Raw genomic sequence first — 55,234 nt, 5'->3', positions numbered from 1 at the left:
TTCTGCAATAGATTATGAGGTGTTCAACTTACCCTGGCCATAGGAAGTATAATATCAGAAGTACTTCTCCAACTCAGCATGTTTATGTTCAGCTGTAAGTATAGTTCTTTGTACATTCCTGTGAATCTATAATTATTTCTAAATAAAAAGTTTTAAAGGAGTGGGGAGGTGTCTCAGAGCACCTGAAGCATTCCCAAACAATGCTTGGGGAATGGCCTTGAAACTAGAAGATCCTGTGCAAAAACAGTACCTCAATGTCCAGGCCCAGGGATATTCCTGAAGAAAAGGATGAAGTGGCCTAACTTGGTCAGCATATTCAAAATGGATATGGAAGTTAAGAGGGGCTCCAACTCCCTGAAACTCTCTGTTAGCATCTAAGTGAGTCCCCAGCCCCTTTTCTGGAGACCAGCAGGTACAACAAGCAGGCAAGCAGGTCAGTTGTAATAAGCCTCAGGAATAGGCCCAAAAGCTCAGGAAGCTCTGGACGTCTTCCATGATTTGATAACTGCCATTCTCAACCATGTGGTCCTTACTCAGCATCACTGACTGCAGCTTAATCCTGTCGTCTATCAATCCTGGATTGGGTCTGGCACTCTTCACTCTTTTAAGTACTTGGGATAGGTCTCACAGAACAAAACAAAGAACCCTGCCCTGGTGGAGCTTATGTTCTAGCAGAGGAGAGGAGGCAGGAAGAGTAACAATAATAAGTAAATTATAGAGCATAGTAGAAGGTGATAAAAAGAGCCAAGGATGGGGACCAAGAATTCAGGAGATGGTGTGACATGTGGGAGAGGGAATGTTGACTACTTCTCTGAGTTCTTAAAGTGTGTGCTTATATGGGAAATCAATCCTCTATTTGAATTTTCTTTTCCTACTATGAAATTCTCTACCACACTATTCCTTTCTACTTCTTCCTGATCACTCTCTCTTCATCCCTTCCCCTTTTATTTTAGCCTTCCTCTTTGCTCTCTCTTCCATTAATTTCCCCTTCCTGGAAGCCATTCTCCTAAGTGAAGTATCTCAGGAACAGAAAAATAAGTACCACACATAGACACGTATAAGTGGAAGCTGAATGATGGGTATACATGGTCATACAGATTGGTATAATGAACATTGGAGACTCAGAAGAGGGGAGGGTGGAGGAAGGTGAGGGATCAAAAATTATCAGGTACAATATGTACTATTCAGGTGACAGGTATACTAAGAGCCTTGACTTCACAACTATACAATTCATTCATGTATCAAAAAAACACTTGGGCCCCTAAACCTATTGAAATAAAATAACAGTAATAAAAACCATTACACAAAATAAACTGGAAATATTTGGGTAAGAATTATAAGATTTAACTGAAATATTTGTACGTAACATTGTCTATTACATTGATAAATCTGCAAAAAGTAATTATATACAAATAGAAGTAAAACTATAAAGATTACATCAAAATGGTGACTGATGAGGGTAGTGGTAAACTTGGAATGTTACTTATTTGTTTGTTTATTTGAGACAGGGTCTTGCTATGTTGTTCAGGATGGACTCCAACTTCTGGGCTCAAGCAATCCTCTCACCTCAGCCTCCCCAGGAGCTGAGACTGTAGGTGTGCACCACCACACCATGCTCATTTTTATTATATTTAATAGTTTTATTCAGAAAGGACACAACTGAGTAGTTTAAAAGGCAACTTTACATTTATTTAAAAATATGTGCAAATATTTCCAAATGTACATGATTTGATTTTTTTTCACTTATTGAAACTCATATACAATATTGAAATCTTATTCTACAAGTTAAAAATATAACAAAAGACAGCTTTAAAGTAAAATTTCCATTGACAATACAGAATTAAAAGTATGCTTACTATTCACAAAATGCATAGACAAGACAGTATTCTAGAGTGTGCTTGAGAACAAGTTAAACATGTGGTCTCATCTAGTCACAAATGGACCCAAAATTTACAAAACTCTAGCCTTTTTTACCGTATAAAAATTGTGAAATGTAACTTTGGTATTTCCTTTAAAAAAAAATGAGCAGTACATATTGCCTTTATTGAACAGAGGTATTCATTCATTTTCTGCAAGACTGTTACATACTCTTCAGATATATGATTTATTGCCATTAATATTAATAAGTAGGTATTGCTATAGATAACCAACAATATAATCCTGGTTATGCTGTGACCAGATATCAAACAATTTGATATGGTCACTGATCATATTCCTTCAGAAGTAGATGCACTGTTTCTGATCATCTTTAATAAGAAAAACAGAGATAAGACATTCTACCTTTGGGCAGGGCCTACGACAGAACTTGAGTATGTGTGGATTTTAGTATATGTGGGAGTCCTGGAACCAATCCCCTGAATAAACCAAGAGTAGTTCTCAATCATTGTCTTGATTAGAGACGTGAGTATTTATTTTTTTCTAGAATGAAGTACTTCATTCACTCCAACGTGACATATATGCAAATAGTCCATTATGACCAAAGCCTATATGTTATACATAATACCCAGAAAACTGTTGGCACTCAGAAAAGATTAAGTAAAAATAAAAGATCTAAAATAAAAATTTCTGGCTTAAAATACTGACTTTTAAAAAGCCTATGTATTTTCAACATATATTCCAAATCAATTTTTTTATATGATGTTCATATAGAATGCTTTGTCTTTAAAAACTCATTTTAAACATAGACTCCTGTAGGCAGTTCACTTTTAGATTTTTTTTGAAAAGTGGTCAGAGTTCAGTTAAAGATTACATACTGTTAAATTCTATTTTATTTATTTATTTTTCTTGGTACTTTAATGGATGCAAACATACTGCAAAATATTACAGAAAAAATAAAAACTCATTTTAATCACCATGGTCTTATAAACATACCAAAGATTTTTTGCTCAAAACAGTGCAGTTTTCGTATCAGATTCTAAATAGACCATAGCTATATATACCTCCATGCAACGATTATTTCTATAGACTAAGGTAAACTAAAACTATATTTTGAAAGTAGAAATAATCTGTCATATATTATCTTTGATCTCAACTGTGATTCATGATTATATCAAAACATGATTTCTATAAACCATGAAAATCTTATCGATTCACTTCTCTGCATCAGTGTTTCTAAAAATATATCAGCCTAGTTCTGTAGCTTTTAAGTAAACCATTTCCAGGATCAAAGAGATCCTGAATTCTAGTTATATATCTGGTTACCATATAACAACACTTCATTATTAAGTACTAACCAAACTTGCATTTTAAAAACTTTTGAATTGTTTTCCAAAAGTGATTTTTGCAGGTTTTGGTTGATGAATACATTAATCATTACATTTCAGCCTTTACTGAATGTGACACTGTGATGAGTGCAGCTCATGGCTACCAAGTTCTGTCAAAAACTGATTTTTCTCTGTGGTTAATCATTCCTGACTCGCCTGACCATAGAGGCTGTTGGGTCAGCACTCACTCCAGCTGAACAGGGACACGCCAGTACCCCACATGAACACTGTTAGCAAATCTGTCGTGAGGGATCAATGGCATATGAAAACATCAGCAGATCTGGACATTGCTAAATTGCCTGAATAATTCTCCCTACCGTTTTGCACATTTTAGAAGTAAGCTGTTTATTTTACAAATAAAGCTTAGGAATAATTTTAGTGCTTCTCTTTCAATGGCTAAGGGGTTAAAAAAAAAAAATCAAAGATTTAAAAAATGCCATAAAAGAAGAATGAGTGTCTTAAGTCTGAAGAAATAGTCAATATAGAAAATGTTTGCGTAGAATGACATTGGTGGGTCAATTTCGTCTTGCAGTCCTTGCTCAGAGACCTCCTGAGCCTGCTTTCAGGAAGCAAGTTTACGCATAGCCTGTGGAAGCAAGCAGTAAACAAAGTGTTGATGCAACTGAATTCTCCTTAAGTCTACATTATTTTTTTAGCAAATATGTTTTTATAGAATTGGTTGCTTACTTTTACTCATCTTAGGTGCATATCGTCACAATAGAACTAGGGTAAAAACTTAATTTTGTACCTCATCATACTTTAATGGGATTTATTTCAAAGCAGTGATTACTATTTATTGAGCACTTACTATGTACAAGACACTGTTCTTGTTAATTTGCATGCATCCTTTAATTTTTGCAACTCTGTGGTATTATTTCTACATGCGTGAAGATATGAAAATTAAGACAGTGTAAGTAATTTGCCCTGGGCTGCACAGTCAGTAAGTAGCAGAACCAGTACAAGCACCCAGGTCTGGCTGGCTGGTCCTAAAGTACACACTCGTGAAACCACTGTGCTATACTGCTTCACCGTCTGTAGCAACCCTATCTGAATGATTCTTTTATGTGGCAATCAACAAATATCCTATAATGGGGTAGCTTCTTAAGTTCTAATTTTTTGTTTGTTTGTTTGTTTAAGACAGAGTCTCACTGTGTTGCCCAGGCTAGAGTGAGTGCCGTGGCGTCACCCTAGCTCACAGCAACCTCAAAATCCTGTGCTCAAGGATTTTGTGCTCAAGGTGATCCTTCTGTCTCAGCCTCCCAAGTAGCTGGGACTACAGGCATGTGCCACCATGCCTGGCTAATTTTCTCTCTATATATTTTTAGTTGGCCAATTAATTTCTTTCTATTTTATAGTAGAGACGGGGTCTCGCTCCTGCTCAGGCTGGTTTCGAACTCCTGACCTTGAGCGATCCACCTGCCTCGGCCTCCCAGAGTGCTAGGATTACAGGAGTGAGCCACGGCACCCGGCCTCTTAAGTTCTAATTTTGATATATGAGCTTTTACTCAAATTAAGCCTACCCTATATTCATAGAGTCACAAACTACTGAAGCTGAAAGGATTTCTCGGCTCAGGAAGGGTTTTCCTGGGCTCTCTCTAAGCTGGTGGGCTAAGATGCAGAGCCTGTGAATTTCACTCTAGCAATACATTTCCACCACAGAAATTTCTGCCTGTCATCCCTACTGCATCGTTTTACCATAGGGGGTTGAATGTTTTTCTCTTGAACATTTTTATCAGGACCTGGAAAAAGGCAGAAAAGTCATCTTTATCAGATTTGTATATGACACCAACGTGGCTGGAAGAGGGAGTCCATATGTTGGATGGTAGATTCAAAATGCAAAACTATGTCAATAAACTGGAACAAACAAGATAAAATCTACAGAAATATGTGTAGTCCTGCATTAGGGTCAAAAAACCAATCAAATAAGTATAAATGGGAAGCCCTGCTAGAGACTAGTTTGTGTAAAAATGCCCAAGTCTTTAGTTGACCCCTGCTCAATAGAAGCCAAGATTTTGATGGAGCTATTATGAAAGTAAACACATTTTTAATTTGACGAGATCAAGGAAGGTCATGGCTGCGTAATCTCCATGCTGACCTGACCACATTGGAATTTTGTGTCCCCATCTTGGCCAAAGCAGTATTGACAAACCGTGTATCTGTGAGGAATGCTAGACGGTATTAGAGGAGTCCTGCCTGGGAGGGATTCTGGTGGAGACGTGAGAGCTGCTCTCAAATATTTGAAGGGCTATTCAGTGGAAAGGTTTGTGTTGACAAAGAAGGCAGATTGAGCTCAGTTTCACTAGGTGGTTATTACAGAAAGGCCAAATTCAGTTTTGTAAGCACAACTAACATTTATAGTCCATGTAACAAACTCCCTTGAGAAGTCACCGAATGTCTAGAAATGGTCACGTGAAAGCGAAGTGAACGTCCATCAGGGATGGCGTGGGAGGGATTTCTGCATGGACTAGGATACTGGACTACTTGATTTCTAAGAAATCCTTCAACTTTAAACCATACTCCCTATCCATGGCCTTGGAAGAGAACTACGTGGAGGCTTAGGTATAAAATCAGGACCTGTGTGTTAGCTGCTGCCAGTAGCTGATCATCATATATGCCCGGGGCCAAAGGTCCCCAAGTGCTTATTTCTTCAATGGAGAATTTTGTTTTCCATTTTCCCCTTCTATGAAGCCACCGTTTTGGTATTTTTTGGAATTATTTTCCCTGACAGTTCTTAATCAGTTATATTCACCATATGCATTATGCTATTCAAGATATAATCCAAGTTATTTTCTTCAGGAGAAAATAATCATACCTCATCCTGGACATCAAGTTCTTCTTCAATCAGCTCTGCTTCCATTAATCCAAGATGATCTTTACAGTCTTGAATGAGGGTGATCTTAAAAAAAAAAAAAAAAGCACAGAGTGGAAATATAATATAATAGCATCAACCCACCGGATACTCCACTGAAAATGATTTGAAGCTTTGCTGGTGCTTCTCATCATGCTTTATATACTTCAGAGTCCTCTTCAGCTTTCTCATTCTTTCATATTTCCCACCTTAGAACTTTCCCTGTATCATTTGTTCACATTTAAATGTGAACTGGCATAATTCTCCATTGTCTAAACTCCTTTTCAGCTCTCCAACCTCTGAAGTGTAGGCCTCTTAACAAGTCACCCCTTCTGCCTAAATGATTGTGCATTCAGTGGTGTTTCTCTTTCAATGGCTAAGCTAAGAGCACTTAGTACAGCCTGGAGCATGCAGTGAATGCACAGTGGAGGGCTTGTGACTGGCGGCAATAAGCACTCCCAAATTGAATGGGATGGAAATTAATTTTATTGTAGATGGAAACCAACGTCTATGGATCAAGTTGGTTGTTCAGGGAAGTTCTGCTTTTTAGGGGGTAGTAGGTAATTTAATCTTCTACACAGAGGAAGCCAACAATTTGGGCTTTGTCATATGCTTAAAATTTCCATAGCATCTCCAAATGTATATGTAGGCTAGAATGATGTTTTGAACTTCTATTTAGCTATTTTTCATCTCAAAGATAACCCAGTCCATTATTTCCAAATGAGGTCACAAAAAAAAAAAGTGAAAAAAAAAAATAACCCAATCCTCTTTGCTAGTGTGGAAATGAATTAGAAGATTAAGTCCCTGTGCAAGTGGTCTTAACATCATGGGAAAAGGAGAGGCTGGGTGTAACTACAAGTTGGGGCTATCCTGGGATAGTCCTGAGATGGTAAAATAAAGGGATATGGAGAGGGTCATATCACTGCAGCCACAATATCCATCATACATAATGACATTTCCTGAAGGAAAAGAAGGTACACAGGTCAGGCAAGGTCTATCACCGTTTACCATACATCTACCATATGCAGGGCTTTGTGCTAGACCCTGAGGAGATGCAGAAGTATAAGGTTCCAGATCTCACAGGCCACCAGTAATGCTCAACCCACTATCCGATGAACCAGTAAGTATATGATACAAGCATTCACTTGTACTCGGTCTAACATTTAGTCAGGGTCAAAAAAAAAAAAAAAATCTATCTAAGCACCGGGCATTGTGGCTGATGCCTGTAATCCCAGCTACTTGGGAGACTGAGGTGGGAGAATCACTTAAGCCCAGGAGTTAACACCAGCCTGGGCAACATAGTGAAACCCTGTCTTAAGTTTTAAATAAATAAATCTCAGCCCCTCACAATACCTCCCTGATTGCAAACAAGATTGAGTCTAACCTAGTAGGTACACTGTTGGTTAGTGGTCTTTATAACATTCACGGCCTAAGATCTTAGATAAGAATGGGTGTAAACAAATAATAACTATTTTCATGTTAAGAAAGAACTTGATACCTTGGCTCCAGTTTAGTTTTTTTGTTGTTGCTTTTTGGTAACACAGAATCTCACTCTGTCACCCTGGGTAGTGGTGTTATCACAACTCACTGCAACCTCAAGCTTCTGGGCTCAAGTGATCCTGATCCTCCTGCTTTTGGGACTACAGGCACAAGCCATGAAGCCTGGCTAATTTTTCTATTTTTAGTAGAGATAGGGTCTTGCTCTTGTTCAGGGTGATCTTGAACTCCTGAGCTCAAGCAATCCTCCCACCTCGGCCTCCCAGAGTGCTAGGATTACAGGCATGAGCCACTACACCTGGCCTCAGAAGAAAATTTTTAAAAAAGAAAGAAAAAAGTTTTTGAGTTTTCAAAGACAAGTAGTTTGCACGAAGGTTTTCTTGTTAGATTTGTGGTTTCACTACTTTTTTCCTTTTTCATATTTAAGATCCACACCTTGGTAGTTAGGGCTAGTCTGTTCTCCAGTAACATTAAGCGGAATAGTCTCTCCACTAATATTATCTGAAAAAGGATAATGTAATATTGTTTCTAAATTAGTTTTACTTCAAACATCAACTTCCAATCTACAATAAGGATCTACCTATTCTAATTTTTTTAAATAGAAGCAATTTAAAATATAATAATAAACATAATGTCACTGGAATCATTATTATTATATTTTGATATGTATATGTTTTAGTTTCCCAAATTCACCGTGAGAGAGTAACTGACAGGAAAATTGACAAAATAAGACCTGTAGGAAATCAGGATCTATTCTATTTCGTGAGGACAAATTAACCTTGGGGCTTATTTGTCGCTTTAATTTTTTTCTTCTTCTTCAAAGATCACTTATGACTTGATCAATACTATTTAAAGACATTTATAATTCAAGGGTTTCTAGACTACTGAGAATTTAAGTTGCATTTATGTACACAAATCACAGAAGATCCAAAATTCACTGCTATATTCTATTTTTTTTTTCTTTTTTTTGAGACAGGGTCTCACTCTGTTGCCCAGGCTGGAGGGCGGTGGCATCATCATAGCTCACTGTAACCTCCAACTCCTGGACTCGAGTGATCTTCCTGCCTCAGTCTCCCAAGTAGCTGGGACAACAGGTGTGTACCACCACACCTGGCTAATTCTTTTCTATTTTTTGCAGAGATGGGGTCTTGCTATTTTACACAGGCTAGTCTCAAACTCCTGGTCTCAAGTGATCCTCCCACCTTGGCCTTCCAGAGTGCCAGGATTATAGGCATGAGCCACCACACCTGGCTTCAGTGCTAAATTCTAAAAAGGCATTATAGCTAATGCCATTTTTATTAGTAAACTCACACATCATAGAACTATCATGTACTGAGTACTACCAGGTACTTTGCTGTAAACTATCTTATTTGTCTTCACATCTACTCATCATGGTGAATGTTTTTTACTCCCATATTCGTGATGAAAAAACTGAGGCTCCAAGAAGTTATGCAGATAACCTAAAATGGGATTCAAGCCTAGATTTGTGTAATTTTTGCCATTTGCAGAAATCACGAAAGGTTAGGAAAGACATGTATGTAGAAAGTTTAAATATTTACCGTTTCTAAAATGGAATCTTGACCCTCTTGGGATTTCACCTGGTTCTGTAGATAGAGTATAGCGTCGTGGACAGTCAGAAAGAATGTGTCCTTTTTAATGTTGTCATCAAAGAATCCACACTGTTCCAGCTTTTCTATCACATGATCTTCAAAAGAAAGAAAATATTTAGTCTCTAGGAAAAGATATTTTTGTAGCATCAACCAATACTAAGGTTTTGTAGCTCCTCCTTTTATTTTTTTATTTTTTTAGGTCTCATTTCCAAATGTGACCTTGCTGTAAACTGAGTTTCTTTTCCAGTAGCACACAAAATGGTTATCCCATAATGGCTGTAGTCAGCCTTGGTGCCCGACCATGTTCCTTTTGCCAGGCCGGTGTACCCATCCTCCAGCCGCTGATGGTTCACAGCTGGGCCCTTCTCTGGAGAATTTCTCCCTTGGGCTCTGCTTCTAGAGAACTCAGCCTAAGCTCCAGCACCTCCCTACACACACGTACACTCATACACTGACACAGAGCCTCACACCCTGGAGAGTCATCTCCATAATAATACCCCCATGGGTCTGGCACCATTGTCAGGACACAGGTTCCCGTATGTTGTCAGGTCTGTGGCACAAATTGGAAGTCATACCTTTCTGGGTTCACAAATGTTCTCGGAGTCATTGCTTAATGTGTACAGAGTTTCTGTTTGTGGTGATGAAAAATTTTGGAAATAGATCACAGACAATGATTGCACAACATTGTGAATGTCATTAATGCCACTGAATTAGTAGTACACTTAAAAGTGACTAAAATGGAAAATTTTATGGTACCCTATACCACAATTTTTAAAAATAGTTTAAAAATATGGGGGAGGACACTTATTCTATCTTATGGAATGAAGTGTTGCCCAATTCTAGAATTGTAAATAAAGCCAATTGAGATCTTTAAATGTGTTGTATTTTGACAGATCTGGACACCGTGAAGGGGCCTTAAGGAGGCTGCTGACCGCAGGACCCCTTGAGGAACAGAGGAAAAGGCCCCACTAATCCCTTGAAGGGGCACTGTGCCTTCCTCACGGAGCCCCAAGAGTCGTGAGTCCCTCTTAAGTCTGAGTTCTGCTCTTTTTTCGCATCTGTGCACCCTGATCTATGGCTTTTGGAACACCAAGGGTTAGTTTGCTCTGTGATATAGTGTTTTACCTTGGGGTGCTAAGGGTTAATTTGTGCTGTGGCAGAGCACATCCTTTGCATTTGCCGTGACCCTGACACTGGCAGAAAAGGCTACAGTTCTAAAGGTAACTGACAGCAGTTGCAGTTAGTGGTTATTACTGCAGGGGGCTGGCTTTCAGAATTTGCAGGTATGTGGGCTCTTTTTTCTTGCACACTTAGGTAGGGGAGGATTCTGGTGTCTGACTGGGGCAGACAGAAACCAGTAAATCATTGGCTAAGTTGGTCAAGGAGATCTCTGAGCTCAAGCATCTCAGCTCTGAGAAATCCAAGATCCAGCATAACAATGGGTTTCCTAATTTCTAAGGATCTGAGTACTTCACTTTCTGGTAGACCTGCCTCTCCTTGTATAAGATTTCTGGCCCTGGGAGCTACAGATGTTTACAAAAGTGGCTCAATCTTACTAAAGCTAATTCAGAATTATGATGGCCATTACGTGGAACAGTCCAGATGAACAAGACCATTCATCTTAGCACTTGAATCCCCAGCCTCCTGAGTTACGCAGAGAGAAGGGGATTCTTACTGGCATTCAAAAGATTTCAGAAAGATTTAAATCTTCAGAAAGATTGAAAATGACCCCTTTGAAAGCCATTTCCAAAGGGTTTCAGCTCCGTGGCAACCAACTACCTAGAATGATTTTTAGCTCTACCGCAGGGCACTTCTCCAACAAGTGACCCCATAAAACAATTTCTAAAAATGTGTTGCCATTTGTGCAAACTACTAGGACATCGGAAAAGGGCCTGCCCCCAAAGATTTTGAGGAATGCCCTCCAAAACAGGCTGTTGCCCTCTGATAATAATCTCTATATTAACGTCAGAACTGATGGGCTTTGAGGGAAGCTCTTGGAAGTTTCTGCCACTTATTCTTTGTCCTGGTCAACAAAGGGCCCTACCCTGAAGTCAGTAGTCTAATTAATCCATTAAATGTCTCTGCCTTGAATTTGTAATCCAACTAAGAAACAAGCAAGTTGAAAAGACCACCTATCTAACAAATGGCTCCAAAATAACAACTTTCTGACATTTAGCTAGCTATTTTGAAACTCTTTGTGAAAGGAATTTACATTTATAAAGGAAATCTCCACTTGTAAGGACTTCTCCCTCTCAGCACCTAAACCACTAGAAACTTTTACAATGGGGAAGACATTAACTTAAAGTTCTGTTTTTGTTTTTTGAGATGAGAGTTTCTCTATGTTGTTCAGTCTAATCTCAAACTCCTGGATTCAAGTGATCCTCTAGGGCTACAGTCCCCAACACCCAGGCCTTGGACCTGTACCAGTCGTGGTCTGTTAGGAACTGAGCCACACAGTAGGAGGTGAGCAGCAGGAGAGCAAGTGACGTTTCATCTGTACTCACAGCTGCTCCCCATCGCTGGCATCACCTCCTGAGCTCCACCTCCTGTCCAATCAGCAGCAGCAGATTCTCATAGGAGCATGAACCCTATTGTAAACTGTGCCTGCCAGGGATCTAGGTTGCGTGCTCCTTATGAGAATCTAATGCCTGATGATCTGAGGGGGAGCTGAGATGGTGATGCTATCCCTGGGGAGCTGCTGCAAATGTAATAAATGTAATGTGCTCGAATCATCCCGAAACCATTCCCTGCACCCTCCCCAGCCCTGTCTGTGGAAAAATTGTCTTCCATGAAACCGGTCCCTGGTGCCAAGAAGGTTGGAGACTGCTGTTCTAGAAGGCTGATCCTCAGACCGCTGCTCTAGGGAAGGCTCCATTAAGACAAGAAAAACTCAAGAAATTCACGATAATGAGGAAGACACCAAAACCCATAAATGACATGCTGAGATCAGAAACCTAAAATGATGCTAGCTGAGAGTAGCACTGAAGCCCTAAGTTTTGGTCACACTCTCACCTAGGTTGACCCAGGTTGAGGGTATGACCCAAAGGGGGCAATTGTTAAATAAAAATTATAGAGGCCATTGTTTTGAACTAAGCTCTTGCTCTGGGCCCCAATGGTCCAGACTAAAAATCAAACTGGAGTCACCCATGCTAAAGTTCCAAGTCATCAAACCTAAACTAAATTGTTGTCTGACTTTCTGAGAAATTATGAGAGAGAAAGAATAGCCAACTTTCCAAACGGACCAGTTTAAACCTTCTGTTGGCATGATAATGAAGTTCCCTCTGCTATAATCATTACCTAAAAAAGGTAGCCTGACCTAACCTAATGTTAATCAGTTATTTTCCCTATTATTCTGTCTCCCTGTCCAGACTTAAAAGAAAAGTAACTTTGAAAGGGCTGACATATTCTTTGTTCTTTGCTTTTGCTTTCTTCAGTGCTTCCCTGTCTATAAGACCAACCTCTTCTGCTCAGCTCATTGGAACACTTAATCAATCTATTTTATGGAATGAAGCATTGCCTGATTCTAGAACTGCAAATGAAGCCAAATGAGATCCTTAAAGGAAAAAATAGGCCTTCAGACATTATGTGCCCACATTCTAAGGTAGGAGAAAGGGCTTAGGTGAAAGTATTATAGGTAGATATCTGGGTATATGCATTTACCTTGAAGTGATGCAAAATACACATTCACATCGATTCTTTGGAACTCTTTGACAATCTGAAAATTAAAAAGGAGAGTTTGTAACAATGAATAACTTTATCTGCCTGTAATTCAGTAGCATTCAGGAGAAATACTTTCATGGTTAATCAGGACTTTGAGGAAAGTTAATTATTGGAAAGCCATAGGTCAACCTACAGTACTGGTATGATTAGGAATGAAAAGCCCCTATCTCAAGAGATGGCAACATTCAGTGCTCAATAGCACAGCACTCTATAGCACAGAGGTGCAGAATAAATATTTGTGGAAGAAAAGAAGGGAGCATAAGAGGCTTCCCAATATAGTGCTGGCTGATTGGAGAAAAAAGCATGAATTTGTATCTTTGAGTACAGAGATGCAGGTGTAGATATGATCACCAGGTTCAGAATGTAAAAGCTGACCCAAAAATCAAGGCCTCTGTTTTGAATGTATCAATGTCAGTATCCTGATTGTGATTTTATTTATTTATTTTTTTTTATTTTTATTTTTTTATTTTACTTGGTACTCCTAGGCAGGAGTGATTGTGATTTTATACTATAGTTTTATAACATGTTACCAATTGATTGGGAGAAACTGGGTAAGGAATACATAGGATCTCTCTATTATTTTATTTTAGATAGGGTCTCACTCTGTCACCCAGACTATAGTTCAATAGAGCAATCACAGTTCACTGCAGCCTCAAACTCCTGGGCTCAAGTGATCCTCCTACCTCACCCTCCTGAGTAGCTGGGACTACGGGCACATGCCACCACGCTCAGCTAATTTTTTTTATTTTTTTAATTTTTTGTAGAGATGAGGTCTCATTATGTTGCCCAAGCTGGTCTTGAAATCCTAGACTCAAGTGATCCTCCCACCTCAGTCTCTCAAAGTGCTGGGATTATAGGCATGAGCCATTGCACCTAGCCTATTCTTTACAACTGTATGTGGATTTAAACTATCTCAGAATGAAAGGTTAATTTAAAAAGTTAAGACACAAGACTTATGGGCAATAATAAGATAGAAGTTGAAATTTGTGGAAGAAAAGAAATCAAGACCTCTATTCCAGTATAAAGAGTCTTCTTTAGTTTTCATAATTGTCATTATAATATTTGAAAGCAAATATTTGTTAAGTATGAGAAATACTCTGACGTAAATATGTTAAGACTCTCCCCAAAAGTAATTGATTAAACCTTTTGGCCAATACAATCTACAATGGGTCTAACCCAATACCTATAGTAAAATGCACAACAAAGAACAAGAGTATGCTTTCAAATGACCTAATAACCAGATCTGCTATGAGAAGTGGAACAGAACCGGTCAACATATTCTCACACTCTTTTGCCAAGTATAATTACTTCTCTGCCCTGCATACCTAGTAGCCACATCCTGGAATCATTTCCTACCCTTACAGAGGTAGCCAAGAAGCCCCTGCCTAAGCTAAACCTCAGTTAGGAGTCTGTTTCATATTATTACATCTGATTGCTGGTGTCTTGAACCTGCTTGCTTTTCTGCCTGACCCTCTCATACCTACCTGAAGTTTCACCTACATTTGGCACTTCAGGTGATACCCTGTTTAATCTGCTTTGGAGCACTTAATATAGTTGTTATTTACAAGATTACTAAATGTCACCTTTCCCTCTAGACTGCTTAGTCCCACGAGGGTAGAACTATGGTGATTTCATCTCTAGTTTCTTGTACCTAGCACATGTTAGGCATTTCACATCTATTATTGAAAGAATTAATGAATTTGGAGCTTTCATAACTAGTTCCTGATATCATGAATGTTTCTATCTTGCATGCTTCTCAACTTCTGCTTTGACTTCTAGGTGCCTGACCTGCTTCCTACTCTAACCTATTAATAATGATAGGTTTTTCCAGTCCTACTATGTACCTAGTATTCCTTTTCCTGGTGGTGTTTGCATAACAAATAGAAACATCATACTTAACACAAACGTTTGCCCATTTTTTTTTATCCTCTTCATGTCTCATGTTCCATTCTCATAATAAATATTAATATTTGCTGAGGGGTATCTATGTGCCAGATAGTCTTCTAAACTCCTCACATCTATTCATCTCTTTAGCCCTCATAACAATCCTATGAAATAGGTACCATCATTACCTCTATATTACAGGTGAAGAAATTGAGGCACAGACAGATTAAGCAACTTGTCCATGGTTGGACTGCTAGTTAGTGGTGGAGCCAGGATCTCCCCAAGGTAGTCTGGCTCCAGAGCCTGTGCTTTAAAATATTACACTTGATTGCAAAAGCATTCACCTAGAAAAATTACAGAGCTCATGCATTTGCTTTTCTGCAAGACTAGATAAACCATTTCACTTCACTATTGCCAAAGCTCCAGATCTATAATTCAGAAAACCAGACTCTTACCGCCCGCAATGACCTCACTCCAACAACATCCAGGAAGGATATAGCTCCACAATCAAGCACAAGGGTATGGATTGGTACTTTGGGAACATTCACTTTGACTGGAAGCTCAGAGTTCCAATCCACTTGAATCTCTATTTCCTTGGTTGGGATATCAAGTTCTTCTGGATCTTCAATATCTTCATCAGGCTCAAAAGCATTATTCGGTGTACCAGCATCACTTATGATGCCATTCTAAGCAAAGAAGACAGTGCCAACTTAGTTGCCATTGATTGGAAATGTCTTTTCAACCATTCATCTCAAGTTATTTAAGGGTCCTACACACATTGTTCCTTAGCAAGCAAAATATCAAGGGGGTGGACTCTTAAGGAATGAGTTTTATCTCAGCCCTAACTTTGATCTTCTCTAGGAAGAAAAAGGGAAGCACAGAGGAGCCAGAAAACTCTTAACATTTCTGGAAGATTCTGGAACATTTTTGCCAAGAAATATATTTGCAGCAGTGTCTGAGTAAAAGTTAGTAGCTCTAAGAGTTTATGAACTTACTGTCTTCTATTGTAATCTTCTGGCATTGAATTTGTGCTTATTTTGTTCCTTTCAGTAAAAATAAGTTATAAAAAAAATAATACAAATGCTATTCATCATGGGGAAAAAATTACACACTGTGTTTCCAGGGAGCCCTGCTGTTTTCATTTTATTCCCTCCCATTCCCTGTTGCCAACAAGAACAGCTCAGCTGTTCTCTGACATATATAAGACATCTGCTTGTACACATCTGGATACCAAAGGGGATAGATTTAATTTTAGACCATCTAACTGCTTTCATCAGAGAAAGGACAGAATTTAAGGGGGAAAAGAAAGATGTCTCACCTTTGTTGCCCTTAATTGTCCATTTTTTATGAGTTTCTGTATTTTCCTCAGTGCTTTCAACCTCTTATTATATACTCTAATGGCATCAAATCCAACCTTTGGAAATAAATGTCAAGTTACTTAAAATGCCTATTTCCTAATGCATATTAAAGGCAATTGTTATCTGGAAATGTTACTTCTCAAAGGGTATATTCCTTGAGACATCCAGCAAAAAAAATAAAAGCAAGGTCTGATGGAATAAATCCTCCTCCACTACCAAGCCACCCTACCCCCACCCAGACACTCAGGGAAAACAGTAGCATCCCAAAGGCTCCAAGACAGTAAAAGACAAAACAGCAAAAATAACCTTTAAGTCTGTGCTTTCCAAATTTCCCAAATTTCACAGAGCCATTTTGTTATTGCAAAATCTATGAACATTCCTCCAAACCAGTTTGCCCTGAAAATCACTTAGGGAAACACTGATCTAGAGGCAAACTCCAAGTTTGAAGCACAGCATGGTATTCAAGACCAGAATTTCCTACTTATCTATTCCACTACCACTTCTTACTCTTTGTTCCAACTGGGCAACCCTCCCCATTCTAAACATGATGCCATTCTAAACAAATGGAGTTCTTAACAAAAATAGTGAACTCTTAACACTTACTGTCCATACTGCTTGTTTGGAACTTACTCAAATTCCACCTGGATGCTTTTGTCTGGCATAGTTATTGCTATCTGGATTTTATTATACATGTTTTTTCTTTCTTTTTTTTTTTTTTTTTTTTTTTTTGAGACAGGGTCTTGCTCTGTCACCTAGGCTGGAGTACAGTGGTGTGATTACAGTTCATTGTAACCTCTACCTCTTGGCCTCAAGAGATCCTCCCACCTCAGCCTCCCAAAGTGCTGGGATTACAGGCATGAGCCACTATGCCCAGCTCATGTTTTTTTCTGTCCCTAAATAGATTGTAAATTATTTGAGGGCAAGGATGTTATGTTATAATTCTTAATACCCCACACAAAGAGAATAGGGGAATAGAGCCTCATTCCCAATTGGAGTCCAGTAAATACTGGTAGAATGAATGAAGTCCCAAAGGAGGTTAGAAACCAAAGTCCTAGGGATTAAGTACTTACTGTGGACTTGATACATTTTTTAAAACCATCGACGTTGCCGTAAAAAATAGGACTAGAAAATCTAAGAATCTTCACTCCTTCAGGTTCTTCAATCTGGCATTGGAAAACAATTGAGATTAAACAATTTCAGGCCATTTGACGTGAAGAAAAAATAAAACCTCAGGACCCCAAAATGCATTATGCCAAAGGGAGAATGGTGCCTGGGAAACTGAGTCATGAAGTGCTGCCATCCTCTCCCTGACTCAACTCCTCAATGAGGCACAGAGGGTTTTTTTGAAGAATGGTGGGGCTTGGGTTATGACAGAGCAGATTTCTGTTAGCATGACGGGTTATGGGAGGGAGAATGGAAGCTCGGCTGGCAAAGGCGGTCTTGCTATGCACATAAAGCCTCAGGGGTAACAGCCCTCGGAGAGAACAGATGGTAAATGTTTCTGTTCAGACCTTTAAAGCTGTCAGACTCTCAGTTAATCTTTCCTACCTCGGATAGGAGGACCTGGCTGCATTAATGGAGATTCTCTCAGGATGCAAATTTCCCCCTCACGAGACAGCTTTGCAGCATTATTTCTGCCTGCCGGCATCCGTCTCAAAATATGTCAAAGAAATGTATTTTGGGAGAAAATATTTTTGATTTCCTTCAGCCCTAAACCTTTCAAGATATAGCCCCCTATAAAACAAGCACAGGCCAATTATAACCACAGGACTTCAGCCTGAATGAATTCTTGAACCTGAGTTCTGTTCCTCTTCACACCTGACAATCTTATCTCCACAGATGCAGACCAAGGACAAGGTGAGATCAGTCACCCTTCTGCCCACTCTAGTCCTTGACTATTTCCTCCACTCCCTGTTTCAATGTTCACCTTGTCTTATGTAAAATGTAATTTGCTGGCACTACACTTAGAGCTCCACAAGAATGTAAGTAACCCTTTGCCTCACTGTTCACCCCTTACCCCTCCTTTTTTTTTCCTGTATGCCTTCTTTCCCTAAATACTGAATTCCCAACTCCCACAGAGAGCCCAGGCTACAGGTGCTTCTGTGGTTTGTGCTTTTCCTAGGTGTGTCCTCAGACTTTGGCTTAATAAATCTCAATTGAGTGTGACTCTCGTTTTCAGTCACTTATTGTTTAAGTTGTCAACAGCAAAGAAAGAGCCAGATCACACCTGCTCAGAGGAGCTTGGCACCAGGCTCAACCTTTCTCGGCAGGGAGGCAATAGGTCACCAAAACGCATGGACCTCCACAGTCCTACAGGAAGTCAAACTTAGAAAGGGCTTTAGAAGGCAATTATTCAACCCTCTGATTTCCAGATGAAGAGACTGAGGCTCAGAATGGTGACGTGATATTCCTCAAGTTAATATCACTAACCCTCTCGATTTTGTGAAAATTCTTTAAAAGCAGCAAAGAAAACAGTAGTAAAATAAAGGAGATTTACCGGAACTGAGGCCTGTAATGTCGTCTGCTTATTCTTACCCTGATACACAATGGCCACACGAAAAATAGAACCCACAAATCACAGAATCAAAGCAATTTTAGCCTAGCTGCTTCAGATGAGCAAACTGAGGCCCTGAGAGGCCAAGTGATGTGGGCAAGGTCTCACCAAGATGGCACCTAGAACTCAGAACCCCAAACTCAGTCTAGGGTTCCCTACCCAGAGCCAAAAAAGTCTCTAAAATGATTTTTAGCTCTTGATGACACTTGGCTCAATGTAACAGAAAGATTATGGAAATAAGTAGCAGCTCCTGAAATTCCAGGTTCAATGTCCAACATTTCTTTAATGTTTAAAGGTAAAATTAGACTACAAATTCCTAGGTTCACATTAATTTTTTTTTTTTTTTTTTGCTAAATTTATGTTTTCTTAATTTACTTTCTCTGCTTTTTCATCTTTGTTTCCCCTAGTGATCACTAAGCAATTTTATTTGCAGGCAACACAAGCTCATCAGTGGGATGTTTAATTTCTTTGTTTTTCATTGCTTATATCATATATTATTTCTTCCAATTCCAAGGATAAAGCAAAATGTCAAATAAGGTCTTAGTGACAGAGAACTTGAAAATCTCTTGTCATAACTGAATAAATATTAAAAGGATTTCAGGCAATTTCATAGAAGAATTATATTGCAGAGAAATAAAATTTTGATTAAACATCTGGAAATAATCTAATTGCCTATTATTTTTAAATCCCTCCTACAATGATTTTACATTAAAATGATATCCAGCTAGTATGGACAACATTCATATAAGCCATGGAGGTCAGAAGGTACACTGAGTCAAAAGTCTTGATGACACCCCCTGTGGACTAATGGATTTTCCCAATAGAGGTCGTCCCGTTCAGCTACCTTGTACCAGACGTGCTAAAAGAGAAATATGCAACTCCTGAGATTCCAGGCTCAAAAACCCAAGTCCAGCCAATATCTCACAAAGGCACTTACATTTTTGTAATTCTTGGTACTTTTGTAGATATCTGTGCTAGGGATGCTTCCAAGGCCATTCCATGAAGGACTAAAAAGAAAAATCAAGGTCAAGATTTTTTGGGGGAACAGTCATATTTTGGAATAAAAAGTTAAAAACAAATAACAGCTACTAAGCAGCCCATCATTCTGGTGTTTTGGACTCTGTCTCTACTGCGGATGACATTTTGCTGTTGCTAACTCTGAAGTGAACAGCTGGTGTTTGTGTGGAAGTGGGGGAGAAGGAGAAACTGTGCCTCTCTTTTGATGGCTGAGAGAAATAATGAGCATCACACTTTCACGTGCACAACACGTTGTAGGATGAGCAATGAGCTTTCCACACATGTGAAATCTTATTTAAGCCCCACCATAACCCTAAAAGGTCAGCAGTATTATCCTTACTTTCATTACTAAGTGAAGTGAGGTTCAGAGAAGTTAGGAAAGGCCCAGAAGTAAAGGACAGCGCAGCCCCTGATTCCACCCCTGGGTCTTTAGTGCCTGGCTCTTCTTTGTGACTTTCGGCAACTTCCTGATGAAGTGTGGAGAGTCTGGTGGGGATCAAATTAGTCTCTTTTTATAGAAATAGGAGCCTGGGAGGACCAGAAATAAGCCCTTCCCATCAACCAGACTGCTGATTTCCTGTTGCTGATGGAATCAGATAAATTTCATGATTCTTCAAGTATGACTAGGGTCATATTCCTGAAGAAAGAGTATCTGTTTGCAGTAACTTTCAGCATTGTGTTCTCCAGATCAACATTATAATTACTGGAAATTAAATACTGTGCAGGGTACTGCTTTTTGTTGGCGAAAAGCCTAGTTACCAAACCAGTAGCTAAAAATCTGCTACCAGTTTTTGCTTGGCTTACTGTGTTGTGCTGATTTTTAACTTAAAACGCATAAGCTAGTCTCTCTACAAAACCTTTTTTTCCCCAACCACACCTACACAGGAAAAAATAGACACTGAGGCATAATACAGCATGAGAGGTAGCATCTTCTAAGGACAGCGTCTGAGTTATTTCCTAGCAGCCAGTTGGGCACTTTGGGAGCTGGCGAACTTTTTCATGCCCCTGGGCAACCGTTTCAGGGTGCCAAGGCAGAAAACACAGCATTTTGGGTAAGCACCAACATGCCGGGGTAGGGAGGAAGGGCAGGAAGGAAACTGGCTGGTGGGAGAGGTGAGCTTATGCTAAGGTGGAGACATCTATGTTGATGCTTTTCCAGGTTTCTTCTTCCTTCATGCCCAAGTGCAGGCAGAGAAAGGCCCAGAAGTCTGGAAAGACAATGGCAACACTGAGGGAGGGAGGGAGGCTCTGTTCCCCCTCCCGGCCCAGGAGGCATGTAGCTAAAGCCTCTCAAGAGCCAAAACAAAACCAACCAAAACACCACTTTCAGGCTCCCTCGCCTTCCATCGCTGGCTGTTTTTCATTATTTAAGTCGTGCATTTGCTGCTTTCACTCTGCATATGAGCTAATGATGTTTAACTCATGTAATGGCGTGGCTTATTGGATATATGCCTTGTTTGACAGATTTGAATGGATTCTGGCTATAATCAACTATTTTAAAGTTCTCCTGTGCTGGGTTATGTAACTTTTGGGTTACCAGCTTTAAAAGAAAAACAGGAACTATAATAGAGTTAGCAGCTGTCTTGTCCCAAGCCTTAGAACCAGTGCTTGACACACTTCAACTTATTTAAAAGAAGAAACTATAGGCAGGGGACAGTGGCTCACACCTGTAATCCCAGCACCTTGGGAGGCTGAGGTGGGAGGACCCCTTGAGGCCAGGAGTTTAAGACCAGCCTGTGCAACACAGTGAGACCTCTGTCTCTACAAAAAATTTAAAAATTATTCATAGCTGGGAGTGGTGGCCTGTACCTGTAATACCAGCTACTTGAGAGGCTAAGTCAGGAGTGGAGGAAAAAAAAAATTTTTTAAGAAAATTAAAATTAAATTTTTGTAGAAAAGGAGCCAAGAAATTGGAAAAGGCCCCGGAAGTTGGAGCTTGCAGTGAGCTGTGATCGCGACACTGCACACCAGCCTCGGTGACGAGGCAAGACCCTGTCTCAAAAACTGAAAACAAACTAGAAAGCAACCCCAATCTTTGGCTGAAGTATATATCTTTTAGTCTTACAAGGAAAACACAGCAATAGATCAGGTGACTAAGTGCATAGATTTTGGGATAAAATACATCTGGGTTCAAATCTTAGCTCTTCTACTTACTAGCTGTGTGACCTTAGTGGAGGTTCTTACTCTTTCTGAGCTTAATTTTCTCACCTGTATAATGAAAATAATCAGACCTATTCATAGGATTTTTTTTTTTCTTTTGGAGACAGAGTCTTGCTCTGTCACCCCAGCTAGAGTGCAGCTATAGGTATAGCTCACTGCAACAGCAAATTCCTGAGCTCAAGGGATCCTCTGGCCTCAGCCTCCCTAGTGCACGCTTTGGGCTACAAAGCGTGCACCACCACACCCGGCTAATTTTTTCTATTTTTAGTAGAGACTGGGTCTCGCTATTGCTCAGGATGGTCTCCAACTCCTGACCTCAAGTGATCCTCCTGCCTTGGCCTCCCAGAGTGCTAAGATTACAGGCATGAGCTACTGTGCCTGACCTATCATAGGATTTTTTTTAAAAGTCAAATAACATCTGTAAAGCACTCTGTGCTTAATTCATAGAATCATTCAATGTATAGTAACTACAATGAAAGAAAGTGGTTTCACTACATTTATCAAAACAGCATAAGAAAGCTCAGGGTGTGTTGTCCAGATTATAGGAAATCTGGGTTTTATATTACTCACAATTGAACTCTCAAGACCACAGTCAACAGTCCAAATATAAGGCCAGCTAGTAAACCAAGGTCCAGCCCCAGAATGATGGACACTATACATGTAAACACCCAGATAACCTAGAAAAAAATGGAAATGAAAAGAATTATATTAATTCATGAGGCACCATCAGATGATAGACTACCTGTAAAAATAACATCAACTATCCACACACAAATTATAGCTTTTAAAAAATATCATAACTTCACTTATTTCATATTTAAGTAGAAACTGGCCTTCCTAATTAATACCAACTGTCCCATTTATTTTTAAATTTTTGAATAGGCAACACATTTGCATGGTTCAAAAGGGAATTTACATACAAAAGGTTATACAGTGAAAATGCTTGCTCACAACTCTCTCCCTTCTCCACCCATTCCCAACCTCCCTCTCTGCCTGTATCCTCTTTTATTCTGTGTGTGTGTCTGCACTTTTCCCCAGCATTTCTATTTTGGTCTCTTTTCGACTTAACAATTTGCCTTAGAGATCTTTCTATATCAATATGTAGGAAGTTTTCTCATTCTTTTTATCGGTCAAGGTTTAAATTACAGCAGAACTCTAAAGGACTTAGCTTCTGGTTTTTATAATTCCTCAGAATAGTTGTGAAGGTTACCTTAGTCAGAATTAAAATCAGCATGAGTTTTTGTAGTTTGTTTTTGTGTTGTTTTGTATTTTTAAATTTATTTTATTTATTTTTGAGACAGAGTCTTACTCTGTTGCCTAGGCCAGAGTGCCGTGGCATCAGCCTAGCTCACAGCAACCTCAAACTCCCGGGCTCAAGAGATCCTCCTGCCTCAGCCTCCTGAGTAGCTGGGACTACAAGCCGGAGCCACAACACCTGGGAGCACTCTCGGCCTCCCAGAGTGCTAGGATTACAGGCGTGACCCATCACGCCACGCTCTGTTTTGTTTGTTCTTCTAATCTAGGGTTTTAAAAATTTGTTTGCTTTTTGGCTGCAAAATGCCAAGGGTGTATAAATGAGCCTCATATGGGATTCTTGCTGGAAACGGATCTTCCCAGAGATACAGGATCTTCACAAAATGCAGTTCACGTGGAAGAATTTCATGGCTTTGGTTTATCCACACAATTCCAATTTCTGCTCTGGGATTCCCAAAGTGCAAGTAAGACTTAGGAGACAGGGAAACATGATGATATGGCAGGAAGCATATAAGAACCAAATCTTATTTCAGGGAAAAATGAGCGGTGGGTGACTTACAGCATCGATCTTATTCTGCCTCCACAGCCGAGGAACATCACGCACCTGCATAAACATCCCTTTCAGGTTGGCAATCACAACAGCTGCCAAGACCGACTGCCAAGAGAGACAAGGAAGGCTGTGTTATTCAGGGGAATGGTTTTCCATGTGATGATTTTTAAGGCTCCTGTTATTTCTCTGGTAGCAGAGTGGTGAAGGGAAGTTATGCGATGGGTGTGCGAGGAAGCAGGGTTATACCTTTTGCAAGGGTTCCAGAAGCTTCCCCAGGGCCACAATGGCGATCATGACAATCCCAGCCGAGATGATGCCAGCAACCTGAAAGACACACACCTCCCATGAAGAGGGCTCATCCCCCCTCCTGTCTTCCAGCTTGCTGGCTGTGTGAGAGCCTGTTCACAGGCTCACTTCATGCTTCCCACTTCCCCCCTTCTGCTCAATACTGTTGACAGAAATGAGAATTATTTGCTCACACTCCATAAAAATGGCATATATACATATACATATATATATATATATATATATGTATATGCTATTGTCGCGCCCGCCTCGCCAGCAAGGAAGACGCGGCAACCGGAGTTCTTCTGACAGCGCTTTAATGGGGATTGCTTAACTGGTTACATGCGGAGACGCCGAGGCGTTCTCGGCGGCTGCTTATAAAGGCAGTAAGTACACTGGGCATTGTCTGATTGGATAAGGCACTTGGAAGGGAGGAGACAAACTCTGCACATGCGCTGAGCACTTGTTTGTCAGACTAACAGCAGGGTTTGACCAGGAAGCGGGCGCCATCTTGGAATGGCGTTGCCACCGCGCCCCACATGCTATGGCAGAGAAATTAAAGAAAATCTGGAGACTGAGCCCACTGAAGTAAAGCCTGTTTGACCTGATTTCATTTGGATATATTATACCCCTATCACCCTGTCATTTTGCTGTCAATTCAGGAGGCCAACCTAGTTATTTTCCATGCCAGGAAACAAAGACCACCACCCTTTCCCAACAACAGACATCGTGGCCGTATTCTTGGGAAATAAATCCCCTTGGCATGTACCTGATTCTTCTGCATTACCGATGCAGCAGCCGTAACAGCAACTCTGGTGACACTTCGTACTTGTAACACACGGTTCCCATAAAAGTCTCAGAGAAAATAAATTTACCCACCCTATAGCAAATTCAAAATGCCACATTGGCACATGGAGAGGTAGGGCAGCGTCTCCTGCTTCCTCTGAGGATCCCTTAGGGGCAGGCTCAGGGCCTTGTCCCCAGGCAGCCCAGAACAGTGGCTTCAGAGCTACCCGGCCATAGCAGGGGTAAAAGGAAGCTTCAGGAATTTTACCTTGGCTGGCAAAAAAAAAGCTCTCCTAAGATCCGTAAAGTTAGGAGAGAGGCTGAGGGGGTGGAAACTATTCTCTGGTTTGATTAGGTGACCCAGGAATTCTCTGTGGAGACAGCTGGGGCAGGGCCAAGGTGAAGACTAGAAGCTCTGAAACAAAGGAGAAAAGGAGACAGAAAAGCCAGAAGCAAAGCAGTGAGAGAGGAAAGCCAGGGGAAGGTTGTGCTGAGCACAAGCACTGCCTAGAACAAGAGGTCTGACTTAGGGAGATGGACAGACACAGCAAATATAACTAGAAAATTAGAGAACTTAATTGGAAAGCATTCACTCCACCTGGCAAATGGATCATTTATGTTGGAATTGCAGTTGGGTCAGCCTGAGGCAACACTATGTATTTGACATACTAAACGTCTGGCTCACTGTTCTACGCTTTTCCTACCATAACACCTACAGGTTCCCAGTACCTTGGTGAGCTTTCCCCTCTCCTTACTAAACAGAGAAGCTGATCTCCTCCCTCCCTCCTATTCCCCCTTCCCTCCCCTCCCCTTCCTGCCTTAACATTCTTACTTAACCAATTTCCTGAGCCATTTGCATCCCAATGGATGTAGGACTCTGTGCCTCAGTGAAAGATATGGAGATTTGGGGACAGGGGCCACAGCGAGCTGCCAGGAGAGTGGCCACCTACTTGCCAAGTATATGTAATAAGTCGTCTCCATTAATGGGGCCAAGGCTAATTTGGTCACTATATTAAAATCTGTAAGGGATCAATTATTTGTACTTATTTTATAAGGCTCATTTGTGAGAAACTCTAGACTTTATATTTACAAGCAGATTCAATTACTAGAAAATCAATTAGTCTGTTAAGTGCGGGGTAACGAAAGCTAGAGAGCAGTTTGTAATCAGACTTACTTTTTCATGGGTCAGTAGGAGTCAGATTGGGGGAGAGAGAAAGAGCAGGTTGCAATGTTTAGTTTTTCTGTAATCTGTACATGTGCTGAGACCAATTAATGTCCACCAATGCTCATTCTTCCATTCATTCATTCAGCAAATATATGCCAGGTGTTTCTTATGTGTCAGGTACAATATATGTATCATAGGTACTAAGATGCTATTCCTACCTTTAGGAGTGTAACAATGATCATGTGCTAGGATGTGCTAGGACTTAACACTTTCTTATGTAATCCTCACAACATCCCTATGAGATGGATACAATTATCATGCCCATTTTATAGATGCTGAAACTGAGGCTTCAACATAAGAGAATACACAAGAAGCCACATGGGAGAAGAGGCGCCAGTTTATTTGGCCAGGAGTCCCTGGATTTTGGTTCAGGTACTTAGACTTTTAACCCTAGAACGTTAGTATACATTTCAGCAATTAAATAGCAAGACATTTCTGCACTTGTTTCATTCTTCAATCCTGAAATCCTGGCATCCTTCATTCCTAAATATAATACACTCCAGTGTGTGGCTGGGGATATTAGCTTACCAGAATACCATTATCCCCCCAAGCCTGTGCCAAGGAGGTCACTTTACATGGGCATTCTTACTGCCCATGGGCTTGGTGCGGCCAGCCCAAGCCTCCCTTGAGCCTAGAGGCAACAGCAGGAGAACGGACACCAGCGGTTCGGGATTTGCCTGCATCTACTTAAGACCACGCAGGCAGGACAGCTTGTCAGTGCTCTGTCTCGGATGAAAGCAGCAGAAGTGCATGCTGTTGACAGCTGGGGCCCAAAATGGGCACAGCTTTGGAAATTAGCTCTGACCTCTTCCCCTGGGTCACAGGTCTCTGATTATGCTTCCCAGAATGGGCTGTATTATTTTACTTGCTCCTGCAGAGCTGGAAATGTTTTGTTGTTTTTTTTAATTTTGTTTTAAAGAAAAAATTCTGAAAATTAAATTTTTGTTCAAAAGAAGCCAAAAAATTGGAAGAGGCCAATTCTTCTGAGTCTGTCACAAGATCCATCATAAATAGGAAAAGAGCATCACATGCATCATGGGGACGATTCCAGCTCTCCCTGGGCAAGCCACTGTCAGACTCATTAGTTTCCTCATTCTCTTTTATACTTATTTGTGTCTCTGCCTTCATAAAAACCCATCTGAAGACTCTGTGGTGTGTGCTTTATATGATGTAGTTGGGTTTGTTGTTCTCTGTTCTAATCCCAATGTACTGTTTACTCATAAATAGTTGTTCCTGTGTTGGGAGGATAAAACCCACACGGCATAACAGACAGAAACAAATCCTGGGTCTGTCCCTTGTCCCCAACCACTTGGTTTGGCATATCTGACTCTGTGTCTGTCTGGAAAGGGTGGCCTTTGGGAACGGCTCCCCAGCTTCCTGACTGCCGATGGGGGATTATCCAGAGATTAACCGGGATGCTGGTTGTTTTTTTCACCTTGTAAAGGCAACAACTGAAAACCACATTTAAAGGGTAAGGTTGAACTCACACGTTCAGAACTTTAGGAAAGAAAAATATTACTCAGGAAGAAATGCCAAAAATGTTACAACAGAAATATTCTTGGCTAGCAAACTGGTGTTCTGTGGGACCAAAGGCCTCTAGAGGAAATCCCTGATCGTTGTAAAGGAAATGTGAACAGAGCTTTTCACTTTCCTGAAAATATAATAACTCCCCAAGCCGTGAAGTGCTTTTACTAGGCCCTCTCTCTCCTCAGGTAACAAGTTGATAAAAATCAGCATTCTTTGTTACTGATTCCTTGTCAGTTGTTATTGACCTTGAAAAGCAGGTAAGCATAGCTATATGCCAGGTGAGCACTGACACAAAGAGATTTGAGATTTGCTGTATCAGAAAACCACAAATGTTGTCTTTGAGGAGGTTTTAGATGAGCGGGTGGAACAAGAAAGCCCAGCTGAATCGGATCAGGACACGCAAGTCCCAAAGGCTAATTGTCCTGCTCAGTTCCTGTGCAAGCCTCTCTGAGCTGCCACCCCCTGACTTGCTCTTTGAGATGGATATCACCAAGCTGTCACTTCATACCTGTGTCTTTCCTCCCGTGCTCTCCTGGACAGCGGTGCGGGACAGGGCAGTGGTGGCCACAAAGCAAGAGAAGAATCCCGAGAAGATGTTGCTGATCCCGAAGGCAATGAATTCCTAAGGGAGAGACTGGATGACAGTGATGCTACAAATAGAATAATTGCAAGACCCTCGCTGAGTATTTAAGGAAGTGCATTAAGAAAGCAAATTCCCAAACCCACCCTGCCTGTTGGTCCAACTTAATTTTTTACCATTAAACGTACCTGGTGGCCTCGTAAGACATCAGGAGTTTGGAGTCCGACTTTGTGCAAGCTAAGAGAGGCCTCACTACTCTCAATAATTTTTAAGGTTGACAATAGTAACTGATCCTTTGCGAAAATGCCTTTTCACTGCCTGGTGAGTGGTGTGTCTGCAGTTCTCACGTAAAGTATTGAACATTGCTGTGAAGGGTATTATGACTGGCAGAGCTATTATTGTGCTCGACTACTAATCGTTTAGCTGCTGTAAGAGCTATGCTGTGTCTTCAGAAATATACAGGTACAACACTTGCAGATTTGCAAGCATTGTGAAATCAGCTTGCCTGGCAATGTATCATATGCCCACAGAAACTGCTTGGGTTTATTAATTGTACAGTGAACCGCCTCAATTTAAAGTGATCACAAATATCATTAATGATGTTTGTTGCACTGTTTTGTTGTATTATAGCTGCCATTGAAAATAATTACCAGGAGACACCGGGTTACTTGAAGAATTCTTATTCTGACCTAATAGGTTAACTTTGAATGTTATTAATGACCTGACTGAATTTGCTCTTTTAAAATTAGGATGACTTCAACTTATTTTTTTGAAGTTTGCAAAGTGATGTAGCATGCATATTTCAAAGTAACTTCTAATTAGCAAGCACAAGAGGGAAACCAACCCAATAAGGGCAGATGAAAGAATCCAACCTCTTCTTTAGCTGACACCAAAATCTTTTATGTTTTTTTCTTGTTTTCAGCCCTATAAAACCAGTTCAGCAAAAGGGTGACCATACCTGGTTCCCATCGATGGCGTAATCGTACTTGGTGGCGTATACTTTTCCTACTGATACTGCGATAGCATAAGCCACCACAGCAATGGAAAACGATGCAGCCAGCATCTCAGAAAACAGGCTTACAGGTGGAAGTACAGGAGGCAAAAACCTAGTGAGTTTTTAAATGAAAAATGCTGTGATGATTTGACCACAATTCTCTTTCCCACCTCACCAAATGCTATACCCACTCAGCCACATTAGACATGAAAGTACTTGGCCAAAGAGAACAAAAGGCACATGAGAAACATAAATGGTGGCATCCGCTTTTACTTTTTTTTGGAGACAGAGTCTCGCTCTGTCACTCAGGCTGGAGTGCAGTGGTGTCATTATAGCTCACTGTAACCTCAGACTCCTGGCCTGGAGCGATCCTCCCACCTCAGCCTCCCAGGGTGCTAGGATTATAGGTTTAGCCACCACGCCCCACCTGCTTTTACAATTTTTAATCAGAAGTTGGAGCTATCTCTCTGGCTGCTTTCTTTTCCCCCTATTTGAGTGCCTAGATATGCTGCCTCTTCTATACCTCTGACAGGAATAAATCTGTTGTTACTGATTTTTTAATATCATACAACCCCATCCATGCCATTTCACACATTGGTATTTCTCCTTACACAATTTCATCTTAAAGTTCTTTGGATTTAAAAGATATTCTAGCCATAATGTGAGATTTAGTCTGTATGAAGAGATGTCAGGTCTGTTAAAGAGACAAAGATACATGATGCTAAAAAAGCTCAGTGGAAAATTCATATCCTAAGAGCTATAACATTTAAAATCTTCTTGAGGCCAAAAAAGACTAAATTTATGTAATCATAACAGTGTTCTGCAGTGACTAAAATATCCCGATGATTGTGGGGTCAAATGACTCCTCTTTGACAAAACCAGAGCTACTCTACAACCATATAAAGAAATTAACCTACAGGTTTATAATCATGAGGTTGTCCCCAAATATGAAAATTTGCAGATGACCTTCATGTACCTATATCTTGAAAACTATCCATATGGTGTCATTCCAGAGCTCTCTAGCCACAAAAAATCTCCCCCACCTACCTTACTTATGCCAGAAGTTCCTTTAATAGGAAACTACATTTTCCCCCTATAGTTAGAGAGAAGTGGTAAAAATAATGTAAAAGTAAGATTTTTAGAGAAATTTAGACCCAGCAAGCATCCTATATATTGTTGAATTTACCTCTCTCATTTTTGTTTTGTTTTATTTTGTTGTTGCCCAGGCTAGAGCACAATGACATTATCATAGCTTACTGCAACCTCAGACTCCTGGGCTCCAGTGATCTTCCTGCCTTAGCCTCCCAAGTAGCTGGGACTACAGGCGCACGTCACCATGCCTGGCTTTTTAAAAAAAATTTGTAGAGACAGGATCTTGATATGTTGCTTAGGCAGGTCTTGAACTCCTGGCCTCAAGTGATCCTCCAACCTCGGCTTCCCAAAGATTACAGGAGTGAGCCACAGCACTCAGCCTCTCATTTTGTTGATAAAGGAACTGAGACCCAGAAAAGTGAAGTGATGTGCTTGAAGTCATTTAGTAGGTCCAGATGTAAATGTGAGATATTAGATGATTTTCTAGGAGCAAGATCTGTCTGGTTCTCTGCCCTTGTAGCCTTCCCCTACAGGTTAAATTAATCTTCAAACTCCCTTTCTCCTCATATCCCATCCTACCCCACAGGCAGGCCCTGAAATAAACCCCATCTGTAGGCAGACAGGATGTTGCAAGCCCGGATCCAGTACTCGAGCAACTCAGCATCACATCACTTGCTGGTTTGGATCTGACCTTGGAAGACACTTCTTAAAACCAGGCTCCTGACTTGCTCCTGAGACCCAGTCAACTCTACTTTAGGAAACTGGGGCTTTCAGGATAACTTTCCAGTCCTGAGAAGAATTTAGTTTTGGCAGCAGCCTAATGCTCATTGCCTGCCTGGCTGCCTAGTTCTCCAAATATTATCTGATCCTTGATTATCTAGGGTTCCGAAGTGTAGAGTGCGAAGACTTAAAGTCAAAGGACCGGAATTGCTCTGCAAGTGGCTTTGGGTATGTTATTTAAGCCTACTAGGCTCCAGGTCCTCCACTGTCTAATGAGGGCTATATACTCTTCTCAGACGGTTAAGTGAGGTATTCCTTGTGTAAGTAGTTAATGCCCACACACATAGTAGGTGCTCAGTATATGTTGGGAGAACCTAAATCTGCTAAACTCCTGTCACGCATTTGTACCATCTTTCTGGCCCTTAAGGCCCTTATTTGCCCCAAGCCAATTGAGGCCCTGACTGGACATCTTCTAATGACCTGTAAGGAACTTTCTTTTAGCACCTGCCTTCCTTCCATGGACGTAACTCTTTCCAATTGTTATGCTCACTCAGTGGGCCTGTTTGGCCTCAGCCAGCCCTGTCAGGCCTGATCATGAGCTAGCACTACCAAGAGCCTAAAGGGGAGAGTGTGTGAACACACACTCATCTGAACAGATGACAATAGGGAGAGGGAGACCTTGAAGAGCCAAAACAAAAAACAACAACAAAAAAAAACCTCCTACAGGAGAGACAGGCACAATAAACATAATGCCAAGTGCACATTTTCACTCCAGATTAGAACTGAGCACTGGGCACATGCACCACCAGTCCAGCTAGAGGGGAAAAGTGGCCCCCAGAAAGCAGCCAGGAGAAAGCCTCTGTGATGCTATAGGCCTCCCCACTGCTGTTCTCCCTTGTGCCACACTGTCAAGTGCAACTGCAAAGCACATCACTTTACAGTGGTAACAACCATGATGACCAAGAGGACCTCTGGCACTGAGAGGAGAGGAGGAGAGAGGACCAGTCACATGTGATCCAAGATGAGGCAGGAGAGAATTAGAGCAAGGATTAAAATGTAGAGGACAGAGCAGTGGTTATGGGCTTAAACACACACACACATACACACACAAACACACACATACACACACTATGACGGAGGAGGTAAGAGAAGCCTGGGCTTGAGGAGTGAGGAGCTGCGTGCCATAAGAGCTGCAGGACAAAGAGCAGACGCATGAGAAGAGATGCATGTTGTGACCGGCCTTAAGAGTCTGCTGGTTAAGACACCACCTTGATGAGAGAATGACAGACTCTTAGTGGGATGCTCAGATGCTGACTGGACGTGGGGACATGGAGAAGTTGCATATTTGTACCAGGAGAGACAGTAGAGAGAAGGGCATGGAGCCACAGGTTTTGGCTGTCCAATGGGATGTTGTTATTGGAGACCAAGTGATCCTAACATACGGTCCTGGCCCCCAAAGGATAAAAGGAAGCTTCCAACAGTAGCCTTATTGGAGAACTGAAGTATAGAGGAGAGCAAGAGGGGGTATATCAGTCTTTTCTTTTTTTTTTTTTTTGAGTCAGTCTCACTCTGTTGCCCAGGCTAGAATGCCATGGCATCAGCCTAGCTCACAGCAACTTCAAACTCCTGGGCTCAAGCAATCCTTCTGCCTCAACATCCCGAGTAGCTGGGACTACAGGCATGCGCCACCATGCCCGGCTAATTGTTTCTGTATATTTTTAGTTGACCAATTAATTTCTTTCTATTTTTAGTAGAGACGCAGTCTCACTCTTGCTCAGGCTGGTTTCAAACTCCTGACCTTGAGTGATCCTCCTGCCTCGGCTTTCCGGTGTGCTAGGGTTACAGGTGTGAGCCACCACGCTGGGTATATCAGTCTTTCTCTTCCTGTTCCTTTCATCGTGCTCACCCAGACACTTGAATATCTGCTTTTCTTGCTCTTTTCCAATCTCTCCACACCACTTTTTCTTTTTCAGGTTTGTTAATATCATTAGAATTATTTCTGTGCTACCAAGTAGGATCCGATCAGATAACAAAGGCCTTTCTTGTGGCTTATTCATAATGACTTGGGCTTGGGTATCTTATCCCTTCATCAGATGTTTTCTGAGCGCCTACTGTGAGATGAATACTGTGCTGGGAACACAGCGGAAGAACACGAATGAGGTCACTGTCCTCGGGAAGGAGCTTATAATCCTCAGGGCCAAGCAGGTTAAGTTAGCTGACCACGCTGAGCAGGTGGTCTGGCAAAGGGTTTAACTTGATTAAACTCAAGGGCAAGAGGCTAGAGATCCACTGTCAGGAGGAAGGCAGCCAGGAAAGCTCTGTAGAGGGCCAGGAAGGATACTGCAAAAATGGGCAGCAAAAATGAGTTCCCCAAGTCAATTGATGGAACATGGATTTATGGGACAGGGCATGTCCTGTGCACCACCTATAACTTGTTACAGATTAGGAAGCCTGACAAAAGGGATATATAGAATATGTTTCTATGTGATTGTTTATAACTACTGAAATAATCTGTTAGGATGAAAACTCCATATCTCAAGTAGTCACATTGCATCTTTTATCATTAAATCCCAGGCCCCTCCTCTGGAAAGCCTGATTCAATAGGTTTGGGGTGGGAACCAGCAATCTATATTTAAAAAGAGTGTCACAGGAGTCACACCACTAGGGGGCATCTGGGTGCGCTGCCACCCTGCCTCCGGGAAACAGTGGCCTGTCAGTCTGGAGTTTTCACACACACCGGGAACCTCTAAAGGTATATAGAGAGGTAAATATATTCACACACATAAATCTGGGTATTTTTACATATATAAAGAAACATAGATCATATCTAAATACATACATCAACATATAAAAAAAATTAAAATGGCCGGGCGCGGTGGCTCACACCTGTAATCCTAGCACTCTGGGAGGCCGAGCCTGGGGGATTGCTTGAGGTCAAGCTTTCCGAACCAGCCTGAGCAAGAGCGAGACCCCTGTCTCTACTATAAATAGAAACAAATTAATTGGCCAACTAATATATATATATATAGAAAAAAATAAGCCAGGCATGGTGGCACATGCCTGTAGTCCCAGCTACTCGGGAGGCTGAGGCAGGAGGATTGCTTGAGCCCAGGAGTTTGAGGTTGCTGTGAGCTAGGCTGACGCCATGGCACTCACTCTAGCCTGGGCAACAAAGTGAGACTCTGTCTCAAAAAAAAAAAAAAAATTAAAATATAGATATTTATACCAAAGAAAAGGGTCTCATATGATTCTTTCAAAAATGTAAGTTTGAGAAACAGTATAATGGATAATATGCAAATTGAGTCCCAAGTAGACAGTTGTCATTTTTAAAATATTTTTTGAACAGATAGTAGAAGAAATTGTAAGATCAATCAAATGGGAAGGCAGTGGTTCCCTGTGGAACAGGCACTAGGAGTGCACCTGCCTTAGCGTGGAACAAAGACTGGTACAAGGTTCCTTGCAAGTGTTAAGGGAGGAGAAATTAGTACTTACTGATAAACAGCAGGTCTAGTCATACATGCTGTGAGTTAATGTTACAAATATAATAAACATCTGGGATTTCTTTTAAATTCCATGTGATAACATTATAATGTAGGGCACTTTGTCCAGTCTGCATTTTATGAGCTGTCTCACTGGCGTTTCACAACAAGCTTGAGTTGAGGTTTTGGCTGCTGTCATTACCCTTGTCTTACAGGACAACCTCCCTGGGACCACAAAACTAGATGGTGACAGAGATGAATGAGGGACCTTGGTTTTTAGTCTTCTAATTCACCAAACTACCAAACATTTATAAAACTCCCCTTGAAGTTATAAAACTCCCCTGCGTTTTATTTATAGGTACAAATGCTATAATTATTATCTAAGATGAATAAACTAAACAGAGAATTTAGACTAGATGTCCTTGATTCCTTAAGCAGTTCGTTCACAGTGCAATAAATGTTACTAAATCATGATTCTATTTATATGATATTGTAATTATGAGTTTAAATTAGGAGTCATGTGTTAACTATATATGTTTGGCCCATTTTAAGAAAATGAAGAATAAAGAACATAGGGGCTGATTTTAAACAAATGACTTGAACTTTATCTACATATATACTGTTTGATAGTTTGCACAATGGCTATTTCTTCAAGATCACACACAAACAGGACGATTGAAGGAGCATTGGGGAAATGAAGCTTATAATAAAAGGTTTCATTTAAATAGGAAGTACTGATTTAATATATTAGTATTGTCTAAGAGGAACACCGTACTCACCCACTTGGAATGGATTTAACAATGCCAGCATTGTAATTTTTTTCCAAGTCAGCTCCATATGAAATGGCAGTAGCAATTATTGTCTGAAATAAAACAAAAGAAGAGTTTTTTCAAAACAACTCCACTTGTTTTAATAATTCTTTGCTGAATTTTCTAACTACATATTCTACTTACCACAATCACTTCTATAGGAATAGGGATTGGGATTTTGTGTTTAAATCGATCATTTAATTCTTTAACTGCCATGCAGATGACAATGGTGAGTAATCCAGCAATGAAATCAGCAAGATTGGTATTACCAATATTTTGAAAAATCTCAATCAAAGTCTGTAAAAAAAAATAATTTTATATACTTCCTGCTACATGGACACACATACAAAATCATTTCTCGCATGAATCTTCCCACATTAAAATTATAATATCATCATCAAACAACACCTAAAAGATTCACATAAAATCATTAACAATGTGCTGGTTACTACACAGACCATTCAGTACATGCAGTCTCTGCAATGAATGCATACACCAAATTATTAATAATGATTTACTTGGAAAGGTAAAACTGGGTAATTCTTATATTCCTCTTTTTGCTTGTCTATATTTTTATAATAAAATTGAAGATATTTTAAAATAAAAATGTCATTATACATATACTTTTACTTGATGAAAAACTTTAAAAGTTTATGTTTTAAAATGGTTTTATAGGTACTCATTAAGTGGCCTAATTTTCACCATGTTGGTAGAGTATTACTGAGACAAAGGCTGACAAACTCAAAACTCCCAATTGTTTGTTTTTATTTTTGTGTTTGTCACAATTAGCCAAAACTTTAGATAAAGCTCTTCTCTAAACCTAAATGATACAGATAATAACAAAATATTCCTAAAATACTTCCTATGTGGATACAGGTGGACTGATCCATTCTTTATCGCAAAGAGAAGCTATTGAATTGAGATATAGGCCCAGTGAAAATTTTTGGAAATAAATGTGGTGCTTTGTTTATCAAACTTGAACTAAGATGACTTAAATAATAGTAACTCTTCCCAAGTATACAGACAAGCCAGTTCAAGAAAAACTATTAAGAGTTTTGTTTTGTAAATAGGAGGTCTCTGGGAATCAAGGATGTTTTTAAGGAAATTAGCAAGGAAGAATCCCAGGAAAGAACACTGATGTCTTTGTTATATTAACTTCTGTCCTGTAGAAGGCATGATTGGAGAAGGGATCTTTGAGACAACTCTTTGAGACAAGTAATCTCCCGAGGAAGATTACTTTTCTTTGAATGAGTCCTTTTATAGATACATTTTTATATGAAGATAAAAGAGTGGAGCACCTTATAGTTTATAACATGTATTTTACTTATTTTTATGGATAACTATTCTTAACATAATTACATAATTACAACAATCTGGTAACAATTACGTATAATAAACATTAAGTAATCTAGGAGTCATTTGCCAGAAACCTCCACTCTCTGGAACACATTCGAGAGTAAAGGAATAGGGAGAGAAGTTATTGTGTAAGCAAAATCCATTCCACCGAGTGCCTGGACTGGAGTTCAGGCATTTAACTTGCAGGAAGTCTCTTGAACTTTCTTCACTCAGAGTAAAAGTTTGCTCTTATTTTAAACCCAATACTAACAAGTTTACTTTGTCTTCTTTCCAGAGTCACTGAAAATTGCTATCGGCAGATACACTGGCAATAATGAAGCAAGTGACAGCAAGGTGAAAAAGAAAATGGGTAAATTACCACAAACACATAATAACAAGAATTTAGGGCATTTAACACAGGAACAAATAGCCCTGTCTACCTCAAAGGCTTAAAGGTCATCATTGATGTCTGGACCTTTACATAATTCATTTTCTGATGGTGACGCTCATTAATGCATGAGCTAGGTATAATATTTTGATTAATTATCTATACAATAAAGGTTTACTTTTCAACTCAAGATGGAAAAATCAAAACCTAAAAGACAAAACATTTGGAATAAGTATCCCAATCAGGAAAACATTCTCATCTTACAAAAATAATCACTAGTAGATGCCCATTTAATCTATGAAAGTCACTTAGATCTTTGAATGAAAAGCACCTCTGGTGTATTAAAGATGTAATATGAGGCTGGGTGTGGTGGTTCATGCCTATAATCCTAGCACTTTGGAAGGCTGAGGTGGGAGGATTGCCTGAGGCCTGAAGTTTGAGGCTAGTCTGGGCAACATAGCGAGACCCAAACCCTACAAAAAAATTAGCCAGGCACAGTGGTACATGCCTGTAGTCTCAGCTACCTGGGAGGTTGAGTCAAGATCACATGAACCCATGCAATTGCACTCTATCTAGCCCCGGCAATAGAGTGAAACCCTGTCTAAAAATAAATAAATAAGGCCCAGCACAATGGCTCATACCTAAAATCCTAGTACTTTGGAAAGCCAAGGTGGGAGGATTGCTTGAAGTCAGTTCAAGACCAGCCTGAGCAAGAATGAGACCCTATCTGTACAAAATCTATAGAAATTAACCAAGTGTGATGGTGTTTGCCTGAGTTCCAGCTACTTGGGAGGCTGAGGCAGGAGAATCGCCTGAGCCCAGCAGTTTGAAGTAGCGGTGAGCAATGATGATGCCACTGCACTCTAGCCTGGGAGACAGAACAAGACCCTGTCATAAATAAATAAATAAATAAATAAATAAATAAATAAATAAATAAATGAATGAATGAATGAATGAATGAATGAATGAATGAATGTAACATCAGCTGCAAAAACCAAAATTGGTTTATATTACACAACTGCATCAAGCAAGGCATATGAATATATATGTGAGTTGCCTGTATATGTATTGAGTAAGCATTCAGGGTCTCTTACAAAAAGTTCTACAACAACAAAGAAATTAATTGGCCAACTGATATATATATAAAAAATTAGCCGGGCATGGTGGCGCATGCCTGTAGTCCCAGCTACCCGGGAGGCTGAGGCAGAAGGATCGCTCGAGCCCAGGAGTTTGAGGTTGCTGTGAGCTAGGCTGACGCCACGGCACTCACTCTAGCCTGGGCAACAAAGTGAGACTCTGTCTCAAAAAAAAAAAAAAAAAAAAAAAAAAAAAAAAAAAGTTCTACAACAGAAAGTTCAATCTATGTAGAAATAGAACTCACCCATATAAACTGAAATCATCAGACTGTACTCGAAGATATAGAAATGAGACTCTAAGAAATCACTGAACAGTATTTTTTGTTGAGTTTACTGTTAAAATACTTACTATAATAACATATTTAAAATATGGATATATATATATATATATGATTCTATATTTTAGCCTAGAATTCTAAATAGTTCAAATTATGATAATGAGCTTTTCTGTGATGGACAATATTTTACTATATTTCCTACCCATGTTTGGAGAATTTTAGGATCATTTCATCTAGATACATTCTTTGTTTTGCCCAGTATTACCTGGGTATAAGAAACAATAAGGACAAATCATGCCCAATGCTATGTATGAAAGAATTTATCAGTTAACTTTTGGAGCTGAATTTAAGTTTATTTCCATTAATATAACAAACCCTTCATAATCACCTCTTGCTGTCAGGCTTTTCCTGCTGTCAGATCTTCTGTGTATATACATATAGATCAATCCTTAAAGTGTTACTTTCTTTATTATAATGGCATAAATTTTACATAGCAAAATATTAATAGGTTCAAAGTAACAACTCTGATAAAGCTTAGTGGTGGCTTTCAAAACTCTGACCCTTGTCTATGGAGATGGGAAAATAATCAGAGAAGTGGACTAGGAGATTAATTTAGATAATTGGGTGCTACACAGTGGCATCAAGGGTATTACTAATTCTAAATTGTTGCCAACACCCTGTCATCTTGCCTTCTCTATCCTATATCCAGTATCTCTAGCATTTGTGAATTAAGGATTTTTTCTTTTTTCCCTAATATTTTCTCCTCCAATTTTTTATATTCATTATTTCCAGTTGTCAGTACTTCTTTAAGGGAGAAGGCAGGACAAACCAAAGTACAACCTTACAGCAAAAGGGATGTTAACAACATTCTGTAAAATATTTTACAATAACCTTACAGTCCTTCCTGGAAAAATGTACTACTGCTCTGCATTTATTGAAGGATTATTTCATGAATGACTGCAATAGTAATGTCATAAGCAAAATTCTCAGTTGGGGACTGAGTGACTTACTTAACCCTTATGCAATTATTTCTAGACCTGCTGATCCTTTCTTTTCAGAAGAGCAAGCTTGGCCGGGCGCGGTGGCTCACGCCTGTAATCCTAGCTCTCTGGGAGGCCGAGGCGGGCGGATTGCTCGAGGTCAGGAGTTCGAAACCAGCCTGAGCAAGAGTGAGACCCCGTCTCTACTATAAAATAGAAAGAAATTAATTGGCCAACTAATATATATATACAAAAAATTAGCCGGGCATGGTGGTGCATGCCTGTAGTCCCAGCTACTTGGGAGGCTGAGACAGGAGAATTGCTTGAGCCCAGGAGTCTGAGGTTGCTGTGAGCCAGGCTGACGCCACGGCACTCACTCTAGCCTGGCCAACAAAGCGAGACTCTGTTTAAAAAAAAAAAAAAAAAAAAAAAAAGAAGAGCAAGCTCATATTCACCACCACATAGGGATGATTGAAATACCTTCATCCAATGTGGCTGGCCTGTGAGGTGTTTCTTGCAAAGTCCTATGACACACACAACTGAAACGTCAAGAAAAATATTCAACAAGAAATAAGTCACATAATGATCGTATTTGGTTTAAAAACGATTTTGACCTTGGTCTAGTGTTTCCTGGTCACTTTTGTTCCTGTCAAAACTGAAATCATTTGCAGGAAGTTTCTTCTTAAACATAATCCTAGGAGACCAGAAGAACCATTTGCCATGTTCTGTGAAGGTCCAGCCATGGCCGAGGACCCAGGTCAACCACCGGTCCCGGCCTCTGGCGATCTGTGCAGATGCAGGGCTGACAATGTTCACACAGGGGGTCAGTCCGCTCAGTAAGGGATGTTTTGGTGGGTTCAGGAGTCAGTGGGTTTATATAGGGAGTGAACGGTGTCTGACACAGGGCGGGTTTTCAATAAATATTGATTGAATAAGATAAACTGAATGAATGAGAATGAAAGAATAAATGAATGAACAGCTGATGGGCAGAGAGTAAAAGAAGGATGTGTCAGCGGCTGCAAAAGTGACACATCCTGTTGGAATAAGGCAGCCAGAAGGACTCAAAGAGAACTGAGGACTTGGAAGGGGAGAAAAAAAAGCCAAGAATGCCCAAATGAATGTGGAAGCAAACAATTCTCACAACTCTAAGAAATTGCTACTATTATTAGCTCCATGCTACAATTGAAGACATTGAGGCTTAGGGAAGTTAAATATTAACTTCAAGGTCACATGGATGGTGGAATCAAGACTCCAAATCAAGTCTGTTGAAGTTCAAAGTCCATAGTCTTAGTCACTGTTATTCTGCATCTTATATCTACCCTCGCTGCTTACCATAGCACCTGGCCTGTAGTAAGCTCTTGGTAATATCTGTTGAATGGATGGAGTAATGTGCAATTATGGCACTGTTATAAAATTGAGGCTATTCCTGACAACCTCACTAATTCTTAGATATGTGTTGGCCTTACATTGTTTTACAAGCTAATAGATGGGTCATAAAAGGACTTAAACTCCATTCTTAATGTTGGCACATTCTTTCTATGTAGTATCATTCCTCCCAAGTTAGGATGATATCATGTTACTATTATCACAATTTTCAAGCATCAATAACACGCTTTATATAGAACATATATTTAGATCCAAGAGCTTTTTCAAATCAAATTAGTGCAATCTACATCCTCCTTCTGCATCTCTTTTGCATATTGAATCATCTCTGAATCTGATGTTCCTTTTCATCTATAATTGCTGAGACATTTATATTATGCGTTTTATGGACTCTCGTGGTTAGAAAGGGCCTGAGAGATACATTTCTAATTATTTCATTTTATAAATAAGAAAGAAAAGACACTTTGAAATAATTTCAAAATAACTATTTTTTTTTTTTTTTTGGAGTACTTGTTATGTGCCAGCCCCTGAGCCCAGGGCTTCTCATCTATTCTTATTTAACAATTCAGTGAGGTGATTTTTTTTATTACTAAGGCATGGTGATTTGCTCATGTGGCTAATAGCTAGTAGAGTCAGAATATGAATCCAAGGCGAGGGTTGAAGTGGGGTGAAGGATCAAAAACCACCTGTTGAGTACAATGTATACTATTTGGGTGATGGGTACAATAAACTCCCTGACTTCACCACCATACAATTCATCCATGAAACCAAAAAAACCACTTGCACCCACTAAATCTACTGAAATTTTTTAAAAAATGAATTTGGTTCAACCAGCTCCAAATCTGAACTTGCAGTCACTACCCTACCTGATGTGTCCAAGGTCACTTGGCATGTCAGAGGCAAAGCTGAGATTAAACTCAAGTCTACTACATCCCAGACCAGTCTTTACTTCATTATACCACTTGGCTTTCATTTATTTATTTATTTATTTGTTTGTTTATTTATTTATTTTTTGAGACAGAGTCTTGCTGTGTTGCCCAGGCTAGAGTGAGTGCCATGTGTCAGCCTAGCTCACAGCAACCTCAAACTCCTGGGCTCAAGCGATCCTGCTGCCTCAGCCTCCTGAGTAGCTGGGACTACAGGCATGCACCACCATGCCTGCCTAATTTTTTCTATATATATTAGTTGGCTAATTAATTTCTTTCTATTTATAGTAGAAACAGGGTCTCGCTCTTCCTCAGGCTGGTTTTGAACTCCTGACCTCAAGCAATCCACCTGCCTCGGCCCCCCAGAATGCTAGGATTACAGGCGTGTGCCACCGTGCCTGGCCTTTCATTTACGTTTTAAGTTCAGTAATTATTTCAGAAACCATTTTGACCAATTGAGAACAATGATTTGAAAATCTCTCTTCTTTATTTATTTTTCTGAGACAGAGTCTTACTCTGTCACTCAGGCTGGAGTGCAGTGGTCTCATTATACCTCACTGCAACCTCAAACTCCTGGGCTATGGGATCCTCCTACCTCAGCCTACCAAGTAGCTGGGACTACAGCCATGAGCCACTGTGCCTGGCTAATTGTTTAATTTTTTTGTAGAGATTGGGTCTCACTATGTTGCCTAGACTGGTCTCAAACTCCTGGCCTCAAGCGATCCTCCCATTGGCCTCCCAAAGCTCTAGGATTACAGACGTGAGCCACTGCACCCGATCAAATGTGCCTTCTTCAATGTTACTCCTGATTTAATGCTTCTTTCAGAGGAGAAGTAATAAAGTGCTTTCAATGGCTCCCAAAATACACACAGAGGAGAATGGGTTTTCCAGACTCAAGTTAAAGAGAGAGAGAGTATATTTTTTGAACAGTGACCCTTCCCTGGAGTAAAAAGCAACACTTACGTAGATAATGGAGAGAACCCCGTTATAATTTTTGGTTGAAACGTTGAGGACAATCTTTAGCTGTGAAACCAGCACTTGGAAGGCAGCAGCTGTTGTGAATCCACCAACCAAAGGATCTGCCAAGTACCTCACTATGAATCCAATCTGCAAACCTCCAAATATCAACTAGGAAAAGAAGAAGGAAGGAAAAATTAAATGTTTGCCAGAGAGAAGAACCAACTCTCTGGAAATATTAACAAATTAAGCTTAACACCAATTAAAACACTGGTATCCTGCCTATAGCACAACAATACTTGTAGGATACATCTGAATTTCTCAATGCCCTGTCTCTCCCCACCCCTCCGCCACTCTAAAATTTGAAAACATGTGATATAAACCCTGAAGTATTTCTATATAAGTACGAAGAAAAGCAAAAATCATGTAGCTTATTTCTATGACTTTCAGGTCCTGCGGCTCCGCTCACCAGAACACTTTTTTCTCTTTTATGGATTCCGGAACACTTCCCTTCTCTCATCCTCAATTGAATTACACATATTCTTCTGTGCTTTTTTTCTGTCTCTGACCTTGATGATAAGTGAGCCTTAACAAGTGGAGTCTTGCTGACTATTTTAGCATCTGACCTAAAACAAAAAATAACTTTTTGGGAGCCAGGAAATTGTTTTGTTTTGCTTTTAGGAGAATCTTTAAGTCCATAGGCTTTAAGGTTAATTTCAAATAAAAATTATACCGATCTATATTTTACTCGTAAGTCCATTACCTGTATGATTCCAACCAAAAGAGTAAGGGTGCTCGCAATCAACACTCTTGCTGAATCTCTAGCGGCAGAGTCTACCATGGTAGCGTTTAATGCAGTTCCGTTACTGCTTGGTACGAGAAAGTTTTCGTCGGGGGCCATGCTCAGAACAACAGATCCCACCATTAAACTGACCACTGGAAAAGGTCCTGGGGAAAAAAGTCTCTAACGATTAATCAGGTATTAATCACAAATGTTCAACATGTCTACATAGGATTGGAAAGTTGTGTGAAATAATTAGCTGTGACTAGAAAAATATTGCTGGTTCACAATGTAAGCTAAAAAGCAGATGTCTCAAGCAATCGTGATCCAGAAATGGGGGAGAGAAACACGTAGGTAGGTGATTATAATATAGCACTCAGATGCTTTGTGAGTACGTAGGAAGGGCATCTAATCTACCTGTGATTCTCATGTGTTTGGGGGGGTGGAGGAAGAGATGAGAGTTGTCAGTAAAGGTTTCCTGGCATGAAAGAGTTATCATAGGTGACCAATAAAATAAAATCAATCAATCAATAAAAAGATTTCCTGGCAGAGGTAGCATATAAATTGAGTTCTTACTAGTTCCACTCAATTTTTATTCCATATAAGCTCATTTATTTCCTAGAGTGTCCAATGTCTTGATCTCTGTGAACCTGAGTACCACTATCAATATCACAGGATCCAAATTAGGATTAAGAAACAGCAAAGGGAGTGTATAGATTCTTTTTTTATTTTTGTACGGCAAATTTTTTCATATCAAATGCCAATCTGTAAGAGTTTATGTTTTAAAAATTTACTCTTTTCTTCCAGCAACTGCTTCATTTGCTACTGATATTTTTATCAATAATGATGATGATGATGATACAATCCTTTGATCATGGAAAGTTTTAGGTTGGGAAGACTTAAAACCCAAACCCAGTCACCTGAAATGTCTAAATATGTAGACTACCAAATAGAAAAATCAGCTTCCATATTCTTCATCTGGTTACACATTTGATACTGCTCGATTCTTCAAAGTGAGGAAGTTCTCTCAACCTATCAACAACCTCTTCCTGATCTGCTTCTCCAGACAAGGCAACATGATAGACACCGGAGGAGATACAACTAAGGACAGGGACATGGGTTGGGGATGGAGTAGATGGTTGTATTTGTTTCAAGAGGATTATCCAGGTAGATGTGTCTAGCCAGCAGATGGATGTAGGAGCAAAATTATCTCTAGTATAAATGTCAAAGTCACAAAATAGCATTAAGACATTCATTTACTAGAACATTCTGGCAAAAGAGAATTCAAATTTTAGGAATGGCAGGAAAACTTATTATAAGCCATACAAAGAAGGAAAGCCAACTTAGCTTAGCTTCTGAATTGTTTTGGCAAGATTTTGCCAGTTTCCTGATATAAGCAACTTAAAATAAGTATGTTCTTTAATGAAAGAATGAATATGTATTTGATGAACATAATTTAGTGCATACTAACTTAATCAAGTAAAATGGTTGGTTCAAAAACCCTGTGAGATTTTCTTCCCTGTCATTTTATATTTTGGTAGAGAACACTTTTTATATATGAAGTCAAATGTATTACATTTAAAAAAATCAAAACATGCTAAACTTTGAAGGTAAGCTATAATTTTCAGTCTTTCAATTTTCTCCTCTTCATAAAAAAGTTATGTAACTAACTAACATCATTGAATAGAAAAAGTAGGCAAAGTATTGACACCCTATTTCCCTGAAAAACATTAACAAAAATATAGAAGCATAATACACATAATATAGCCAAAACACTTAAAACATGAACAAATACAATCATAAAATATGCTTATAATTACCAACTGAGATATGTCTTGATGTTCCAAAGATAAAGTATGTCAGGATAGGGAAAAAAGCAGAGTAGAGACCATATCCAACAGGAACTGAAGCTAGTAAAGCATACGCCATCCCTGAAAGTACATCCAAAATGATTAAATTCACAAACAAAAGTTATGATATACAGACAGTCCCCAACTTAAGACTTTTTACTTTATGGTGGTGCAAAAGCAATATGCATTTGGTAGAAAGTGTATTTTAAGTATTCATATAACCATTCTGTTTTTCACTTTCAGTATAGAATTCAATAAATTACATGAGATATTCAACACTTTATTATAAAATAAGCTTTGTGTTAGATGGTTTTGCCCAACAGTAGCCTAATATAAATGTTCTGAGGACATTTAAGATAGGCTAGGCTAAGCTATGGTGTTTGGTCGGTTAGGTGTATTAAATGCATTTTGACTTAAGATATTTTCAACTTCTATCTTGAAGTTGAAACTTCAACTTCTATCTTCTGAAGATAGAACTTCAACTTCTATCTTCTATTTTCAACTTCTATCTATGGTGAGTAGAGGAGTATCTGTCTTTCTACTGCAACAACCTTTTCACAAATATTCTCAATTTACAGCTTCAACACATCAGGTCCTGAGTTGTCTATTTTGCACAGAGGCTGTGACTATGCTAGTATGCAGAACAGCGTCCGCATCAGTTGGGATAAAGGATTGTATCTACAGGCATCACTCGCTCAAATCAATCAACGCAAGTGATCAGTAATTCAGTCATCCACTGATCAGATCAGTGGGGAAAAACAATCAAGTCAGTCATTGATTAAAAACTCAGTCAGGCCGGGCGCAGTGGTTCACGCCTGTAATCCTAGCACTCTGGGAGGCCGAGGCGGGCGGATTGCTTGAGGTCGGGAGTTCAAAACCAGCCTGAGCAAGAGCGAGACCCGGTCTCTACTATAAATAGAAAGAAATTAATTGGCCAACTAATATATATAGAAAAAATCAGCCGAGCATGGTGGCGCATGCCTGTAGTCCCAGCTACTTGGGAGGCTGAGGCAGCAGGATTGCTTGAGCCCAGGAGTTTGAGGTTGCTGTGAGCTAGGCTGACACCAAGGCACTCACTCTAGCCTGGGCAACAAAGCGAGACTCTGTCTCCAAAAAAAAAAAAAAAAAAAAAAAACCTCGGTCAATTCAGTCCAAAGGCTCAGACCAGTTTTGCACGTCAACAGTTTTATCTGAGTTCAGTGTTCCTCTGAGTTCTGAGAGGCACAGTCAGTGTTGCACTATTCTTTCTCCTTTCTTGTTGTGGAAGAAAAGTTAGATCCAAAGGAAGAAAAAAAATGTCAATTATATATAGCAGCAGGCAAGACAACGCTACCATGGTAAAGGTGGTCGATTCCTCCACCAGGCTATGCCAGCAGACTCAAAGCCCACGAGTGTCTGGCTATGGAGAAATCAACATTTCAGTATACATGGGGGTTGGAAGAGGATAGTGACACATTTTTTTCCTTCATTAAATACTTAGGTGGTCAGCACATCTTACTCCATTTGACCTCCCCACCTTTCACTCACAATGAAAGAAAATCAAGCCCTTTGACCTTTGGGCCATTAATAAAGGATTACATTTACAAAAGTTTTTAAAAAGTGGCAACAACCTAAATATCCTGGCCCACAGGCAGTCAAAATTATTTATTGAATGAATGTCCCAAAACAGGGAAGTGGTTAACTGAATTATGCTTCATACATTTTAATTCTATAGAATGAAATTGATGTAATGTATAGAAGTACATTTATTAACATGGAGAGAGGAGAAGTAAAAGGAAAAACAGTGAGAAAAATCAAGATTCAAAACTGTGATGATAAGTATGCACGTCCCACTTTTGTAAAAGTAAACATGTACATTATATGCATAAAAAATCTGAAGAAGTTTTTAGTTTAATATGGAGTAATTCAGATATGCAAAAAAGACAATGAATAACATAATAAACACCCATGTATCCATCATCTAGCTTAAGAAGTAAATTATTGCCAGTGCAGTTGAAACTCTTTTATATTCTTCCTTCCTTGAGGAAGTATATGCAAAATTAATAGTTGTTGAATGAATGAATGCTCATTGTAGAAAATTAGAAAATACGTGTAAGGAATGTGAAAAAACACCTTCTCCATAAACTAGAAGTTTCCTTTGATCCTACCATATAGATAACCCATTAATATTTTAGTAAATATCTTACTAGACACACACACATATTAAAGTATAATGAAATATCTGGAAATAATGACCACCAAATTCAGGATAGTGGTTGCCTTCAGAGGGTAGAAGGAAAAAAGAGAATGAGAGTTTGAGGTTGCTGTGAGCTAGGCTGACGCCAAGGCACTCACTCTAGCCTGGGCAACAAAGTGAGACTCTGTCTCAAAAAAAAAAAAAAAAAAAATAGAAGTGGACAGTAGACTCCTGATAGCTCTGAATCACAAGATAGCACTACGAGGGCTGCATCAATCTTTCACTCCCTCATGTAAATTTTTTTTAATTGCACAAATCAGAAAGATCCCATAATCCTTAGCAACTCCCAGCCTTCTCAGTACCTTGATCCTGTTTTCTCTGATGAGTTCTTCCACCACTCCCCAGCTTCCCAGCCAACGATTGTACCATGGACCTTGTCATCACTTTGCATCACCAGCTCTGAAATCTCAATTCTGAGCCTCCCTCTCTCCAGCTACAGCCTCTGAACCTTCCAGCTCACCAGCTCCAGAATGCTTATTTGCAGCATTTCTTTGTCCCCAGGAGGCTTCTAATCCATTAACTGGTCCACTTTCTCCCTATCCTTGGCATCCTTCATTTCCATCGTTGCCATGCCCAGATTCCAAGGAATTCTGCAAATACTCTTCACTCCTTTGCTTCACTTTCTCTCTCCTTCCTTTTCTTGTCCAGTAAAACCCCAATCTAGCTGAACCTGAACGCCTACCTTTACCATGACAGCCTCCGAGCAGCTGGATAAACAGGGCTGGAGGCATTCACACCTCGGCTGACCGGTTTCACGAGAACTGTGTGGTCACTAGTCCCAGATAGACACTCAGTGCTGCCTGGCAGTCCAATTACATCTAGGAAAGGTGCTTTTTCTCTCAGACAACTACTCAATGCTTCCCTACTTACCTCAAATTGCCCAACCCCTTCTCCAAAGTTAACAGACATATCTTACACACTTAATCAAAAAGAACAGCATCCACAAGAGATGCTCCCAAGTTGCTTTTTAGCAAATTGCCAAACCTCTCTGCATCTGCACTATTGGGACTGTCATTCTTCCTTTGAAAATGAAGACATAACCCTCCTGCCTTTAAGGAGTAATCCCCTTACTTCTATTCTCAAACTTGTCCACACTTGCCCCTTTCACTACTTTTTTTCTAGTAGCTTCTCCACTACTTTTTGGACCATAACATCTCTTTATTTCTACAGGGTCATTCCCACCAGTTCACAAATATGTTCTAGTATCTCCCATATTAAAAGAAAAACAGGGCCAGGTGCCAACACTGTGGGAGGCCAAGGCAGGAGGATCGTTTGAGGTCAGGAGAACAAGACCAGCTTGGGCAACATAGTGAGACCCAGTCTCCACAAAAATGAAAAAAAAAAAAAAAATAGCTGGGCATGGTGGCAAGAGCCCATAGCCCCAGCTACTCAGGAGGCCGAGGTAGAAGGATTGTTTGAGGCCAGAAGTTAGAGGTTGCTGTGAAGTATGATGACACCACTGCACTCCAGCCCAGGCGAGAGAGAGAGAGAGAGAGAGAGAGAGAGAGAGAGAGAGAGAGAGAGAGAGAGAGAGAGAGAGAGAGAGAGAGAGAGAGAGAGAGAGAGAGAGAGAGAAAGGAAGGAAGGAAAGGAAAGGAAAGGAAAGGAAAGGAAAGGAAAGGAAAGGAAAGGAAAGGAAAGGAAAGGAAAGGAAAGGAAAGGAAAGGAAAGGAAAGGAAAGGAAAGGAAAGGAAAGGAAAGGAAAGGAAGAAAGGAAGGAAGGAAGAAAGAAAGAAAGGAAGAAAGGAAGAAAGGAAGAAAGGAAGAAAGGAAGAAAGGAAGAAAGGAAGAAAGGAAGGAAGAAAGGAAGAAAGGAAGAAAGGAAGAAAGGAAGAAAGGAAGAAAGGAAGAAAAGAAAGAAAGAAAGAAAGAAAGAAAGAAAGAAAGAAAGAAAGAAAGAAAGAAAGAAAGAAAGAAAGAAAGGCAAACCCTTCCTTCAGTCCATCAGCATCTCTTATCTCCCTCTAATTCATGGCAAAACTTCTTAAAAACTGTCTGTAATCCTTTATCATATGCTACCCTTCAGGAATATTCAACACTATCTGACCCTTTATCCACTGTTGTTTTTTTCTTTTTCTTTTTATGAAAAACAAAAAGAAAGAAAAAGAAAAGCAAAGCTTTTCTCTTGGCTTCTGAGGACACATTTCTTTGATTGTTCTTTTCCTTTAACTTCCTGGGCTCATTTTTCTTAGGCTCTCCATTGCTCTGTCCTCATCTTCCTAACCCCTAAGTACTCCAGCCCCCTTCTCTTCCCCATCTGCCTTTTTTCTTGGGTAACCACAGGCATTCCCACTCTTTTAAATATCACCTCTAAAGTGATGCTTTCCTGATTTTTATGTCTAGTCCAGACCTCTCCTCTTTATTTCACACTCACAGTAGCTCCAACTTCTCTATTTGGCTTCTTAGATATCTCACATGCATCTCAAACTTAGCATGTCCAAAAGGAAACTTGATTTTCCATCCCAGACCTGCTCCTCGGCCAGTCTTTGCCATTTCAATAAATGATGTAACTATCTACCCAGTTGCGCAAGCCAACAATCTTGGAGGCATCTGTGATTTTCATCCACACTCATCAGTATATGTCAGCAATTCTTGCAGCAAAAATATTTTTCAGACCTTGCAGCTCTCTCCATATCCTGCCTGATCCGGTTCCAGCTGACACACCTGTCCTCCCTCCAATTCACAGCGATGTCCCCACAGGGCTAGGAATAGGGTGAGGCAAGTGAGGTGCCTAGGGCATAAGATTAAAAGAGGACTTGCCCTGGGAGTGAGCATGACCCTTCCCTCATCCTAACTCCAGCCCTGACTAACCTTATCTCATTGTTTACCCACCCTCCCCCACTGCACTCACCCACACTAGAATTCTTCTTGTTCCTCCCCACAAATTCTGAACTCCAGTTGGCCTTAGGGCCTTTGCACCTTGACCTAGTACACTTTTCTTTCTGCTTGTCACAGGGCCGCCTCCTTGTCATCCTCTGGTCTCTAACTAAAGTTTACCTCCTCAGCAAGGTCTTCCTTGACCACTGTATCTAAAAATAGACCTCCCTTCCCAAATTAATCCCTATTACAGCACATTTAATCCACCACAATGAAAATCACAATCTATAATTATTTTTCTATTTATCTACTTATTTAATTCCCAACTCTCTCTCTCAAAATGAGCGCCATGAGGTCATGACTTGTGCCTGTTTGTACGCCACTGAATCCCTCTGACCGAACACTTGGCATGAAGAATTCATCTATAAATATTAAGCAAATGAATGATAAATGAATGTATGAATGAGCCAGATTAACCTCCCAAAAATTTGCCTTACAAAGATGATTTTATAGAGATAATGTTTCTGGAAAAACATATTACTCATAAAGTAAGGAACTACACAGTGTATAAATTAAGATTGTAGGAATTAGACTACAGGATTAAACATCAGTTTAACCATTTACCAGGTTTATGACCTTGGGCAAGATTTAGTAGATTGCTCATCTATTGAAAAGGAGATAATAATAGCACCTACCTAGCAGGGTTGCTGTGAGGATTAAATGAGATAACTAGCCAAAGCCCTTCGTAGAGTGTCCAATACTTATTAAACAAAATTAATTCTTACATAAGATACTCATCTATGAAAACTGGGGAGACATGGAGTTTGAAAACTATTTTTCCTATATAAAGATGATTCATTCTCAGGAATGCAAATCAGTGTTCACTAATACGCCATCTATTATGTGCCAGTCTCTGTGCTAGACATCTGGCAAACAAACATGAATTATACATGGTTCCTGTCCCCTGGAGTCAAAGGGTGTTGCCACAACCCAACCATTATAGCCCACTGTGTAGAATACTTGGCGTTGCTTAACCTATGAACTGCATAACCCACCCTCTCCCTATCTCTCCCTCACTCTACCCTCGCCCCTCAGTCTGCCTTCGTGATTGAAAACATGCTCGATCAGGCTAAGGCTCCTCACTGGGGACACAGGACAGCCTCCTGCTTTCTGGGAATCTACCTGGCCCGCTCTGGGTAATCATGAGAGCTCCACAGCCAAATTTTAGCTCACAATATTGCTCAACATTTATTACTAACTTCTGAAATAGTCTATTTTCAAGCCATCCCCACTCCATTCGGCTTCCTATCACTTGGCAAACTCAGTCTTAGTCCTCCGGGAAACGCAGCTTTGACAGCTCAACTTCTAGGAAGCCATTCCTGATCCCCCAAGACTGGATTGAGTGTGCCCTATTTGTATTCCCTTATCAGGCAACCCTGCCACAGCCCTTATCACACTGAATTGTTATCATCTATCTCTCCCAGGTTGGACTATGAGCTCCTTCCAAGCAGGTGGTGCATCTTATTCATGTCAGCATTCCTAGTGTGTGGCATACACTAGGTGCTCCATAAAATTATAATAAATAAGTGAGATTTCTGTTTTCATGGTTGGGGCCTTTGGGGAATTGGGCCAAATAGTGGGGGGGGGGGCAGAAACAAGAGAATGGAGATGAGGTGCAGAAAAATGTCCATACCACTATGCAGCAGCAATGCAACAAATTTCTAAGAATGCTTATGGAAATATGATGGGATAAAGTCCATTTCAAAAAGAAAGAAAACAAAACTACCTGTGATGGGAAATTTTCCCAAAGATTAAAATAAGAGAATGGATTTTAAAAAAAGAGCAGAGCACTCATGTATATAGTCCAGGCTAAGATACTTCCTTTGCTTTCCCTTAAGCTAGTTTCAAACTGCAGGTCAAGACCCATGTTTGAGTTATAAAATAATTTAGTGGGCTGCAATCAGCATTTTAAAAAAATAAGATTAGAACAGAATTTAAAAATCAGAGTGCGTCACTTGTAGTGAGGATAAATATTTGACAAAACTTTATTATTTATTTATTTTGAGACAGTGTCTCCCTCTGTCATCCAGGCTGGAGCACAGTGGTCTCATCACAGCTCACTGCAACCTGTAAGTCCTGGCCTGGTGCGATCCTCCTGCCTCGGCCTCCCAGAGTGCTAGGATTACAGGCATGAGCCACCTCGCCCAGCCAAAACGTTAGATATGTGTGTACAGATCATGATGTGACACATATTCATACTGTGAGTTGTGGTCAACTAAAATTGGGAAGCCACTGCTTAGTATATGCCTGTTAAGTTGGAGCCATGCAGCTAGGGAGCAGCAGAGTTTCCCAGGAAGAGAACCCTAGGGAAGTGGAGAAAAGAGGTGAATTTCTCTACTGAGGGGCTCTAGAGGAAAGACAAGGCCTTGAAAGGCGAGCAAGGATCCGGCACAGATGTATGGCAGCCGAGGACATGTTTTGAACCGCTGCTGGAGACTGTAACTCTCAATCACTTGGAAGCCAATCCACCAACATCTTACCTTGCAGCGTACCCACCAGTCCAGTACTAACTCCTGAAATGACGTCACTGAGCAGCCACTCCTTGACTCGGTATTTGGGGAGCCATTCCAAGACGGGCATGAGACTCTTCAGCAGGCCAAAGGCTCTCTTTCTTGAACAACTGTCAAAAAGCAAGTGGAAACTGGGTTTCCAATTCAATCTCAGCATAACCAATTGCAAATCACTAAGTGATGAAATGAACTCAGCTGATATTTATAACTATTTAGAAAAAGAATAAGGATTTCATGCAAAATACTAACACTGAAGTGCTTACCATGCTTTTGCCAAGAATAACATCTATCGTTTTAAATGTACTATACTAGAAAACAGGATTAATTTTCCCCACCCCTCCTGCCTTTCTTATCCCCTAAGAAAATATCCCTACACAAAAACACATTTTCCTGTCCAGCCAGGGACTGATTAAAGTGGAGTCTCTAAATGGAGATTAATTTTCAGACTTCTAAGCCAGGCGCCTTCTTCTTATTATTATTTCCTTTAGAGAAAAACAAACACACTCTGTATATTTTGGCAATACAAGTTTGGAGCCAGTTTTTACAAACATCTTAACATGAATGTATACTTTGTACCTTCCTACTTAGTACTTTTTAAATTCAGCAACATATAGATAAAAGAAAAAAATCAAAAGTAGGTGGATATTATTTGACTGCTGGTTTCAATAAACTGTTTTTTTTAACAATTTGACATTTATAAGAAGTTTTAAACGACTCAATTTTTGATATTAAGGAATTATTTTTAGGTGTGATAATGGAATGTGGTTATATTTTTTAAAAGAGTCTTTAGAGGTACTACTAAAATATATAAAGACAAAAAAGATACACAGTATGGGATTTGCTTCGAAAGACACTGGAGGGGAGGGGGCAAGTGGGTGGTGATAGATGAAAGAAGATTAATTTGAGTTGATTATGGTTGAAGCCTGGTGATGAGTAAAATCATGCGACCCGGATTCTTTATGCTACTATGTCTACTATTGTATATATTAACATTTGAAATGTTCTCTAATAAAAGGTTTTTAAAAAGAAAATGTGGCAGTTAGTTAACGGCTCTCTAAGTTTATGTTAGTGGCACCCGCTTATGGGTGGCACATCTGGGTTTGGAGACTGAGGCGTTCCTCCGCACGCCGCCTCCTGCTGAAGTGCTTGGAGCACGTAGGCTCCGGGCAGTCTAGCTTTCCTCCAGGGTCCCTAATTGAATGTCCCCGCCTGCAAAGGACTCCTGCTCAGGTTACCCATCATGTCCTGTAAACTCTCCCCTCTCGCCCCCCTTTCCACGGTCGGGCCCTCACAAGCAGGCGGCAGGGGCCCACTGCACCCCAAGGGGCACTCCAGGTTTCCTCCACAGAGGAGAAAGGGAGATGGGGCTCTCGGAACCCAGTCCCCACAGGTGAGTTTCGTTTCACCCTCCGACCAGGAAGGGTAGCACTGAGGACGGAGACCCAGCGTCCGGCCTCTGGGAGAAGCAGCCGGCGCCCCGGGCCGGCCGCCCGCATCCCGCGCCCGCCGCAGGGCACGTTTTCCCGCCCGCCGCCCCGCCGCCCCGCCGCCCCGCGCGGCCGCTACCTGCAGCCCTTGCTCAGGCTCTCCCGCAGCGTCTTGCGCTCCTGCAGGCGCCGCTCGTGCCTTTGCTGGAAGGCGAGCTCGCTGTAGACCGGCCGCGACACCACGTAGCTGTAGCTGTACTCGGCGAGCTGCGGCGGCTCGGCTCTGCCGCCCGGCCCTGCCATGACCTGCGCCGCGGGACGGCGAGGACGAGCGAGATGCAGCGAGCGAGGACAGGTGCAGGTGAAGAGCGAGGAGCGGGAAGAGGGAACCACCTGTTAGCTGCCTCCCGGCCCCGCCAGTCGCCGCCGACCCGGGCGAGCCGGGCCCGCGCCCTGCAGCCCCCGGCGTTGGCGTCTCGCCGCCCCACGGCGCGCCCCGCCAGCCCGCAGGGGGGCACCTGAGCACCTTGCAGTCCCGGGGCCTGCACCTGCTGCCCGGACCCCACCCCCAACTTCGATGGGAGTGAGCTTCGCTTTGGGGGCTTCCAGAGCTCGACCCAGTCCCTCCCGCGAGCTGCTAGGGCGCTGTCCGCGTCCTGAAATCTCCCCCAGACCAGGGCTGGGGCCGGGCCCCGGGCGCGGGCGAGGCGGAAAGGGGACCCTGGGAGCGTCCCTCCCTCCCGGCACGCGGCCCAGGACGCAGCCTCAGGCGAGCCCTGCGAGAGAAGCGCCGGCCCGGCCCGACGTGGGACCCTCAGGGCGAGCTCCCCGGCCCCGGCTGCGTGCGCTGCGGGCAAATTCCAGCAGCGGTCGCCGCGCTCCCGGAGGCAGAACTTTCCTCGGGTGGAGCAAGTCTCTCCCCCCGACCTGTTCTCCTAGTCTTAGAAAGAAGGCTGCT

The 55,234-nt window shown here is 40.7% G+C and overlaps 1 protein-coding gene across 1 annotated transcript; it reads right to left on the bottom strand.

Moving 5' to 3' along the window:
- Positions 1-1,686: 1,686 nt before the first annotated feature.
- On the bottom strand, positions 1,687-54,645 carry SLC26A4 (solute carrier family 26 member 4). Its single transcript, XM_012746050.2, has 20 exons — positions 54,416-54,645; positions 52,820-52,959; positions 45,197-45,307; positions 43,359-43,543; positions 42,602-42,766; positions 35,357-35,509; positions 35,183-35,265; positions 29,077-29,224; positions 28,047-28,160; positions 23,962-24,039; positions 23,725-23,820; positions 22,482-22,588; positions 19,672-19,741; positions 17,251-17,343; positions 16,141-16,236; positions 15,278-15,508; positions 12,879-12,933; positions 9,168-9,313; positions 6,076-6,159; positions 1,687-3,849 (listed from the first exon to the last, which is right to left on the bottom strand). Exons 1-20 carry the CDS (start codon positions 54,577-54,579, stop codon positions 3,826-3,828), a joined length of 2,343 nt encoding a protein of 780 aa, XP_012601504.2. The 5' UTR covers positions 54,580-54,645; the 3' UTR covers positions 1,687-3,825.
- Positions 54,646-55,234: the final 589 nt, after the last annotated feature.

This window comes from Microcebus murinus, chromosome 9, assembly GCF_040939455.1.
Source record: "Microcebus murinus isolate Inina chromosome 9, M.murinus_Inina_mat1.0, whole genome shotgun sequence".
Classification (NCBI taxonomy): Eukaryota; Metazoa; Chordata; class Mammalia; order Primates; family Cheirogaleidae; genus Microcebus; species Microcebus murinus.
Note: the sequence above shows the minus strand (reverse complement) of the source record. Positions and strands in the feature narration are given on the sequence as shown.

Excerpts from the sequence above, each read along its gene's own strand:
- SLC26A4 (XM_012746050.2), bottom strand. The coding sequence starts at position 54,579 with ATGGCAGGGCCGGGCGGCAGAGCCGAGCCGCCGCAGCTCGCCGAGTAC. Across the intron at positions 23,821-23,961 it reads TTCTGGAACCCTTGCAAAAG|TCGGTCTTGGCAGCTGTTGT; the intron begins GTATAACCCTGC and ends CTCTCTTGGCAG. Across the intron at positions 19,742-22,481 it reads GTGGTCTTGAGAGTTCAATT|TCCTTCATGGAATGGCCTTG; the intron begins GTGAGTAATATA and ends TTTTCTTTTTAG.